This window comes from Chaetodon trifascialis, chromosome 15 (assembly GCF_039877785.1).
Source record: "Chaetodon trifascialis isolate fChaTrf1 chromosome 15, fChaTrf1.hap1, whole genome shotgun sequence".
Taxonomy (NCBI): Eukaryota; Metazoa; Chordata; class Actinopteri; order Chaetodontiformes; family Chaetodontidae; genus Chaetodon; species Chaetodon trifascialis.
The window spans coordinates 18,849,619-18,917,949 of NC_092070.1; the positions used below are offsets into that span (position 1 = coordinate 18,849,619).

Here is a 68,331-nt window from a genome sequence, read left to right on the forward strand (position 1 = left end):
CCCATCTGAGGAAAACTGCATACTTGGTGCCCCTTGTCAACACCTCAGAATCCTTCTGCTTCCTAACATACATCCGTGTCCTGGAGAATATTCCCAAATGGATCTGGGCTTTCACTGAAACCATGATGGAATGCACCGAAATGGTCTTTTCATTAGATGGAGCTGCAGCATGTATCACCTGATACATGGGGTAGGAGTAGGAGGGCTCCATTTTCTCTAATGAAAATCTTCTCTTTTACAGTGCAAAGCAAAGTGCTTTTGATGTGACCAATCATTACAGTCTTTTTTTTTTTTTTAAACAGATTTAAGTGACTTCTGAGAAAAACACTGCCAGTCTTACAGGTGAGAATTTTTAAAATACGTTCACAATGTACAGATATGCAGTCTCACAGAAATTGCTGTGAAAAAGCCTTGGACCTGGTTTCTCTAAATGGTCTCACATTTGGAAATGCCTGTGAAGTCTGGGTGTGAATTAATGATTAAGACATGGCTGCAGAATCCCATGAGCCAAGTCTGGAAGGAATCTCAGCAACAGTGATGTGAAAATAATGACATGCCACACATGTGAATCTCATCTATCATCTATCTATGTAGCTGTAAATTCATGGATGGAGACAACGGGCCCCTGGGAGCAGATGTGCAGAGGACTCTCACCTCCAGACGTTCAGGTGAAAACAAACAAACAACTTTCCTCAAAAGTCTCTGATCAGGATCAGAAGCAAAAAAAACATGATCAGGATAGTTTTACCTCTCCTGTTGAGTAATCCATCCATGCCTTAATTTGTAGTGTTTTTATGGACTGTCTCATTGGCCTGTACTGTATTTTGTATCTAGGTTTTGGTTCCTGTTACTGTGTCCACCTTTATTTTACATGTTACGTTATTGACTAACATCAGCTATCGTCGGATGACAGTTTAGCCTCTGGGGGCAACAGCCAGTGTGTCATGGCTTCCAGTGTAGCCAGCAGATATCCGGATGACAGATAACGGATATCCAGATAAGACTTCCTCTTCTGTGCAACAGTCATTGTTTACAGCCTGATTAGCAACCTGACACGAAGATAACATTTTGGCTAATTTCTATAAATAGGTATCTGCATATGAATGTGGATAAATTAAAATAAAACTAATAAAAAAACTTAATTTTTATGGGATGGTAGCTGATGGGTTTTGGCCAGTATTTCCCATCTTTTTAGCTTTCCACAAAGAGTGTTTACGACATATAACCAAAGCATGCTCAAACGTAATTGGTCAATACAAACGGACAACAGAATGCTTCGCATACCACAATCTACAGATTCATATGCAGATATCTGTTTATAGGCGATGAAGTTAGATGTGTACACAGAGAGTTCAGGCTTAATTTAATTAACATACTTCAGTCAGCCGTATAAACATCAGCAGATCCAAAGCTCAGGCTCATATGACACTGCTGTGATATGCAGTAAATGTGGATGCTCATTGATTTTAAGAAAATCGGTTTCTTCGCTGCCTCAGTAAGAGTAGGACTGCATAATTCAGCTGAAAGATATTCAGAGCACAGGACTCATGGTTGGTTGCCCAGTGATATCAGGTGATGCCGTGATCATCACCATGTCATGAGGCAACATTGCATGGTTTGTCTAAAAATGGACCAAAAAAAGAAGAAAAACAAAATACATCTGCAGCAGCCCCCTAACCTGTTTACACCGTGGATTTAGCAACATTTTTTGTATTTATAATTAGTGATTTAAAATCTGAATAGGAGTGAAGAGTGGAGGGAAGGAGGATTAGCAGATTTCAAAGCTCTGTTGACCCGTGCAAGTGAGCTGAATGTGATGCATAGTGCAGAACCTCACATTTCTGTACAGTAAGTGCTCACCTATGATAAAAAAATAAAATAAAATAAATCTTGAAGTTAGTAATAAGGCCGTGCAGGTCAGTATCAGATGAAGGGCCTTATTGTTTTGTACTGTCTAGGCTCACTACTGAAAAATGCACTGTATCTCCAGGCTTTAATTCAAGATTCAAAGGTTTTATTTGTCACATGCTTGTACAGTATGTGCCGTGAAATGCAGTATGCCATACTCTCAAGGCTGCGCTAAAGGTAGTGTTTAATGAATACTAATTATAAGACTGAGGAGAAAGGTTAAGAGGAGATAAACATCATAAATACCGATTTAAATATGAATGCTGGGAATGTCCCACCGCGAATTAAGCTCATATGTTGTTGTTGTTGTTGTTGTTGTTGTTGTTTTTACACTGATTTTTACATGAATTTTCCTCATAAAGGTTTGTCAGTCTTTAAAAGTAATCCCCAACAAATTACATTGAACTTCCCCCATTCCTCCCACTGCAGATCCCCAAAAATATTATGAAATTGTTATCATAAAATATCGTTAAATTCATTACTATTTAAGTGTAGTGAGTAGACATTCAATTCAAAGGGCCCCACGGAGAATTTTACATTTGTGGAGGGAATCACTGTGGAAGGAGGGGGTTAAACCCCGGTTTCAGTCCCCGGACCCCAGCAGCTGAGGATATCGCTTAGTCACCGCCGGTCGCCGGGTGAAGCAGCGCCTCCCTGTGTACGCAGCGATTGGTTGGAGATCTTGACGGGCTCGCCTTCTCCACAGACAGTCTCCAGTCCAGGGCGGGGCTGACTCTCCGCCAAACTGAATTAGGCTACAACCGGCAGAAGAAAACTTACCCCGGGTCGATCCATGGAGCAGTGTGGGAATGCTGTATCCGTAGGTGGGAACCAGAGAACCGGACGGGCAGCCGCATTTCGGCCACATCACACCGGACTGCCTCTGCTGCTGGTGTGATCAAGGGTGACTTAATACCACCGCGCAGGGCTTGGCTTGAAAACATCTGCGGGGTGGAAAAAGAAGCGCGTTTATTCCTGCGCCGCTATCAGGATGATGTGACAAACCACTCATCTGCTGCCTGGGAAAAAAAATCTGTGAAGCCGGATTTTTTTTTCACTGCTGAGGATCATCTGAGCTGCTTGTAAGAAGGGTAAGTTGTGTCATTATTTCACGACTGTCTCCCGTGGTCGCCCATACGGAAGGCAGCAGCCGGAGGAAGCGCTCACGCGTCGTCATCGAGGAGGATACGCGAGCTCATACAGTCGATTGAATTACTGGTCAATCGGTCGACACGGGAGCCCTTCACAGAATGTGCTGAGCATCATTTAGGTTTCAGCGTGCTGAGCCTTTTACGTTGCTTTTTAGCGGAGTTTTTTTTTAAATAGTGAAAGTAGGCTATTTAAAGTGCCCATGTAGGTTCATTGGATGTACCTTTAGGCCAATCACCTTTTGAAAAAGTGTAAAATACCCAACAGACGTTCAAGAGACGTTCAAGTGGAATTAATGAGGTGTGAAATGAGCCTTATTTCTAAAAATGAGATGAGCCTGAGAAGCTAAATTTCTTTTCTTCCTTGCTTTCTTTTTCACTTAAACTTATCCAAATTCAGGAGAGATTACTTTCATTAGAACCACACTGTATGAGCCAAAGACTTGATGGAACATCATCTGGCTGGCTGATAGAAGATGGCTTTGTCTAATTGTAATTTTGGACAAAGGAATGAACCAGAATGACAATGTTGAATAATCACGCAACACATCATGCATTAGGTCACAGCATGACCTTACTCATCTTTGTCATCCTCCTCCTCCTTCCACCTTCTGGTCATCGTCAGCATCATTATCTTCCTCAAAGGCAGTCAGGAATATTTATGCATGTTTCTGTGAATCAACAACAGCGTCACGCATTTACTGTGCCATAATGTAGATGGCTAATCCCAAATGTTACATAATTCACAATGAAAATGTGGATGAAAAGAGCAGCAAACCACACGTGCTTCTCGTATCATCTCCCTGCGCTCGACCCCTTTGAATCTGAAAGTGTTATTTCTTCCTTAGATCTTTGTTATTTTGTCCTTAGATCTTTGTTTTCTTCTGAATTGTGGCTTTCGTGAGGCACTAACACACGGTGACTCAAAGTGACTCATGGCAGACAGTCACAAAAGGGCACAAATTCCACAAAGCCATAGGCATGGAGGGGCCACCTGAATGTCTAGATTTGACTCATCAGAGGTCGAAAGCTCCAGGACGGCAGCTCACATATTAACAAACTGCAAACTTGTTGACATCGGAAAGGTTACGCGCCACAATGTCCTACAATACCTGGCCAGACTGAAATGAAACCGTAGACGTACTGTATTAGAAACTGCTGAGTTATTTTGGCAGACAGGACATAGGAGCACATGGCCCGGTTTGTGTGCCCAGTGTTCCTGAAACCTTATCACATAGAGGGAGGGGGGATCATGGCTCGAGGTGATGTAATCACACCAATAAAGCCAGGCCCTGATGTGTGATAGTGGTAGTCATGCTCATCCTCTGGACCCCAGAGAGAATATTCCCAATGTGTGTGTGTTTGGATGTTTATGTGGGTGCATGTGGGTATGTGATACTTGGGAGCTGGGAGCAGCTCTGCTGGGGCAGGTGGACCATCCAGGCTGCCCTGTGTTGACTGGCTGGTATGTGAGTTTTTCAGGGGGCTGCTGAGGGGGCCACACTGTAGTCATGCCTGCATGACTCATGGCGCGGTATCTGTCTTTCTATCAGTCTGGCCAAGTGCACAGTCCTGTACACCGGCTTCATGATGTTGCCTTAAAAAGAGCCACAGAGCAGGATTTTACGCTCAGTGGTCATGAAATACCTTATTCATCGCCATTCCTCAACAGACATTTCTGTCCACACACCTCAAAGCATGCATCACAATGCACTAGCACCATCGCGTGTTTTTCATATGTGGCCTAATCCCTTCAAGATGATGCATCTTGAAGCAGGACACAGTTTTTCAGCCTAGAATGGGTCCTCTTTGTAGATTTGATGCTCTGCTGATGAGATGACGCAGTCGTCAGGAAGACTACAAAGCAGCGATAGAGTTCCAGGAAGAAACTCTGAAACCTGCCTGTTCCCAAACATGGGTGTACTCTCCGTGATTGTTGGTCATTTTCTTCAGTCTTTGGATAGAGCTCTCTCTGAGTTCAGATGAAATGAGCGTAGCGTCACTGGGCTGAACAGTCCCATGTGTGCATAACACATGCTTCTCTAAATAACCTCAGGCTGGTTCACTGACAAACACATCTGTATCACGAGAAGAGAATTTGTTGGCTTGGGAATCCTGTTTACCAGGCGACCTGAAGTTTGCATTTAACACTGACCTGGCAGAAATTTGCTCTCACAATATTTTAAAGGAGTAATACTAAAAGTAAAGTGGTATAACATACTCTATTAAGTCTATCAAGATGTCTGTTTTTATCTGTTGTACTTAATCAACGTGTACTTTACTTAAAGGAGTCTGATATATCAATTTCTACCCTTTTGATAATCTGATAGTTCTGCGTGCTTTCATCTCACATGATCATGTCCCGTTAAACCCTGACAGCATGCCTATTTTCCCATAAAGTTCCCTTAGACAGCTTTAAAGGAAAATTCACACTATATAACAACATCAGTTAATATTCCATATGGAGTATCTGCTGTGTCAAATATTACAGCGCAGGGCACCATGGCTGCACCATTAAGCCACAGGGAAGCATTGTAGAAGTTTTGTGGATTATTTTATACTCCCATCACAGAAATTCAGCTCAAGATGTCCAGTAGGTTTGGAAACTTGAAATTAGAATCCATTTCTGTGGGTTTAAACAGTGTTTGTCCACTCGTCCTGAGATTACAATGACTGGCCCACTCCCTGCGAGTGCATAGTGTTGAAGAGTTTAAAATTATTCCGTGATTGTTAAAGCTTAATTGAGTTACATATCGTAGAGCCGAATTGCATATTTCTGTGAGGCTGTCATGTATCTGTCATCACAGCAGACATCAGCTTTGTGGGAAAACTGCTACATTGAAAAAAGCTTCATGGTTTGATTTGTGAATGTGGGGCATGGCAGCAGTATCTGGAGAGGTCAAACATGTTAACCGACTTGTTCTGCTGCTTTAGAGACAATACGCATGCGTTCCTGCTAAATATATTGGTTGCAACTGTTCCCTCTGCTGAGCTCAGGCAGACATTAGCTTAAAAAGCTTGTCAGGTATGGTTTTACCGGGGATTGATGGGAGAGCCCACAGGCAGTGTTTGATCTAGTCCTCGCTGGTACTCGCTCAGCTAGTACCCCTTTGACTTTGATGTGGTTATGGTTTTGACTAAGTTGTCAGGGGCAGGAAGAGTGATTTTTCTTGTGTGTTAAATAATGTGGCATTTGTGGGAAAAGCGGAAACCGAGTTTTGTCTCGAGTGTCTGCCGTGCATTGCAACAAGGATTGTAAGCAGATACATTCTGCCTTTTTATCGGAGGAGAAACTAAAACAATGAAACATGTATTTGTTGTGGTGCATTGATTTTAATTACACAGGACGTGTGCTGTTTGTTGCATGTCCAAATCATCATCCTATGGCTGCTCGTTTGTCTGCGTGGAAATACAGCGTACTGAGTATTGCGCGATCTCAGAGTGCTTCCCCTGTTGACGGCTCGGCTCTGTGACTCACAGCCAGTGCATTCAATTGTTCCCATCCCATGACATCTTGGCGGTGGCATGATGCAGCGGCAGCCATGACGGTGAAGTCAGTTGTGATGTAATGCTGTAATGCAGCAGCAGGGCTATTTCAGGTCTACCTCTGAGCCTCCAAGGCCTCCGTCTGCCAGCATGCTGCCCTGCCCTTCTCTCAGTCAGCACCTCATCTGTCATGAGCCAGACAGCCATACATGAACCGGCATTCACAGAATTTACTAGAAACCTTTGATGCACAGGTTTGGAGAAAAGACAGAGGCGTGACTAAATTGAAAATACAGGTTACTACGAATCGTTTTCATAGTTATTTGGTTTAGGCCAACATTAGGCTGCAGCAGAGAAGAAAACATCTAATTTGGGGTCGGTAGTTACAGGGTGTTTTTTGGTCCCGTAGCTTGTGTTCCCATTGACATGGTGTCTGGCCGGTTAACCTCAGGACAAAGCTCATTTTCAGGACGGTGGGAATGCTGCGTGTTTTTTCTCAGAAGGCAGACGAGTAGCAATGGCTCCTTGAACTTTGATCTTCTTCTTTGAGTGTGAAGAGCTCTCAGAGGGCGTGTCCGCAGATAAACCAATAAATATCTTTCTTTACCTGGTGCCTCGAGACAGAAATATATATGTCAGGTATGTTGCAATTGCGAAATATTAAATCCTTTGACAAAGGGTTTATTTTAAAACCTACGCAATCAGTGCAGTCTTCCTGTTAGAATTACACTTAGCTTAGTGCAGATGACTATTTATTACCGTTTATGTTTTATTCGGAAAGCTACCAAAAAGGAAGTACAAGTTATTCTAGCAGAGGATATGCATCAGTTTAAGGGATTTTCCACAATCTGACACCCCAAAGTTTAATATTATCGTCTTATTTCTGGTCTTGAATAGATGATTTCATCCACAAAGCTATTAGTTACATCCTTTAAAACTTAGCTAAAGTTTCGCTTATTACACAAGAGTTAGACAGGCCAGAACTTCATATTCAAAATCCAGCCTCACTCACTTTTTTGTGTGTTACTAATCCAGATTGGAGGCTGTCATGCAATGCATGCAGCACCAGCCTCTGCTGCTGTAATGACAGCACTGTGTTGTGTCTGTTTACTTTTTCTCAGATCATTGTCAGGCCAGAGGACCAACTCAAGGAACACCCTGACTGATACAGTATCCCAGCACTGTTACAGTGGCCATGAGAGTGCAGTTTTAAATAGGATAGCCTTCCCCCAGCCCCCTGCACTCCTCCCCCTGCCCCCCTATCTTTGGCACAGTCAGTCGTCATGCCCAGAGGCTGTGAATCCTCATTGTGTACCAGACTGCTAAATTCAAGTTGACTGTTCCCTGAATGGAACTGCGCACACACAGTTATATCTGGACAGTTTCAACAGTCGCACCAACATCACATACCATGCGCCAAACTCACTCCAGCAGCTTTCCCAGAAATGAGGGTGTGTTTTGGACTCCTCTGTGAGTTGTCTTTTACGGGCTTTTTTTGGAAGAGGTGGATCTTAGTGAGTTTCAATGTTCCTTTCTTTTGACTGAACATGAAAGCCTTGAAATGCCAGTTCTGAAAGGTCACCAAAGCGTGCCCATGGTGCATCTTAAGTCGGATTTTATTAAGTTGTACCTTTTTATGCAAATGGATTTTGATTCATTTAATGTTTGTCAGGCAGACAGATTGATGTGGCTTCAAGCCAGGTGCCGTTGGCATATTTGAATATTTGGCATATTTCCTTTTCTACTGCCGCTGCTTCTCTTCACACCCATGCCAACTTTCCCTTCCTTTTGCCAGTTGACAGAGCTTGTAATGCCTCGTTCCAGGGAAAATGATGTAAAGCCTCTCATTTATGGAGCCCAGTTGATCACGCCCAGTTATAGTGAAGGCATCATGCTTGAAGCCTAATATGTGGTGAAGCATATTCGCTCAGAACTAGGCAAAAACAAACATGAGCAGTAATGCAAATCAGAAGTAATTTATTCCTGGAGGCTGTCAGGGTTTGTACACCCACTCCTTGACTTCTCGTCTCTTTGAATTAGACATTCTGTCTCCTCACCAATATTACATTTCCTGATTTTTTTGTCACTCGATGTTGTCAAACCATGAGCAGAGTAAGGAAGTGTTCCTTCATGTGCACTTCTGTGACCTGGTGGGGAAAACTGACTTTATTTCCATGGACAAAGAGTCTGTGTGTTTTCTTCAGTGAAGTCAGGACTTAGGAGGCCTCCCCCTCACTGGGCCTGTGACTGTCCCAGAGGACCTGACCCAGCCTTCCCAGTTTTCCTGTGCCTTTGTCGGGAGTTTTCCACAGATCTCTTGGCCCAGCTGTGTGGTTTCATTCTCCCCTCTTCCTTCCCATCATCCTTGCATTTATATCTCCCTGATCCCAGCAGAGAGACCCTTGCTCCCCCTCTGGGTGTTTCCCTGAATGCCCCCTCACTTCCGTAGAGTAGCGTGTATCATCATCTAGATCATTAGCTGGTAAATGTTTATATCTTCGGTGAAATGCAGCCGTGGGTGGATGTTAGAGAAGCGAAAATCTTGAAAATGAGGTGTTATTCGCTTTGATCACTGATCCACTCTGTAGCTGACTTTTACTCCAGTATAAAACTCTTTTGTTGCTTGTTTCTGGGGAACATCTTAAAGAAGTGAAAGCACACTGAAGAGAAATCCAGTTATTTCCATCTTGAGTCTAAAATATTCAATTGTTTAGGATACAAACGATTTAAATGTTTTTTTTGCTCCTTATATTAGTGCATTTAATGCAATCCTTCTGAATTCAGTGCTATCCAGGCCACACATTAATCTTGTACACACAACAACACATGGATCTGTGAATGTTCCTAATTATCTGCAAGGATTTCCTGAAAACTGTCTTTGAATACCAGTCACAGAAATGGCACCGCCTTGATGAGTTATTCTCACGTGTTTTGACACAAAGACCCAAATCTCACCTCACATCCATCTGACTCATTGCTCAGCACTCTACGTCGTTCACACACCCTGTGCCAAAATGTATCGTGACCCACATTTGTGTGACCCACCACAGTGACTGAGGAACCGTCAGACTCACATATTTCTCACATATCACTGTTTGTAAAGTTGTTTTTTCCACAGTAGTTTGAGCAGAGGGTATGTTGTAGTTTATGTACGTGGGATTGATGAGTGTGCTCTTCCCACCACACGCAGTGCTGGGAACTGGAACACATACTGTAGCTGTGAATAAGCACTTATCTGTTGGTCAAACCGCTTTATCTTCTGTAAATCATGCCCAACCAGATAAACTTTGCACACGTAAGACTAATTTTACTGATGGCTCTCTGCCTCTCCTGCTTCTCTTTCTGCATGTTTGCCTGTGTAGCAGATGAAAGAGATTCAAATACGGGAGCTTTATTAAAATGACCTAGTTGTTGTGTGTGGAACAAAACAAAAACGGTTTTCCCTCCCTCCAATCCAGAAGGGAACCTGAAGACTTGAAAGCGGTCTGCAGCTGTTGCCTCTGCAAAAATAAAATAAAGTACTATCCTCCGACAGAATCAAGTTTGTGCTTTCATCCCGATCTGGCTCTTTGTGACAGTTTTGGTACTGATGGCCTCCTGAAAATCCCTGTCCTTCCCTTGACTTACGTCAGGCTGTGCACACCTACACACACTGCACACTCATAGGCAGACATGCACATGCTCACCCACCCACCCGCGCGCGCGCGTGCGTGCGTGTGTGTGTGCGCGTGTGTGTGTGTGTGTATTCACAGCCTGCAGTCATGTAAATCAGTCAATAATCTGTACTCTAGGCTGTTACAGGTCTGCAAATCTTTCAAGGAGACATTTTCTGAAATTGCGCATGAAAGTGGCATCTGTCAGAGGCATTTCAGTAATTTCAAGTGTGCGAAATGAAATGTTTGAAAGAGTGAAAGGGTGAAAACCCTAATTAGACCTTGCCGAAAGGCTGAGTCAACCTATGAAAAAATGATAGAGGCTATGAATCAAATTACTAATATGCTGAGGGTGAAAATGTAGAACTGAATAAATGAGGGAATGTTGAGTTTTCTAACATTAGATGGAATGACTGATATCCAGGCTTCATGACTAGTGAATGTAAGCTGTCTGTAGCATTTTCAGTTTCTTTTTGCTGTGGCAGTGTGGTGCGTGTGTGTTTATCACACATACGTTTTTGCATCATGTTCTTTATATAGGCGTTCCTTTAAGTGAGATTTATCGTTGAGGAAGGCTGCAACAGCGACTGTCGACAAGAAAGAGAAAGAAGAGGGGTTCTCCAGCTTTAAAAAAAAAAGCTGTGTAGTTTGATGTTGATTTTCTCCTAAAATGTTACATTTTAATCCTCAATTCCTGAAGAATTGAAGAGATGATATTCATTGTAATCATGAGTGTTACAGTGGATTGAGTGTGTTCTGGAAAAGCCCCTGACATTTAGTCTCTAAAGTCCATTCATGCTGTGGATCACTTTACCCTTCGAGAAGCTAAATTTTAAGTAGTTTTAATTCAATAAGAGTTCAATTTAACCAATTATTCCTTATTGTCTTCAGCACTTTAAACCCCAGTTGGTTGACTCTGGAAAGGCTCTGTGTCATAAAAGACTAGACAGCCTTTATTCTCTCCTCTGCTTGAATCCATGCTAATATGGATAATTCCCATTGTCCCAGTGCTGCAGGCCACACTTCATCTGCTCTCCTCAATAGACGTGTCAGCTTCGATGTCACACTACACTGGGATCTCACTCTCTTGCTGCCTTGCGCCAGGCCGGTGTGGGCGGCAGGCCTGACTCAAGCAAGGCCTGTTACCTTCTGCGTACGGTGACGTATGCTTCATCGTGGCCGGGGATGGGATGTGTATGTTTACATGTGCAGTGTGGATGTGTTCCTGTGCATGTGAGCAAGTGTATGTTGTTTCCGTGCTTGTGTGCACCGGACACGGAGAATGTGCCCGGTCTGCAGTGTGTTTCCTGCCTTCACTTGCACGTCTCCCCCTCCTCAGCTCTGCACTTCCTTCCCTCCAGCACTCCTTGGTAAAATAAGCAGTAACCTGACCCCCCCTCCATGCTGGTGGTCTCCTGCAGAGGATGTGAGATGACAGAGCTGATGGCTCTCCTTTGTGAAGTATTTTTAATCCTGTTGATTGATTACTTCACAAAGACATAACTGAACAGTTGTGATGTTAACGTGACGCTATGTGCCGTGTTTTCTCCGTTTTGATGACTTGATAAGCTTACCTTGGATATAGCTTTTTTCCATTAACCACATATAACGTCTCTGTTCAACCGTAATGGAGTTGCCTCGTCTTGTTTCTCACCCTGAGTAATTATCTCAGCTGGGAATTTGCTTAGTGCGCCATTTCCATTGATGGAGAAATGAAAACTTCAGCCTGCTCTTGCTTTTCTTGACCATGATCAGGCTGCACAATGACCGTTGTTCAGCCCAGTGCACACCAGGCGACACAATGCTGCCTTTTGTAGGCTTGATTCAGGCTGATATCATGCTGGAAACTATTTAGATGGGGATCACATGTTGTTAGGGCACGCTTTTTCTGAGATTCTCCTCTTACTCACTTATCGAGAGAATGTCAAACCTCCTGTAGACAATGAGGGGCTTGTTTGCAGTCTCAGGAGACATTTGGGAGGATTGGGAGCTGCACGAAAGATGGCTTATTTCCCTTTGTTGTCTAAAGTGTCTCTTAATAAGCTATAAATCTAGGATGTGGTGTCAAACCAGGGCAGGTCAAGAGGTGAGAACTACACTACAACCTTGTAATATGTCTGTTCATCTTACTGACATTCTGATTATGTCTGGTGAGTAGAGCGAAGGACTGTGTCATTGGAAATGTAATGTGGAATAAAAGTATTTCCATGCTTTGGAAAAAACATTCACATTTATGTGTATAAATCTAATTATGTTGATTTCATTATCATCATTCACTACTTATGCAGCCAGAATCTTCATCTAATTGCCTCTCATCCCTCTCAGAATAAACTGTAGTATCATACATTCGACATGCCGGTTCATTGCAAAGCCAGATGTGCAGCTGCAGCCATATTTTAATTTGGCCACTGAAGCTGTTAGTTCTAAACATCTACAGCAGCTCTCTGTTAGCCTCTGAGAAGAGGTCAGGTCCTCTGGAGTATCATAGTCTTGTTGAACCTCATCAACTGTAGATGTTTGTCATGCATGCTCATGCTCTCCTTGCCTGAAAGTGGAGTTGTACAGTGCATGCTGCGAGCTGCTGGACTTTCCCACTCTGTGGTAGGCACTGAGCTTCCTTGTAGGGTACAGCTGGAGATACAGTAAGTTGAAGATAAGCTTCTACGGCAAACAAAGAGGTTTCAGGTCTGGCAGCTGGATTCCCAGCCCAAAACTTGCTGCTTATCAACTGGTTTGTCCCAAAGTGGTGAAGGCCAGTTCACTGTGAGCTGATTCAACAGGGCGTTACCTGATCTAACTGAAGCGGTCATGGAGTATACACGCAGCTCTTGTTGTTGTATAGAGCCATATGTAGTGGTCTTGGCCTGTGAGGTATATATACATCCCACGCTGAGGGAGTCAGTTTCTTCCTCAGGATTAGAAACACAAATACAGCTCAGGACAGAGACATGCCACAGATTTGCTAAGTTAGCCTTACTTTTCCACTGAAGTGAAGACAGGTCTTTACTATCTGTTGTGAGCTAAAACAAGCCCGCTAACAATCCTGAGAAAAAAGGGGGCCTCTGCCATGTGCACAGCAGCTCCAGTAGGATGGATGTAGTAAATAATTCACCTGTGCAGAGTACTAAATAATTCAAGGGCTGAATTAGCTGATAATGTTTCAACTGTATTGCAGAAAGGAAGAAAACTTTGTGCTAAGCTGATTGATATTCAGTTGGCTGATATTCTATTTGTAAACACACTGAGATTAAAGTAATTGCATCTCTTCGTTTCGGTGTTCTGCTAACGCGTCTCACCTCCCTTCATATTGATTTCCTGTGCAGGATATTGCTGCACATAGAAAGGCTGGGTCCTGTGCTGATAAAATAACCAAGTGCAATTTTCTAGGACCCGCATTCGCCTGGCAATATGCAGTGTAAGGCTTTGTCGAGGAAGGTGCGCGGTGCAGCCAGGCAGTACGATGGTGAAAACTGATATCTGCAGCTGAGATAAACAGACGCATCTAGTTCCATCAAACTAGTTTGATGTGTACTGCTTTTGAGAGGTGTTGTCACGTTTGCTTTTGACAGAAAACAGCCCACTGCGCAGAGATCTGGAGCGGGAGGTTTTTTATGGTTGTCTACAGTTTCATCCAGACGTACTTTTGCAATTGAGCTCTATAAATACACCACATGCACGTAGCCCGCTGTTAGGAGGCCATTTATACTTTCATGAGCTATTCATATCTCTGGCACTCGATCCTGTCATTTAGTAAACACTGTTATGACAGTGAGGGACTCTGGCAATGGACCTGATACAAATCTGTCACTCCAGACTGAAACCACTGAGACTAAAAGGTTAAGTCTCCATTGTAAAATCCCACCGAGTGCTGACAGCGTGAGCTAAAGATCTGTGGAAAATATGGGGAAAAGGCATGAGCAGCTCCACCCTTCTTGGCTGGGTCTGTCAGCCATGCCCAGCCTCAACCACCCACCTTGCCAGTTACAGCAGCCCCACCCGCCCACCATGCCAGCCCCTCAGCTAGCTGTGACACTTGATCTCAGGGTCAGCTGCGACGGATATTTCTGCTGTGTGTTTTTAATGTCGTAAGGGCTGGTTTGATGTGACAGCTTGTCACATGTCACTAGGGTCAATTCAGATGACTGCAGCTTTACTGGTGCTCAGTTACACTTCATTCTCTGGCCCGGGGCTGTTCTGGAGTATTTTCTTCCCGGTAAGATGGGCAGAAAGGGAGATGGAGAGAGGCTTTAAAGTCTGACTGTGGAAAACAGCTCATTTTTATTTTTGTTGTGGAGGAAATTGTGTTTGGAAGTCTCATGTGTTTAAGTCACACTGTTCATAGTCGCCACAGCCAGCAGAAATAAGGAGGCAAATCACAGAAATGCTCTAATGCTTACTCCCATGATACTGTTAGTAACTCTGTATCCAAATCAACATCCGCAGCTGGGTAAGTGACCTGGCTTTAATGTCTGCTCTGCAGTAGAACACATTTATTTTAGAGCCTGTTTCTGTGCTCTTTTTCTGTCATCAGTGGCTTTGTAGTTTAGTCTGTTTCTTGCTTCGTCCCAGTCGGACGCATGATGCGCTATATAAAGATCAAAAGCATCGGTCTGCAATTAATGCACAGATGGGCCTCAGATGCTTGTCGGAACGACACAAGACACATGCCTGCAGTGTTATTAAGTGCAAATGATTTCTGTTTCGTCTATCCGGGGGAATTGCTATATTTCTTGCTTCTTCATATTGTTTCCCACGTCTCTACACCCAGTAACTAAGAGACACTGCGGCGGTCATGAGTTTCTGCTCATCATTACGAAATACTGTTTAAGGGAACTACAATTGCTGTATGTTGATGTTGATTTCACAATGGCAACATTGAGTGTGTCTGATCTAGATGGCATTTAATTTGAGGAAATGCCCGATATGCTTTGAGAAGAGCCTTTACCAAGAATGGTTTGTGTTATGTTAGTGGGAGAATAACTTTGGGAGAGTGATTGCTTGAATAGCCTAGTTTCCCTCCATTGTTTCCAGTCAAGCGTTGCCTCCAGCATGGAGTGAAACATAAGAAACAATGGATAGTAGGAGCATTTATAGTGACTGACTAACCTTTGCATCATGGGGAAAACCAAACATAACCTGTTTGCGCCATTGAGTTTTCAGTAAGACAGCAATCTGTTCATCAGTCTGGAACCTGCTCAGATCACACTGGATTACAGCAACATCACTCAATATTGAAAAGTGTTAATACATGGAAAAAAATTTAGCTAACATGACAATAATTTGAGCCTAAGTGGTCAAAATTTGACCTGTAGTAGAGAAAGAAGCGTAAGCAACATGCAGGAAGACAAAGAAGGTGAAAGAGGAATGAAGACCTGAGGCCAGGAAGCGCTGCAGCTCTCAAAAATGAGGTATCCGGACTTCTCTCTACCCAGATTAATGAGGTCATCCATCAAAGAGTCTGACCGTGCATTTTGGGCAGCAATTTGTCCTGTCCACCCTGACTCTAAAATCTGTACCAGGAGCAGGCAAGGCCCTACCTGGCCAGCCATGTGAGCGTCTGTCAGCCTCAATGACACAGCTCTATCAGCCACCCTCAGTGTGGCTACCGCGAGCCTTCCTCCTGTAGGGTGGCACATAGCAGCAGCAGAGTACACACAGTACCCGGAAACCAGCCAGCTCCTGTCCATAATGGTTAGACTTCATGTGGTTTCCTTCTCTACCCTTTCAGCTTGGTTCAGTTTCAGAGAGAGATCTTGAGGAATGTGGATATGGCATGCACTGAGATTAGAAATGGCCCTGCATACTGTAGAGAAGATTTCAGGAATGTACAAATATTTCACAGATTATCTAAGAAATGTTTAATTCAGAAATATTTTTTTTAATAAAACATGTGATATGGTAGAGTCATGTGCACTTTGTAGATAGTATGTGTCACTCATTTCTCTTCATGCACAGTAATGAATAGGGGCATTTTAAACAAGGCATCTGCAGAAAACAAATCCAGTATAAAAGAGGCCATGGTCAGATTACTATTTTATTCATGATGAATGTGAAACAGGAGGGAAACGCTCTCTTGCACGCTTCTCCACATATTTGAGGCAAAAGAGTGGTTGAATAAAACTGGTTATGTTGTGCACGGTAGCACGGTCCCCACCCTCGCAGAGTTTTTTTTTTTCTACTTTGCTTGAGTGTGTTCAAGGTGGCACTTAGAGCTCCAGCCACTGAGCCAGTCTTCTGTTTAGTTTAAGCCTCACCTGTGACAGCTGGGCCTCTTTTGTCATAAGCCATTGCCTTTCTCTGCATGACTGGAGACCATTACCAAGTGATTATATTAAATGATGGCATGGAAAACTTCACTGGGCTTCAGTTTGTATGCAGAACGTATTACAATAGATTCCAGCTCCTCAGACAGAGAAAGAGAGTGCTGGTTATGCCTGTCATCCCTAGTCATTATGGCCTGTTGGACATCTCTGCACCTGGAGAGACATCAGCTTGTCCTCTGTGTTGTATCCGCCTGTCTGTCTTCCCCTGCCTAATGGAGAAAAGATGGGGACTGGAGAGGCAGTGTTGGCCCTCAGAATTAAAAAAAACAATCCAGGCATGCTTGTCGTGGGTCTTGTGATTGAGTAGGATGTGTTAGATTCTCGCAAGGACCAAACGGCAGCGGGAAGCCAATCTTGCAAGGCGCAGTGTAATGTTATGGGTGTGGGTGTTTTCCCTCTTTAGATGTGAATCTGGAAGTCAAAACAAATCTTTTTGCGAAACTAGATTAAATCACGGTGGCTTAAAGAATGTGAGCCTCAAATCAGCTCTGGGAGTGTAAACACTGGGGGGGAAACTATTATGCGCTTCGAATTGTTGCCATACGACATCTCAACCAGAAAAAAAGCACGGTCACCTTGAGTGAGATAAGATGTTTGGTGCATTAGCTGAGCAGTTGGTCAGGTTGATTGCGTTCAATTGTAGTCTTGCCTCACTAAACCATTGCTTTACAGCTGATTTTCTTTAACCATTGAACTTGACCATGAATAGATAAGATGCTCTGTCAAGGGAGGGCTAATCCTCCAGCCTGGGTAATTGCCAACACAGAATTCAATCAGCTCTCCTCCCCTCAAGGATATCTCTCCTTCTGAAGGTCTTCCTGCCTGTGACGGCTCCTCTTTCTGACAGGGACCAGCCTTGAGTTGTACACTCTGTCCAGTGATTTCTACTCATTACTCAGTGGAGAACTCACTGGCATTTTCAGAGCTCCCTCACAGTGACAAATGAGTTGGTGGCTGTCGTAGCCACGCTTGCGTCTGAGCAGTGACTATGCCAACTGTTCCACCTAAACTCCTCATGAGACACGAGTCGCAGGCCCATGCCAGTTCAGCTGCCATGTTGACTTTGGAGGAGGACGAGAGAGAAAGAGGGAGACAGACAGACGTCCAAGGCACTCGGCTTGGCTGTGTGTCCAACATTGGAGGTTTACCTTGGGCTGTGACCAAATGCACTGATTAGCAGGCTAATGGAAAACCATAACAATAGCTGCATGGTTGCGTTAATGCATCACATTTTGCTGGCATCTTCTGCAAGACTGCTTTTACATGTCTATGAATTAAAGTGAATTCGGCATGATCAGAAGACAGTTTTTGCTGCTGTGTGAGATACAGGTGTTTAATGCCTCTGGTCTCACTGTCTTTTATTTAAAGCTGTCAGATTTTTTAGCTACGCTCTCACTTCATTTACATAATTGGGATTTTTTAAGCCTGTGTGCGTTTAATCTGTCGAACAAGTAGGAAACAGACATAAAGAAACGATGAAGCTGTAATTGCCTGTAAATGGCTGTAACTCACAAAGAGACCACATGCAAATAAGGATGGGAAGCGTCAGGTATAGTAGGCAGGAAAAAGCCTAAAGCAGGGGTAGAAGCGTAGCGGAGGAACTGGTTATTTCATTTGCTTCCACCCATCCTTCCATTCTCTGGAGGCAGAGCAGCATCAACAGCAAAACAGAGCTAAAGCAGGAGGAGCCAAAGCTTAAGCAATCAAACAGTGTTTAGCATGGAGGAAAATTAGGTTCCCTCGCTGTCTGCTTTCAGTTCAGTCTCAGTCTGTTCCAATCTGCAACCCTGAAGCTGATGGCCCCTCCCTTCACTGATCTGCTCTATATCAGGAGCCCCGCTGTTTGAACTAATGGCGAAAGTAATTAAATGTCGGGTGTTTTAGCCCGGGGCAAGAGAGAGGGCTGTTGTGCACAAGCAGAGATACTGGTGTCAGATTTGCATTTCCCCAATGCTAGTAGCCAGTCCATGAGAGAAATTAAGCTTGTGATGATTCTTCTCAGTGCATTTGCAGTCTTTCTTTAGTAATTTAAACAAAGCAAAGCAAAACAAAGCATGTTGTCTTGTCCTCATTCTGTTCACTAGTCCTCATCCAGCCATCTCTCTGTTTCCCACACTCAAGAGTCTCTGAGTGCCAGCCAGCTTTGGTCCTCTGTGCCTTGCTAATCTGGTATTGCAGTCCAGACAATGTCACTGGAGGTCAAACAACATTCAGTATAAAAGCCTAATACATGCACAAAGCCAAAACCTTCCAGAGTAACAGTGAGTGAAAGATGAAACCCCTCTATAACAACTTACAATGCAAATTACTGTTATATAAAGATCCCATCTAGTTTCTGCCTCTTGTAGCCCTCACAGGAACTTAATTATGGTAGAAATGTCAGCATATGATATAGTAAATATACCAGTGTCCTGCTGTGAACTGGTGAATTGAGAAATATCTGACAGTGGGGGCTAGACTGTGTTTAAATATTAACACATTGGTGATGACCCCTGCTGCCCTCAGTCTGACGTTTTCCTCCCTTCTCTGCTGAGATCCTCTGACAGCACTTCCCATCATCACTTGGGCTAAAACAGAAGCCTGTGGTGTGTTAAAATGGGAATGCGAAGCAGATGTGGTCACTAGAAGCAGTGGACTTACTTCAAGGAGCTGGAACTGTAACAGGAGAAGTTGAGGACGTGACCTGTTGTGACTGCTTAAAGCCCAAAGCCCCTGATGTGACAACGAGACTAAGAGTGTGGCGATGGCATCTCGAGAGGCATTTTAACTAAATGAGACTCTGAAACGGAAATAACTAAATGAAGGGAGAGGCATTTTTCAAATTCATTTGGTTTTGTAACAGCTCCATAGCTGAGGAGACACCCTCTTTCGCAAGTTTACACATTTGTCCTCTGCAGAAAGGTGGTCATTATTTTGCACATTCCTCTTGTCTGCAGAGTGAAATATTGCTTTAATCAATAATGAATGCAAAGTATAATATGCAGATACAATTTATCGTGGGTAGGTTGAAGTATAAATGATGGCTGCGTGCTGTTAAGGGGTAAAGGAGTTCAGTTTTCCATGGGAATAATGGGGATTAAGAAAATGACAGGAAATGAACCACCAGGCCCAGAGAAGTGAGGTTAGTTGGTGGGACAATAAAATGAGAGGCTGGTGATAAAAAGGCTGCAGCTACAGGCAACAGTCTGATGGTGAGGTTTATTGTGCACCTCCTTGGGCCCACAGGCCTTGTCATGGGAATGCATACATAGTCATTAGCCTCTGATAGATGTCTGCTGGAAGTAGAGCAACTTTTAACCACAAATAGGGATTAAGTTTGATTTTAACTGTAGAATTAAGGGATTCCTTTTAAGACTGCAAACTTCCTCACTCTCCAGCACAAATATTTATTGCTTTTTTCTTTTTCTTTTTTAATGGCCCTGTTAACTGTTTTGGGGAAGGGGTAAACAACCGTAGACTGCTCTCCCTGGTTTCCCCTTTGCTATCTCATGAGCAGCACGCGTGAACACGTGAACGCCCGTGCTTGAGTCAAATAAGGGGCCTTAGCACCCTCTTGTGAAACAATATTGCAGCACAAAGTCAGTGGGACCCTGGTTGAGATGTTTATAGCTGAAATTTTGATTGTGTGTTTTAATGGGAGTTCACTCAGATTGCATGGGATTCATTGAGACTCGTTATGATAACATCATCCTCTCCTTCTCTGTCTGTGTAGCTGGCAGGCCTGGGGTGGGACAGAGAACATGGCTGAACCACGGCGGGAGAGCACCAGCAGCCTGCAGAGGAAGAAACCTCCCTGGCTCAGACTGGACATTCCCACGGCTCAGATGTCACTGGACGAGCCTCCCACTTTTGTTCAGGTGTACTTTCTGTCGAAATCCCCTTCTTTTTTTTTGTCACCTTTTTCTCTTTGTCATGTGTTTACGCTTTTTCTATGCATCCTTTCCCGTATAGCCGGTGAAGAGGCAGGGGTTCCTGCGCAGTATCAGCATGCCAGTGGAGACCTCTCACCTCCAGTCCCCACCCCGCGACCTTTTTGACACCCGGCGGCCTGTGTTACAACGCCAGTCATCCATTACTCAGACCATAAAGAGGTAAAGGCAGTAAGCAATGCACTGGATTTATAAATTGACATCTTGAGGTATATAGGTTGTAGCATGCTTCAAGATTGTAATATGGAGAACTTCACACCTCTTTTGCAGAGATGCATGCAAATATTGTTTTGATTTTTTTTTCATCTGATATGCTGTCTGCAGTTGACAGACTGTGGAATAAAATGCTCAGCAGCACATGTTTGTGTGAGATTTATGAGTTAAATGGAGGATGTTGGCAGCCTGTGTCTCCCTGCTTTCCTTACTTTTTTCCAAATTGCATGGCTGTTTCTGATTAAAGTCTTGATGTCATCTGCCTGGTAGTAACTTTCCTAATGTTGTAAATCTCAATAAAAACCAAGGCTTAACCTAACAGTCTGCTTTGCTCTCTCTGCATGATGGCTACAGCACTGTCCAGCTGCACTTTCCCTTCTCACTGCCTGTTATTGTCTCTTCTCTTTGCTTCTCCTTCCTTCTGTTCCTTCTCGCCACCTTCCGGCCCTGCTCTGCCTGGTCACAGCAGCAGAAGGGTGCACTTTGAGCGGATTAACACGGTGCCCATTAAGGGGCAGCGGGCTGCTCGCCGCAGCACCAGGAAACACCACTCACTCTCCAGAACCCTGCTCAGGTATGGCAGGAAGCCCCTCACATGACTGCAAGTGTTAGACACAGAAGTCAAACGTATACTTACTTATTTACTGTGTAGAAATAAGTGAGTATACAATATGTATCTTAATCTTACAGTCTTAATTCTCACAGGATTTTTCTAATGTTGCTTTAAACTGTAGATTTTTATCCACTTTGACAGAGAGTGTTACATATGAGTCACTAGATTCACAAGAAATGTTGGTTCTCATTCAGTCGCCAGCTGTAGCAGCTGTGTGTCATTGCCACAAAGCCTTCTCTTTAAATGAGTCAGAACAGGACCTGAAACCAAAAGTATTTTTGTGTTACAAATTCCTCTTCTTTTAGAGTTACAGTAATGACCTAGCCGCACAGCGGGAGGGGCCACACATTACCAGCCTTCATCACAAGAAGTTGTTGCTATTGAGTGGTACTTGTTAGCAAGCCAGCGTTTTGAGGCTGGCATGCCAGGTTAGGAATATGTTCAACCATAATCATAAAAACCTAGATTAGCAAGGACATGCCCACTGCTGCAAAGAAAGGCACACATATGCTCAAATATTACCTCTGCAACCCTGTTACTGACACATAGCTTGAGAGCTGAGGCAAACAGCAAAACGCATTCACTGAAAGAAAGAGAAATGGAGAAATAGATTTCAGCCAAACTTCACTGAACATTCACTCTGCAGCTGGTAATTAGTGTAGAAACAGCCAGCTTGCCTGAACTTTCCTTTGAAGAATGTTTCCACTTCCACTTCCTGCCCTTGGGGTGCAGTAACATTGTTTGCTCTGGTACTTATTAGGCTTCAACTTCAACAACATGTATATTCATCAAGGTTTGATGGAATGTGGAGAGTGGAGGAGGACACAATTAAGACTTCAGAAAAATCCCTCATTCTCTGTGTGAATTGGATTTGCTTTCTGCTTTGTCAGTTCAGATTAGGAAAATCTGAATAAATTGGATTTTATTTGCAGCATTAGAACTCCAGTAATCCCTCTCTTGCTCTGTCTTTCCTTGAACATTGACTCTCCACCATGCATTTGGCATGTGTGTGAGTGTGTGTACCTGGCTACCTGTCTTTCCCAGTGTGTCTGGACACAAACATGCCCAGGCTTGTTCTCTCTACTGTGCCTATTACGCACACATCTAGCACACTTTTTTTTAAATCCTAGGAAGTCGGTCTTATCAGTCTCGCGCATGTTTTTGCCGTTGCACTCCTCCATAAACATGCCTCTCAAGAGGGTCATCAGGGAGAGCCTCTAGATAGCATTTAATCTCTCTGTGAGAATGAAGCAGGTGTTCTGTCACCCAGAGCTGAAAGGTCGGTGTTTGTGGTGTTAGGGGAACAGCAGACTGGTTTGGGGTCAGTAAAGATGGCGATGCTACCCAGAAATGGCAGAGGAAAAGCCTGCGCCACTGCAGCCTGCGCTACGGAAAGCTGAAACCACAGGTGATCCGAGAGATGGATCTGCCCAGCCAGGACAACATCTCCTTAACCAGCACTGAGACCCCACCTCCTCTCTATGTCCCCTCCTCACAGCACGGCATGCAAAAGGTAAAGGGATACATGGGTTTCTTATCTAAATGCTGTTCGTATTTGAATCCATAGCCTATGTATTTTATGAAAACATGCAGTGTAGATGGTGAACAATCATGTACTATAACTTAAAGGTTGATGTTCTTGAATATATCAACTGGCACATCAACCTGGCACACAGGTGCATTTTGACCAGATATTCTCAGCCTGTCTCTTGAGTTAAATCATTCTTTAACAACATGTGTTGACTGTCTGAGGTAAAATCTCCTGATAATTCACATCATGAATTACAGCTCTTTCTAACTACCAAATGTTGAACCCATTGGCCTCCAGATTGTGGACCCACTGGCACGAGGTCGAGCCTTTCGTATGGTGGAGGAGGTGGATGGCTACAGTGTGCCTCAGACCCCCATCACCCCCGGAGCCGCCTCGCTTTGCTCCTTCACCAGCTCCCGCTCAGGTCTCAACCGACTGCCTCGCCGACGGAAGAGGGAGTCTGTGGCAAAGATGAGTTTCAGGGCTGCAGCAGCGCTCGTCAAAGTGAGTGAGAGGGATGAGATCCACTGAACAGATTAAATACTAGTACTATACGCTAAATAAACTAAAACACTACTGCTGGTACTAGTGTACCAAACACTTGTGTACATGCTAATTTTTGTACTTGTATTAGATTTTATTGGCACTGTATTACTGTGTAACAATCTCTGATTGAAAGATTACCACAATGCATGAATGCATATGTTGTGTATGTGTGTGTGTGTGTGTGTGTCTCAGGGACGCTCATTACGGGAGAGCACTCTGAGACGGGCCCAAAGACGCAGCTTCACCCCTGCCAGCTTCATGGAGGAGGACATGGTGGACTTCCCTGATGAACTGGACACATCTTTCTTTGCCAGAGTAAGGCAGGAAAACAACAATGCTGTTATGCAGTCGTCATTGTTACAACCATGTTTGTTTATAATTTAATAAGAATTCTCATTTTAAATACTCACAGGATTAGGATTTGTTTTGAACTTCTACTCTGCTCTTCCTAGGATATTCTGATGCAGGAAGAATTATCCACGTTTGCAGACGAGGTGTTTGAGTCTCCGTCTGAGGCGGCCATGAAAGAGGCCGAGCCAAGCAGCAAGAAGGATGAGACGGAGCTGACAGGCAGTGCCCTAGATAAGACGGAGCTGGAGAGAAGTCACCTCATGCTGTAAGTGTTAGTGTTCATTCATGCTGTGCTGATACCAGCATTTTTAAAATAACGACTAATCCATTTTACTGGAAAACAGTTTTCACCATGAGATTTGAACATTAGCAAACCAACCAGCAGGAGTAAACAAAGCAAAAAGGTTGAAAATTAGGTTTTCACCGCTCTATCAATAACCAATCTGATTAAAACATGATGTATTGATCTGGTTGGTGATATAGCCAGGGGTACTCCTGAACCCCTGAAACTGTTAAAAATCTATTTAAAAAATCCCAGATAAAGGATGACATGATGAAGAAAGGCAACCTGACACGTCTCTTTTCACCTCTGTCCTCTCTTCCGTCTCCTCTATTAACTCCTCCAGACCTCTTGAGCGAGGGTGGCGTAAAGCCAAAGAAGGAACTCCAGGACCACCAAAGGTGCCCTTGCGGCAGGAGGTGGTGAGTGTTACCGGACAGCGGCGTGGGCAGCGCATCGTTGTACCTGTCAAGAAGCTATTTGCCCGAGAGAAGAGGCCTTATGGACTGGGCATGGTAGGGAAGCTAACAAACCGCACCTACCGCAAGCGCATTGACAGCTACGTCAAGAGGCAGATCGAGGACATGGATGACCATAGGTACTGCACAACCTCACATATCTGACTAATGAGCTCCCTCAGCGGATGACACTGATGGATGATGAACGCTGCTCTCTGTTCCATCTAGGCCTTTTTTTACATACTGGATCACCTTTGTCCATTTGCTCATCACTATTCTGGCCGTATGCATCTACGGTATTGCACCAGTGGGCTTCTCCCAGCATGAAACGGTTGATTCTGTGAGTAACAGCAGCTCATTTGTGATGCTCATTGTTGTTAGCACACCCTCACAATATTCTCATCGCAATACGGCTCATTTCATATTGATTGTACTCTTTGTGATTTGGATGTTCTGTGATTTTAAGGTTTTAAGAAACAAAGGTGTGTATGAAAATGTCAAGTTTGTACAGCAGGAGAACTTTTGGATCGGGCCGGGTTCGGTAAGCACTCTTGTCTTGATAGCGTCTCACAGATGAAAGAATACAAGCAATAGTTATGTGTAAATTAATACTAAATCTCAGACTGTTTTCTCCTCATTTTCTATTGGTAGGAATCTCTGATCCACTTGGGGGCCAAATACTCTCCATGCATGCGGCAGGACAAGCAGGTGCATGATCTTATCAGGGAAAAGAGAGCTATCGAACGCAACTCTGCCTGCTGCGTGCGGAACGATCGCTCCGGCTGTGTCCAAACCTCAGAGGAAGAATGCTCGGTCTGTCAACAAACCCAATTTTTATCTCCCTCAACCTTTATAGTTCAGCTCCAGATAGAAACTGTGGGTAATTCTAACCCCCTCTGTTTGTGGTTTTATTTCTAGAGTACTCTTGCTGTGTGGGTAAAGTGGCCAAGGCATTCCAGCACTCCCCAGTTAAATGGTAAAGACAGACAGTATGGCTCTGTGTGCCATCAGGATCCCAGGTAAGATATAATAATAAAGCTCTTGTATTTCAAAGTGTACAGTATAAATTGACTGACACTGGTTGGTAAATATAATGTGTGCATACTGTTTGTCTCAATACAGGATATGTCTAGAGCCTGCCTCAGTATCACCTCATGAATGGCCCGATGACATCACCAAGTGGCCGGTGAGTACCATGAAACTGTCTGATATCTAGACATAAAGTGGGGAATGGGAGGGTGGAGGTTATGAGTCAGGTTGTCCGAAAAGTTGTACCACAGGTGGTCTGACCTTGATGAAATGCTTGGAGGAATTAACTATCTTTATTCCATTGTTAAAAAAAGAAAAAACAGATTTGTTTATCAGAAAGCAGTTAATGTTAGAAACAATTGCATAACCACTGGTGGTGGCAGGGTCAGCCCTTCCTGGAAAACATGCAAATGTACTGCACACACAAAAATGGAGATGGTTAACATTGCGCCAGGAGCATATTTTGTCTTCTCTCTTAGTCTAATCAAGTGGTAGGATTGCTCAACAACAAAGACAGGCTAGTCTTATTTCCCAATGATACGATACAGCTGTGTTATCTTAGTAAAACTCACACACAGCTTAAACATGACAGTTTGCGCTATTTGGTTTTGAACGGAACTCTGGGATAGATTATGAAATGGCACAAATCCACCAAAACAGGTAATCTGAAACCTAAAAAAACTGCTCTGGCTCTCAGATTTGCACCAGGTACAACACAGGGAACCACACCAACCTGCCTCACATAGACTGTACCATCACAGGCCGACCCTGCTGCATTGGAACCAAAGGGAGGTGAGAAAAGCTTATGAATGACCTTATGGCAAACATTTATCCTGGACTAGTAAAACACACGGCGCATGACTAGTTTAGTCATTTAATAACTGCTGCTTGTTTTTGTCCAGGTGTGAAATCACATCCCGGGAATATTGTGACTTCATGAAGGGCTACTTTCATGAGGAGGCTACTCTCTGCTCTCAAGTAAGCACTTCCTGAATACCAAAACAGATCGAGTGAGAGCTCACCAAATGCTTCTGAAGAAGAAATACGCAGAATCTGTCTGTTTGCATGTAATCTGTGATCTTTGATTGTCAGATTAATAGTATGCGTCATATTTTTCCTTCCCTCTGTCCATCTCCAGGTGCACTGCATGGATGACGTATGTGGACTGTTGCCTTTCCTCAACCCTGAGATCCCAGATCAGTTTTACAGGCTCTGGCTCTCACTTTTCCTGCATGCTGGGTGAGTCAGTAGCTGACAGGATCATGGAAAGTAGTTTTCCTTATAGATTTACCTGGCAAAAGACAGGCAAAACAGACATAGGAGAGAGGCGGTGTATTTCCTGGAATGTTGACATTATATTCAGGGAGGTTTTTTAAAATTATACATGTATATATAAAGCTCTTGCTACCCGATAGTATAAATAAAAACAGATCTTGCTAACCAGAAGCATAATTTAGCGGATAAGGTCAGCTCATGAATTTCAAACGAGTTGAATGTCAGCTTTCTCTCAGCCTTACAGTGTCAGTTATCAGTGTTTTCAAGCACTGTGCTTGTACCCAGCGGTGAGGAACAGGATGATTAAAAGATCAGAATCAGAGTCAGGTTTATTGGCTAAATATGTTTGACACCTACAAGGAAATTGGCTTCAGTTATCAGCAGCTCTCGGTGTACTTATAGTCACATCACAACAAAACAAATGCAGACAGATAAAGAGACATGAGGCAAATATGTAAAAGACAGATATTAAAAAGGAAGATAAACAGCAGAACGGAAGCACACATACAATGATTACAGGTGAGGTGGTTGTTAACTGTATGTAGAAATGCAAGAGTGCATGACAGTGCAAAACATGTTGGAATAAATGCTATACGGGTAGTCCAGTAAAACCACAGGATGGCTATGTGTACTTCACTGGCTGTCCGTTTTAACTGGAAAAAGTAAAGAACTTCGATATTCCTGTGATATAAGAAGTCAGTCTGTCAGCACAAAGAGCTGACCTCACTGTTAAGAGGAGCAGTGCTTCATCTTCAGGCTGTCGGTTATCTGTCTCCAGGGTAATTAAACAAAGTGCCCTCGCTACACGAACTCATTAAGCTTCAATGAGATAGAGACCGATTTTGTTGATGGGCAAAGCCTTCAGGCTGTTGAGCCTCCGTTTGCCTCTTCTGCACAGGGGAGTTATCTTGTCAGCATGTGCAGCTTTTCACCCATGTACACGAGCGTGACATTGCACTCACATGAGCACTTTGTCCATGTCCGTCCTCCCAGGATCCTTCACTGCCTGGTGTCGGTGGCTTTCCAGATGACCATCCTGAGGGATCTGGAGAAGCTGGCGGGCTGGCTGCGCATCTCAATCATTTACATCCTCAGTGGCATCACTGGCAACTTAGCTTCAGCCATCTTCTTGCCCTACAGAGCGGAGGTGATCACCAGTCGCAGAAATATCTCACTGCATTTATGAGTCATGCTATGTGTCAGAGATCTCTCTCTGGGAGATTGTGATGTTCACTAAGAACACCACATAATGCAAACAGCTTTAGAATCGTGTTAGAAATGTTTGTGAACATACCTTTGTAGGCTTACGTCCCTCTCTGTGCTGTCTTTGTCTCAGGTGGGGCCAGCTGGCTCTCAGTTCGGGATCCTGGCCTGCCTGTTCGTGGAGTTGTTTCAGAGCTGGCAGATCCTTGCCCAGCCCTGGAGAGCCTTCACCAAGCTGCTGTGTGTGGTGCTCTTCCTCTTTGCCTTTGGGCTGTTGCCCTGGATCGACAATTTTGCCCACATTTGTGGCTTCATCTCTGGCTTCTTCCTGTCCTTCGCCTTCTTACCCTACATCAGCTTTGGCCGCATGGACCTGTACCGCAAACGCTGTCAGATCATCGTTTTCCTGCTGGTGTTTGTCGGGCTCTTTTCAGGCCTCGTGGTGCTCTTCTACGTCTACCCAATCAAGTGTGAATGGTGCGAGTTGCTCACCTGCATCCCTTTCACGGACAAATTCTGCGAGAAGTACGACCTCAACGCTCACCTCCACTGAAGCGTGCACAGTGCGAGTGCAACAGGAAGGCATCAGGTCAGAAGAGGCGGGCTGACAGATGTTATCAGCCAGTCTGTGTCTCCACTCTGCCCCTGTGTGACTGGGGGACCGCCCCCTCCTCTGTGAACAATGTACTTGTGTTTTTTACTCTGTCTGTATGAACACCAATGCCACTCATCTTAAGGACTTCCTTTAATCACCTCCCTGTTCACCGGCAGTCATTGTTACTCCGCTGTCCAGTGAAACAAAGGTTTGGCACTTCTGAACCTCATCAAAGCTCCCAGCTGCCCTTTACTTGCGAGGCAGGAATTAGACAAGCCGGTGCTGGTACAGAGAAGGATTTTTTTTTTTACATTCACACTCCAGACAAAGGTTTTATTATTATTCAGGCAACCTCATACAGAAGCAGGGACAAAAAAATCAAATATTGATACCTTTGGTGCCTTGTTGATAAATGTACCAACTACTGCCATATTTTTGTTACATTATGCTGAGCACTCGAATGTTTTCTTTTATTTGTTTATTGCTTCTCAAGAAGTGATGATTGTTTTGAACACGGTAGTGTTTTAGCTACCTGTCTACTCACATGTAACTGAAAACAACAGTAAAAAAAAAATCTACAAATGAAAATGGTCTGACTTTGTCTCAATTAACAGAAAATGCCTGTTGGAGAGTGTTTCGTGGTTTATTCGAACGATGCAACAAAGACACAGCAAATATCTGCTACACATTTTCAAACATGTCCTCAAGTAACTCTTTTACGGTAATGATACTCTGACTTCATCACATCTCTTGATTTATGTGGTTTACCAAAATACAACAGTATTTACAGCTCCAGACGCAATGCTCAATTAATTATCTCAGTTACATTACAGTGAATTGTGAATGATTTAACAAACAGTAATCAATAAATGAAAACCACACTAAACTCACAAAGCCAAGATTCTACTGTTAGCAGAGGGAATATAATTTGTCTGATAAGTCAGACTATGAACTGCAAAGCTGCTGGTTTTGCATGATTCCCTCTTTGTCTCCTCTGTCCTCACACAGTCCTCACTCCTCAGTCGGATACTGTGAGGTGTAGACAGCTGGAGGTCTAGTAAGAACTTTGGACCAATACTGAACAAAGTCCACTGGTGCGTAGAGGCTGTGCGCCTCTATCTGTCCATCTGTCAGCTGTGTCTTGTTAATCTTTTGTGTCCTGAGTCCATGTTAGAGGTGAGTAAGTGGAAGGAAGGAGGGGTGGGGGCTTATGGACTAGCAGCCACTGTTCCGCCGTGTGTACGCCTGCCCGCCGACCATGTACTCCATCTCTTGGAAATGCATGTTGGAGACGGAGATGGCTGATGGCCCTTTCTCCTTGAAGCCGGCCTTGAGGTAGAAGGGCACCAGGAAGTCTTCGCAAATCAGCAGAGCTCGGCGGAGGCCTGGCACACAGCGCAGGTACTGCAGGTAGCGCCACAGCAGGATGGAGCCTTTGCCTTGCTGGCGACAGTGACGGTGAACTGACAGCACGTGGATGTGCACAGTGGGGGTGTTTGGGACATGCTGAGTCATCGCCTCCTGGAGAGGAGAGATCACATAGGAGTGTTACTGATGTCATCCATCCATCCTCTCACACCTAAGGACAATTTTAGAGTCACCAATTAACCTAATGAGCATGTTTTTGGTCTGTGGGAGGAAGCCGGAGAGAACCCACGCATGCACGGGAAGAACATGCAAACTTCACACAGAAAGGCCCGACCCGGGAATCGAACCAGCAACCTTCTTGCTGTGAGGCACGCGCACTACCTGCTGCCCCACCGTGCCGCCCCACACATGAACCATCAGCCAGAATTCACAAGCATCAGTTTGCAATTTGAATTTTGCATGGGAAAGCGTTGGTTATATTGTCTTCGCACAGTTTCTACATGTTTTCGTACCTGTGAAAGCCTCTCTTTGCCCCAGCCAGAGCCAATGATGAAAGCTACCAGCTGTCCCTCCTCAAACCAACCCAGCGACAGCTCAGGGCACTGACCCAGGAAGTTAAGCACTTCATCCAGGGTAAGTGGACACTCTCCAGACACAGAGACAAATGCTGGTGGGGAGGGGAGTAAGAGAAAAGTTCATACAGTGGGTCATGTCCTGGGAGTGATGATGATGATGAATATAAGAAAAGATGCAGCATGAAAGAAACATGTTCTCTGTCAAGTTAAATTAGATGATACTGAACATCCAAATGCACTATTTTAGATACATTTATACACTTTCAATATACTCATAGAGTGTCAGTCAAGTTTAGATACACAGTGTTTAAACGCATCTCACGTTATTATGTGTCATTTTAAAGATACACGCTGTCTGTGGGCAGCAGAAACTTGACTTACCTTCTCTCTCAATCTCGAACACACTGATGGCGTCCTGCGGCGTGAGGTTCCTGAACTCGCTGGCAGGGAGTGTGTGTCGTCTCTGTCGCAGGGGGCTGACCACGCTGACCGGCGTCTTCAGAAAGAAGGGCTTGAGGAACGGTGAGCCACTGACCTGCATGATGCCTCAATAACACAAGGTGGGAAGCTCTGATTCTTTGTCAGGACTCTTCTTCTCCTTCTTTCTTCTCTTGTAATATAAACTTTACACTGATGCTATGAATGATGCAGTCAAAGTAAGTCAAACCCTGCCAGCAAAACTCTCTGTCCTCCCTGTTTGTCCTACAGCTCTGACTGTAATGTAACTCACTTCAGTGGGCAAGATGCTGACCTTCGTGTCTTTGTGCTCTCCCTCCTCTACCTCTTCTTTCTCTCTGATCTCATACTGTAAAGTGGTCGTCTCAAAGTAGGACAGCTGTCTGTGCACGTGTCTCCAAAGTCTCTAAATCCCCTGTGCTCAGATGACGGACATTTTGTTCTTGGGGTATTTCTTTTGTGACTTCTTTATTTCTTACACATCTCTTTTCAGTCGCAGATAAAATCTGCAGCTGCAGCTTTTCATTGTGCATGTTATAATTATTCATTTATTTCCTACAACATAATTGGGAAAATCTTCTGTGATGAGCCTTATGTGATGATGAGATTTTATGCCAGATGAAATGAGAATAATTCAGGCAGATTAATTATACCAATATTCACCTTCAGGGGAAAAAGCCGTTGCTGACATGTGATGACAGATTCGGATTAGTGTTTACGTCAAATATATAGGAGCACATGCACTTACTGTGCATTCAGGTATGTGCCTCTCAAGGTGGGGATGGGCGAGATGTGCCGTGACTGGATGTGCTGATAGGCTGATGTGGGCTAATTTAACCTCAGCGAGTGTGGAGGGTAGATTTGTGTGGATTGCTGTTGGGATGATTTCATGCCTCAAAGAGGTTTAAGGCAGACTAATTAAATGAGAGAGCCCTTGCTTCGACTGCCTTGAGGTAAACCTGTTTACGTAGACATGTTTGACTGTCAACACAGACAAATCCTTTAAGTTGACTAAAAATAAATGTTTTTGAGAAAAGATAATCCTAAAACTCCATATTAGACATCTCATCAAAAGGAAACATTTTTCATTTTTTCTTGTGCCAATGTCTCATAGTTAAAGACAGTATTCTTGGTTGATTTAACTTTTCCAAAAGCTTTTTTATCTCGAGCATCTGCAAACTATGAAAGTAAACAACTTGTTTTTGAAGTTTTAACTTATTATTTCTCTGCAGACACACAGGCTTCGCAACAGTCGCCTGGCTTGAGGCTTAGCCCAAATATTGTTTAATGTAGCCTCGAGAGATCAAACCCAAATAGAATTGTTTTAAGGATTATGGTTTCTTCCTCCTGGTGTTCACTACAGTGATGAATGGGAAATCTCCCACGTCATCTGGACAGCTGGCCCGTCACAAATACGAGAACATCTCTGCTCGTGAGATCATAAGATGTTAGAGGGAACACACGCATGGTTGTCCGGAGATGAAATGACCTTTTCTGACCTGCGTACTCCCGTCAGCCCGTGTGGCCTGTGAGGGGAGGGGAGGTCTGAAATAATTCCTCATGGCCTCTTAATAGCCAGCTGAATCATAAGGTTGAGTTTTGAGAAACCCAGACATATGTTTCAACAAGCTAATAAATTTATAAAAAGGGTTAAGGAAAGGACACAGCAACTGACTGTCGCAGTGCATACATATTCACCCGCTGAACGTCATGAGATTAGGGTCTACGACACTGTCAGCTACAGACAGTAAAAACATAATACGCTGAGAAAACGGGTGTGGAAGTGTATTATGTTTTTACAGGCAAGCTTGAGGCCACATTGTAACAGAATCTTCATTAAACTTTACGCTGGAATGCACCTGTTGGCCCAGCTGAGCAGAGAGCAGCAGTTAATAAACGCTGCAGAGGAATGCCATTATGCTGAAACCTGAAACACCTCACACACTTTCAAAATAAAACATGTATGTACTTGTTTCAAGACCTAATGCTATAGAGTAGATTACATACAATGACAACATCTTCCTATTTTATTTAATACTTACAGGTGTAATCTATATAAATTTAGATTTAGTTGTTATGGACTGTTGTGTGAAAGATCTTCTAACATTGCAGCATTTGGTGATAACAGGTTAAAATTTACATTATTAGAATATTACATATTCTTTTGGTAGTGGTAATGATTTAAAAATCAGAAAATGATTCAGAACAAACATATTGTAAAAAATTCTTAAACTGGAGTCACAAGAGATTTTATTATATAACTAGTGCTTCAGGGCAGGAAGAAGTATAACCAATGAAAGATTAATATTAAAGTCAGCTAACAAAAACAAAACAAAACAAAACAACAGTAATTCAACTACTAAATCACAAATCCACAATCATGAAACAGCTGTGATCAAACTAGAGACAGGAGCATGCCGGATAAAAGATGTCTAACAGTGTTTTCTTGGACCGATCTGACAAATCAGTGGATGTACTAGTTAAGCAGTAACTCTGTGGTAGCTGTCCTAAAGCTTATTGGTATTTCACAGGAACTCTGATTACTACTTTTTGTCCCTAGGGACTAAGATTGTAAATGAGCTTAGTGTGTGTGTGTGTGTGTGTGTGTGTGTGTGTGTGTGTGTGTGTGTGTGTGTGTGTGTGTGTGTGTGTGTGTGTGTGTGTGTGTGTGTGTGTGTGTGTGTTCATCCACTTGGCTGTGAGTCGGCTCTAATTAATTTGTTGATGCAGGTTGTTCTCTTTTATCCTTCAGCCTGTTTAGCAGCAGCACTGCTCTCGTTTCATGCGCGCTTTATTTTCAGGACACGTTGACTTCAGCATGAAACCAGGACCAAATCCTGCTCGTGTTAATCGCAAACTCACGGGTCCATCAGGCCCTTCAGGTGGAAGATTAACTTGGTTTTACAGCAGTCCGCGGTCCATGTGCTACTATACGCAAAATATTAAGGAACCAAAATCCACACGACTGTTTTGTTTCCTGCTTTGCCAGCAGGGGGCGCAGCTGATCCAGATAGACGTTTTTCAGGTTTACGCCAGGCTCGTGCGTGTCTAACAAGTATAACAGCTTTTCATTTGAAATTAGTTTTAATTTATCTCTCAGTATCAACCTCACAAAACAATTTTTTCCTGTTAGGATACTGTATGTATTTACACTCATATGCTGGATTACAGAGCATGGATTTATTCCATGTAAATGTATGGCATTTACATAGAAAAGTACACATAAAATAATCCTTTATTGATCATTTATGATCATCATCATATCATTTTTGTTTGGCCTAAACTGTTCTGGACATGCTGGGATTTATCTTTAATTCTTGTGTTTTCCAGGATTTCTTGTGTTCTCGCCATGCTTGCATGCATCACATCCTTCCTCCCTTCTCTTTGGCTAATTTACAAACATTTGGCATGTTACACCTCCCTCTTCCCATGAAGCTGTCTATTAACATTATAGAAATGTCTGAGCAATGACCCTCTGTCATTATACTTTAAGCCAAATGAAGTAGTATCACCAAACATCATGATCTAACGTGCAGAGAAATGATCAGAAAACAACGGGCAGTTGAAGTACTGAATCTTTGTTCTTTATTGTTATACACATGCTGCTTATACACACGAGGAAAGACAGGTACTGATTTTACAGAGAGCCACAAACCACCTACTGTGGAGTTATCCTGGATACCAGGTCAATAGTGGTCAGAACAGGAACAGGAAGGCACAGTGTCAAGTTGAAATGGCACAGAAAAGGAGGGGTAGGGGAAAGACAAAATAACCATATTACTTAAAAGCAGTGTGAGGTTTCAGCCTCAGAAATTCACATGCAAATGCTAGCCCAATTATTTAACTGCAATATCTGCATTTATTGCATTGGATGTGCTCCTTCCAATCAAACGTACATTAAGAGAATCCACCTTGAACCTAAACACTAAGATTAAATGCATAATTGATACATGGCCATAACACAGTCAATGAACAGTTCAATCGAATATTGCAATAACAATAATGAGATACATTTTTCCAGTAGCATGAAGTTTGCGATAGAAAAAAAAGGCTCTGTACATCAGCATCGAAAATCCTGTCTACAGGCTGAAAACTTGTATACTGTAGCATTTATAAGAACACTAATGTCCAATGCAACAAGCAGGCAGCCATATCAATTCAAGGCACATAGATCTATATGCATGGCGCTACACATACAGGACCAAGGTAAGTAAAGGCGTTGCAGCCACACAAACACCTGACCCCCCCCCCTTTTTTTTTTTTGCAGCTACATCACATAAGCAGACACTTGTAATGCCACAAAAAGACTGTACAGAGATGTGCCACATCTACGACAAGCACACTTACTGTGCCGTGCTGAGTCAGCATACGTGTAGCTGGAGCATCTATGCTTGTTGCAGGCTTTAGCTATCTTTGAGTTCAGCTGTTAGGGTGTGAATCTGTAGCTCTTATCGATTATCCAAGTCTTAAATAATGTGCATGTTAACTGAGTCTAGCTCCATTACTTCAATATCAGTTTTTTTTTCTTCTATGTAATATGCAAGTATACATATTGGTATACAAGTGTACAGTTTTGGAAGTAACTACACAGGATTCTAGTACAGTTGATACACAGATATCACACAGTTTGAAATAATAAAAAAAGTGACAGGTAGATGTTTAAGACTGCATACAATTGAAGCTAATCTCATCATAAACTCTCGTAATAAGGAATGGATTATAAACGATTTTGTCGGAGTGCAAAATCACTTCAAATGGACACACAGACACAGAAGTAATGTGTTTGCAAATCAATTTCCGTTCATAACCCAAATCAACCTGACTGGAAAACAAGTCCTCAAGTCATTCATGTATTTTCACTGATGGACACAATATCTTAACACAAACTGTATTTATAAATTCTTCTCAATTTAGTTTCAAGCAATCGAGTTAATTTAAAGTTAAGTGTGCTTAAAAGCTCCACCATGACAGGTAGTGAAATATCTCTGGAATCCACGACTCTGGCCAAGACACACGACTGAACACCATGTGACAGTTAATGAAATGTTTTCAAAGTTGGGGAAACGATATCTTTAAAAAGAAAAAAACAAAACATCAGTCATAGAGTAAGGTACCAAAAAGCATCTTTGCAGGAGTCAGATTTCTTTTCTAACGTCAGAGACACTGATGGCATGAACACAGTCCTCCCTCGTCATGGTGGACTTCCTTTCAGGGCCGTCGTCGGCTCCGACTGCAGAAGCAAAGACTGGGCTGGAGGGTTAAAGGAACAGAGGGATTGGGTGATCTTTGTAAAGCTGAAATCTGTTCTGATGGATCGGAGGGGAAATGGCTGGGTCAGAGTCAGGGGTTGAGGTGCTCGTCCTCCATATGAAGGCTGCTCGTGGGACACAGGAGAGGCTGGCTGGAGCAGTTTGTGCTCTGACTTTTCAGGCTTTCTGTTGACTCCGACGAGCCTGGAGAGGAGGACGCGACAGATCAGCAACATGGCTCAAAGTGAGGTTAAGTTGAACTTTAATTAAATTAGTTGACTCATTTAACAAGAACAAGTGAAACAAAGTGATTAAAACTCTAGCATGCTCATTCAAGCTACATGCCAACAGCCGGCGAGCAAAAAGCAGCAGGAAGTCATGAACTATCTCATGAACCGTGAAATATCAGAAGAAATACAAAATGCATTCACTCCAGTAATATAATCGAGCTTTGATTGAACGCCTGTCGTCCTCTGGCTCAGACAGAGCAGCAGTGTTGGTTGTAGTGTTGGCTGCCCATGTGACCAGAGAGCGCATGCTTGCGTTATACTGAATTACTTTAATGATCTGTGCATGTGATGGAAGAGCGTGATGCTCAACACAGCGCATGATTAATATTTTATTGGCATATTTTTAACCAAAACATCCCACAAGACCTAGTATTGCTTTTATTACGTATTCAAATATCATTTTCATATCAAAATTGTGCAAATATTCTAAAATTACCAAGCTTTTCTAGCAGTTTTCTGGAAGTTTAAAGACCCTTTGCAACCGTAGCCTCATCTGCATTAAACACTGGCTTATCAGAGGACATTCACTTGATAATACTTGCTGGATCGGTTCTCTTTCTAGCTGCGATTGGTGGCAATGGATCCATTTCTGGAGAACGTGATCCAGTGAGAGCAGTAGAGCTCATACACAGAGAAGCAGAGCAGACAGGAAAGCCTACATACCACAGTTATTCCTCCATGCCAATAGAGCAGGCATCGGGACCTAGAGCTGCCCAAAGTGAGGTGGTACGAAGGGACAGGTCGGCAGGGAACAGAAGAGGAGTGTTAGGAAATAGAGAAGCACAAAAGCACCCAGGTTAGATGCAAAGCACAGGGAATCACAGCCTTGAGTCTTAGATTCAAGAAGAGAAACGTTAGAGAACCAGAACAGATTTGCTCTAAGCTGTCTATGTGGCTTTGTACATCAAGAGAGTGTATACACAGTAGCACAGCACATTTATCCCTCCTCTTTCCTTTTCTGTCATTTCCTTCCTGTTTGCAGGGGATTAAAGATTTTTCTTCCGTCTTTGTTCTTGGCGGAGAATGTCTCACCTGGCAGCGATAAGTCACCTGGCGGGTCGCTCTCTGTTTTGGTCAAGCTGCTGTGTTCGCTGCTGCAGTCCTGTAGGATGTCTCCTCCGGAATGCATCCTGTCCTCTGGATCACCCACCAGAGCAAATGTCAATGAACGGAACACTCAAAGACAACAAATCTTAACCAGCGTGTCACATCATCGACTGTTCGGCTGAGAATTGAGAAAACTCACCATCGTCTGGAGACAGGGATTCGGCCACGTCCTCAGTTGCTGTGGCCTGGAAGAAGAAGAAGAAGAAGAAGAAGAAGAAGAAGAAGAAGAAGAAGAAGAAGAAGAGAGATCTCGTTCAAGCTTTTGGCTGCAGCAGAGGCAAAGTCGAAATCAGGAGGTGAAGCGGCGGCTTACGTCTGTGGGGGCGGGGCTGCTGGACAGCATGGTGTGTGGCTGCGCATCAGACATCTCAGACAGTTTCTCCTCATCTTCCTCCTGGATGGGAGAGGATGGAGACCTGAGGGTGCTGGAGGGGGGGCAAGACAAAAGAAGAGTTTAAGGTGTAAATCTGTTCACTGACCTCATGTGAAGTCATGATTGTGGTTTCTCTTTGTTACCTGTCAGGTGACTTGCTGACTTTGCCTTTCTGCAGACTCCCATCGCTTAAATGCTCCGGGGAGCTCAGCTGTCTGCTGTCACCTCCCAGACCCCCCGAGAAGTTGATTTCGTCGTAAAGGGGGGCAGATGGGATGGCAGGGGACACCGACCGCAGACCATTCAGAGCCTCCAACAGTGAGATGGGCTCAAAGCCGGGAGGAACCGAGTCTGTGCTCTGCAAACAGACGCAGACGAGGGCCGGTGGTGACAAAGACAAACACACGGCTGCATATTCACAGAGAGCTTTGTAAAAAAAGAGATGGGTTATGGTCATTTCAAGTGTCATTAGTCTGTACTGACACGTAGTACACACATTTACCCCTGGATGAAAAAAGAAGTGTAAAAAACATGAAAATCTACATGTTTGAACAGCGTTTCTAGTGCAACAAGTACATATTCGGTGGCATCATGTACATCTCTTTCCTGCCACTGCTTAACAAAGCAATCCAGTCTGGAAACTACAAGACTTACACAACTTGCTGCTCAGTAAACATTAGTATAAAGGTCTAAATCACATTTTTCCCATCAGTTTGAAACGTGTTACAGGAGGATTGGATCGGTGAATTTCAACTCTTCCAACTCTGAACCCTGTTGTAATGTTTTTACTGCAGAACTACATGTGGGGAGCTAAAAATATGTCACACTAGTTCATGCCCAGGCTCCCCTTGATGTTGCTGCACATCTGAGCCAATTTTAGCAGATCTTAACTGATTATCCACAGATGTGCGTCAGACTTACTGAGTGCTCGTCATGGTCCATAGTCTGAGCCAGAACAGGGCTGAAAGACACGGGGGAGAGAGCGCCGGGCTTTTTCCTCACAGCTCTGATCTGCAGCAAGGCTCTGAAGGCTGGCCAGAGGAACACAGTGCCAAAGCAAATGCAATAATAATTAACTATGTTACACACCTTAAAGCTTAACTCTACTGAAATGATGTAGCACTTCTTACGGAGCCTGCAGATCGGACAGTTGTTGGCCTGGTAGCGCAGAGTGTCTGCGCAGGAGTTGCAGAGACACAGATGTCTGCAGGGCAGGATGAGTGTGTCTCGCAGGTCGGACAGACACACGACACACTCGTTGCTGTTGTCACTGTTCTCATCATCTGATGGCTGCAAAGAGAAAACAAGTTCAGTCAAAAGGCACATAAACAAAACACTCATGAGCTTTGACAGCACTGTGATGTTTCGCTGGAACCTTGGTTTCTTGGTTGTTCTTGTTCTCAATCCCATAGATCTCCTGTAAGAGGTAGCTCACACGGTCCACCTGGAGAGACGCAGGAACAGGAATGTGACATTCATGCTTTAGAAACACGTCCACAGTGAGGTCCAAGGGAGGTGGAGAGGAAACCAAGCATCCATCTTAGCATGTACTCGATAAAATCACGTCCAAGGACAGATTAAAAGCACAAACATCAGACATGTGAAATCACTTTGAGCTCCCTGTAATCTAAGTTTACACTCCACGTCTACTTATTGCCAGAGTCCCAAGGGGCTCGGCACAGATTTTTCAAAAGCTGCGGATGAGTGTGAGGGTCGCCGGCGCTTTGGGTAAAACATCCTGCACTGCATTAGCATGCTGTAGCTCAAAGAGTCAGCGCTTCACAGTTCATCGACTTCAATTCAGAGTGATAAAAAACAGCAAATTGACTGAAGCACAGTCAGGATAACCACTACACCTTTCACTTCTAACTTTATTAATTTGGTAAATTATTCATTGAAAAGGAAATAAAAACTTACAATTTGCTTCTGCTTCAGAGGCTTGACAGAGAAACTGCCATCAACATGCTGAAGATAAAGAAAGAAACAAACATGTTTTAGCTCATAAATGCTCGTTTTGTACAGACTGAAATGAATAACTTTTATTTCTATACATACATACTCTTTCAAAAGCTGCCAAAAGCACGTGAGCATGTCCAAGGCAATCTGGAAAAGAAAACAGAGCATTCTGGTTAATGTTGAGCCGAATGTGTATTTAAGATTACAGTCCAGCTGCGAACATTAACAGCCTGACGGTGCAGTCGCTCAGAGATTCCAGGAATTATCCTTTCACAGACATGATGCAGCTCAAGTAACCTACCATCCCCTTCATCCACCACAGCCTGGATCACCATGGGAAACACTCCTCGGTCGAGGTCAAAGTTCAGCTTTAGGAGAAAAGATGAAAATATTTTAGAATTGAATTTGTGTCCATTTTGGTAATAAGTCAAAAGCTGTGTTGATGCGCTGATGGAGACGTCTGCTGTGCTGTGGACGTGTCCACCAGCCAGCTGCTGCAAATACTCACATCTTCCTCTTTCCACTCGCTGAAATCTATTTTGAAAGACGGCATGGAGAACTGCTGGCTCACCCCTCGCTTGTAATGCACGGTTTCAGAGACGAGCGATGGATTCTTCGGGCTGTACCTGAACGCAGCGTGTCAGAGAGGGAAAATGGTCAGCGTGCAGGAAGATGAAGGAATACTGGAGCTCTGAGTTCCTGAAATGCTGGTTTTTCTAACTGGGAAACATCAGAGGTTCATCTAGACGTTTATCAGTAAGGAAAGAGGAATGACAGCCGCCATCTTTAAGGACTCAGTACTGAAAAGCACAACACAAACAGAGGCAATATCTGATCTTTTGAAAGCCAGTAGGATTCATCATCTTTTGGTCTCATCGTCACATGGTAACTTCAGGATGAACTATTTTACTTTGATCTTCTTCTACATCTTATCTACAGTATCCATGGCGACTGGCGGTTGCTAAGGACCCACCGTATCTATTCTAGTCTTTGTGCTCCGAGGCTTCAATCTCAGCATCCATAAAACAGAGTTAAGATGTCTGCGGCGCAGTGTCTTCCACTGAAACCAAGCTGCCGTGTCACTGACGTTAATGTGTTTACGTGGATGAAATCTGATCAAGCCATCCTCTCATAGACAGGCAGATATTTGTTTAGTGCAGACAGGATTCGTAAGTGGATTTAGATATGACATTTAAACTTAATGAATAAAAGACTTGATTAGATTCAGATTCTGTTTGCTGAACATTGCATCCGCTGTGCTCCTAACAGCTGCAGCTTCATCTCAATCAGCCCCATAAAAAAGGAGTTTGAAGAGCTTACACCGCCATCCCGTTGGAAAACTCCTCAAACGCTTGGCAGTAGAGGGTGATAGCCACCCGGGCATCAGCGTCAAAGGTGAACTCCACACCGTACTGAACCTTTGGTTTCCCACCGTCCTCCACCGGTGTGTCAGAGTCATCTTTATACCTACAATCAGGAGATTTGACAAGCTTTACGTTTGCTCCTTACAATTAAACAGTACCTTTACTGTGATTGTAGCGTAATACTGCCTCGCCATCTTTACCTGACCAAACGCAAAGAGTCCTTCCTAATGTTGACCAGACTCCTCAGGGTTTTCACAGGCTCGTGGGGTGCAGGCGTCACATATGGAAACTAGCGAAAGAACAACAATAATATAAACAATGTTTGCTTTGAAATGACGAACAGGAGATGTAGAACTGCATCAAAGTGGCTTTAAAGTGGTGGAAAATATACAGCACTTGAATTACCAGCCGCTCTCACCTGCACTGGCCTATTTCCAAGAAAATTCAGGTCCATGTTTTCTCCAAAGAGGTACCCCTCTGGATGCGGCGTGTCGAATTTCTCTCCTCCCATGAAGAAGTGGCTCGCAAAATAATTCCCTGAGGAGAGAAAAAGGAGATGAATAATAAAAAGCTGTGAGTCTGCGTCAGTGTAAACAATGTCTCAGTTTATATGCAGCCACTTCAAATGATGCGTCTGTACAAATGAGACGGTTTCGCTGGAGTGGATTTTGACTCGTTTGAGCGACACCGTTTTTAGGAGAATATGAAGGGCTCGTGTTTAATAATGCAGACATTTCAGAGGTACAGCAGCCCCCAAATAACTTCAGATTGGAAGTGCTAACATTATATTATTAGTTTTTTTTTGTCAGTCTATAATTCAGCTGAGGAAAAAAGGAAATCAAGGCTGTTCAGGAAATGGGATCAATACATTAAAGTGAAGAACATCACTGAAACTCACAACCACATGCCAACGCTTTACATCACCGTGCCAAAAAATGACCTCTATCTGTATGTGTCATTTAAACTTATACTTCTAATCATGGTCTTTTTTAAAAAGTTAAGTATTTTTCCCACCCATAAACAGGAAAATAAGATTCGTAGTAACTTAATTATCACCGTGTCAGTCATCAAGAGATGATTACTGAGATGCAGGAGATTATCTGAGCAGCTGAAAGTCCAGCTGACAATAAAACGGTTTTATGGACATATTATGTTTTGACTGATTTAACATGTCTTCAGGACAAAGTCAAAGTCTAATCCATCTCAAACACCTTAAACTGAACACCAAGAGGAAAATGTGCCTTCAAAGTTTTTGTTTCGGAGGCTGAAAAATACTTGATGATACGCGTGTCAGCATCATGTGTCCCTCGCTTTAACGCCGATAAAACACTTAGTCCAACTCTGTACAGACACTTTTTCAATTATAATCACGATGCTGCTCTGTGATAATATTAAACCAACACGCATGAATCTGACAGTACTGAGCAGCATCGCTAGCATGAAGTCCAACGCATAATACTGTAAATATCACAAGATCTTCTCAGTAACGTGTAACCTATGGGCAACAAACGAGCGCATTTCAATAATAATTCTAAATCTTTCCAATCGTTATTTCACTAGCTAACATGTATCACGTCAGATAATGATAATCAACAGGAAATAAACAATAATTAGAGCCTAAGTAGCTAGTCTGCGCTCGGTGCCTCCGTGTTTGCTCTTGCTCTATAACACCGCTGTTTATGGAGAAATCCGAATTCAGCGATGACACACTTACCAGATTTTGGTGGAAATCGATAGGCCGAGTTGGCCTGGATATCGATATCCTCAACACCAGCGATTCTGCGACTCAGGATGGACCCCATCTTTCTCTTCTGGTCCGCCGATGTTAGCTACAGTTAGCTAGCAGCTCAGCAGCTAACAGCGCGTCCGCGGCTCCGGTTAGCTCTGTCTTCGGCGTAGCTAACGCCAAAACAAAGATAGCATCGACCAGAAGAACACGCGTTCGTTAATTTAACATTTTGACACGTCCAATTTGTCCGTTGCTACGCTGTGATTTACCAATGCCAACGGGAAACGAACTGAGTCGGGGCTGTTGTTTTCCTGGAGCTGTGCTAACGTAGCTGGGAGTCAACCTGATTGGCTGTCTCAGAGCGCTTCCAGAAATTCAGGGCGTTCGCTCTGCGTAATGGGACCGCCCGGCGGGGAGGAGGTCAGGAGGGGAAGGGGTCAGCACAAGGACGTCGGTGGTTTTTTCCAACAATTTTTAGGCACAAAGTCGACAGAATCTGCGACACTATCCTACCAACACCGCAACAATTAAGAAATATTGGAGCAAAATCGAAACAACTGTTTCAACATGCGAGGACAATAAAATAAGAAAGTAAAATACGCAATAAATGAAAAATAAATGACAATGAATTAATATAGGCTTTTTTAGACGGATTAATAGAAACACGACTCTCTTTTGAATTAAGTGCAGCGAGTCAGCCGTGATACGAGCTGACTGATCGTTGACGGAGTGTAGAAACGTAGTGTTTACTGCCCTTTAGTGGTTACAATGAAGACCCGCAGTATTCAATTTAAGTCCATTAAGTAACATTATTATCAAAGTCTACGACTCATTATTACTATTACTAAAACAAATAACAACAGAAATATCAAGTGATAATTGTATTGATTTACCTGTTGTTATTTAGAGAAATCTAGACTTCACCAGTGGTTGCCCTGAATGCTCTCAGAATCACGAGTCTTTACTGCCACCTTGTGGCTACACCGAGGAACTATATAAAATAAAATAAAATAAAATAAAATAAAATAAAATAAAATAAAATAAAATAAAATAAAATAAAATAAAACAACATTAAAGGCTTCCGGTTACTACCGAATCAATAATAATGACATTAAAAATGACCGTTATTAATATCATATCAATAGGTGAAATTCATTGTTGGTGTGAATTTTGTAAAACAACAGTGTCAGTTTTGATGAGAATTGTTTTAATGTCAGAATTGAATGTACTGTAGTTGCTCACTGTGGCCACTGGAGGGCAGTGAATTCTCATGGACAGTGTGGAGAGATACTGGAGACAGGTCTAACGACAGGTGGGTTCATATTATGATTGTGTTGTACTGCTCGTGTTTGGGTAGTGAAGCCCCTTTAATTGTGTTTTCGTAAGCTCCCTGCTCTAGCTAGTTATTCTGACACAACATTGGCGCTCCTGCTCAATTACATCCTGCTAGCTTGCATACTTCACCTTCGCCACAACACAGACACAATATCATACTTACACTTTTGGATACCTTAACTCTTGCCATTGTTTTGATAACGCCACATGGCTAATACATATACGGACATAATTTCTGTGCTAATTGTGAGAGACACATAAAAAAGGAGAAATATATTACTGAAAGATATTTAGATGACCACAAGCGAACGATGGAATTGATAATTTCATGGTCATTTCTGTCTTTTCGTTTAAGTTTTATTATATTAATTTGAAGATATTTACCGGAAGTAGTAGTATTGGTTCGTGACTGAATTGACGCCACATGGACCAAAAAATATATTGCAGTTCCTCATAGTGACCGCTAGACGGCAACAAACAACCCAATTCAAAATAAACTTTGTCAATAGTCCTCTCCAGCACATTGTTAAACACAGGAACAAAAAGTCTTTACTAAACAGTTCTTTTAAAACGATAATGGTACTAATGGTACAAATGCGAATGTTGTTAATATAATTATCGCACTAATGATGTGTTGTATGCATTACTCTATATTTGTTGATCTTTTAGAAATCACTGCTGGCTTTTAAATGGTGTTGCAGTTCATCATTGTGACCACTGGAGAGCAGCAAAGTCCCCACACCAAATTGTTAAAACAGATTTATGGATGCAATTTACTATTCTTATTTATGATTATTGTAATTGTTAATGAAACAACTCTTTTAAAGTGCATTCATTAAAAAATATATCATGTACAATCCATAATTAATGTCTAATATTTACCTGAAGTGTTAGTATCGTTGCGTATCTGCTGATGCGAGTTTGAGATGGCTGTTGACCACTGCAACAGGTTTAACAGTGACGGTGTCGAAATAAACATATCTTTTTCTATATCTTTCTAAATCTATTTGCATTACATGTGTTAGAACTCTTATTACAGAATTTAGCAAAGAGATGCAATTAACACTAGCATCAACATCGTTAATAACTGTGAAAATGAACTATGTCTATTTACTACAGATGTTGAAGCTAGCGTAGAGACAGACACGACCATTACTGACGCTTCCGGTAAATACTTTCAAAATATGTACAATTCTAAGTTGTATGTGTTTGATTTTTCTGTTTGTGTTGTTCTTTATTACTATTTGTTTACTTTGTAATGTAATCTGATGTGATGTGATGTGATGTATGATATACATTTGTCACCGTTTTGATACGTTCGATGCCTCTGTAAACATTCATAATGACGGCGGGTGTAAATCTGTCTCAGCGGATGTTGACTCCTATGAGGAGGGTCGGAGCAGCTAACGTCAAACAACTTCAGGTGCACAGCGGGCAGACTGCGCTCGTCGGCAAACCAGGTAATTTGTCTTTTAGCACACTGACTGCTGCATCATTACAGTCGCGATTAGAAACAATGTCTCACAATGCAATGGATGATTAGTCCCCTCATTGGCAAATTTCGGGCATTATCTACAGTCTGTTGTTTCTGTGGCTGCCTAGAATGGCGACGCTAGCTAGCTAACGACAGCTAGCAAACATACTTTGCTTTGCTTTAACGTTAGCTGAACAAACACATCCTTGTCTTCCGAGTTGTGTCACCAGCTGAGTACAAACACTCGTTCTCGGTCGTCCCTCAACCTTTTTTTAAGAGCCAGGTCAGATAAATTCTCTGCGACCTGCCAATTAGCCAATCTCAGTTACGTTAACGCCTTTCCGCGTTATCCCCGTTAGCCACCTGATAAATTAACGTTAATAACATACGTTAACAAAAATGTGAAATACTTGTACTAGATACGTGCCCCAGTTGAAGTTAACATCAGTGCTGGCTTCCGCTAGCATCTATTACATAACTAAGTTATTCATGGTTAGTTGTGCAAGTAGCTGTGAGCAGGATTATCCCGGAAAGGATTTAAAAACACATCAGCTAGCTAGCTAGTGGTTAGCTGAGTAGCGCTAGCATTTATTTGGTGACGGTTGGTTATGTTCTAGCAAGTGCCTTCATGTTGACGTGACATTTCACTTTTGTCTTTCCGTTTCACCTCTTGGTGTCACTTAGCTGAGTTTTATTTAGGACGGCTCTGTTGAGACTGAGTAGATTTTGGGCCACATCACAGCATCTAAAGTGACATTATAGTTGTAGTTACACTTGATCAGATAGACATTATTTAAGTAACTTGGACATTTTTCATCATATTACAGGTTGTGGCACATTTGGCAGGTTCCTCAGGTGGAATCTTTCTTTACTCATTAGCAGGTAATTTTTATTTATTTATTCTGACACTTGCAAATAGTATTATGTCAGGGGCCATTTCACCATGACTTGTGCTAAACTCACACTATACAAAGTCTGAGTAATAACACAGAGAGGCAGCAACACCCTGCTGATGCAGTCGCAGAGAGTTTAAAGACAAAGTTTCATAATTGTCATATTTCTTCCAGGGCTGTTGTGTTAGATTGTATGCAGGCCTCCTGTTATTGAACCCCTGCTACACAATACACACATACTTGGGAGGTTCATACCCAAATTCAGCAGCCCACATCCTTTGTGTGACTTCGCCTCTGTTGTGTCCTGTGGAAAACACTTGCTTTCACAAACACATTTTTGAGCCACGGGGCATGCAGCTACAAACAAATTCCAGTGTTTGTTTCTGGGAGACATTTGTTGAGCGCTGCACTCAGCCACCACATGCATTATTCAACCAGAGAGACGTGGTGCTTCCTGCTGAAACTTAAGCCCTCAGAAAGGAGCGGGGAGCTCTCGCTTGTGTTGTTTTACCTCTTTCTTGTTTTCTTTTCATTCGGTTCTCTGAAGTGGGAACAGTTTTATCTCGGTGATCCCTTTGGTAACGCTTCCTTACAGTGCTGATGATCACCATGTAGTCACTCACTTGCAGCATCCTGTCTTAAAACTCCACTGCATTTTACTCAGTTGTTAACTCACAGTACATATGCAGCCTGACATCAGCAGAGTGCTTCATTAACCTCTCTGACTGTCATTGGAACATTTTATGTCTTGGGAGAAGTGTATGTCAGAGAGTAATGAGCCCTGGGACTTAAACTGTGCATGTTTTTTGTCCCCCTCACAGAATAAAAGTCCACAGGGGAGTTGTGAGGGGAGCTCCGTGACCAACCCCCTTTCCCTATACAGACATCCGGCCAGTATGTCCAGTGACCCTCCTCCTCCGTACCCCGGAGGTCCCAGTGCCCCTCTCATCGAGGAGAAGAATGGACAACCTGGTAATAAAACCAGAGGATGGTGGTGAATGTGTAGTGACTCAATTCCTAGTTTTGATGGGAGATCAAACCAATAGGATGCAGCGCTGAGGCAGCTTGAGCTTCACTCAGCTGTGTGATCACAGTTGGGTGAATCATCCAGTGTTGCAAGTTAAAGTTTGTATTTTGTTTTCACCTCCTCTCTCAGCGAGTGTGAGTTTGCATCATGACTATCAAAATTGGCATCATCAGACTCCCCAATGTGTACACCAAATGTTAATCATTGTCACCATGGAGACTTAGAAATATTGCATTATGAATTCTTTCAATTTGTTGCCTCATTTTCTTCTTTTTTCTGTGTGAAACAGTAAGAACTGCTCCAGTACAGGGACAGCCCTTACCTCCAGACTACGGTCCTCCACCCTATGAGGCCCCACAGCCAGGCTTCCTTCCCCCACATGTCCCTGGAGAAGGGCCCATGCCCATGCCCATGCCAATGCCTCCACCACCACCAGGTGCTGCAGACAGTCTGCCTATAAGACACACAGAGTCACAACAAGGAGACAGATACATTGACACTGACTGAGGATGTTGAGGCTAATTTGTTAGCAAGCATTGCCACATTTTCAGACTCAGCTCAGGTTCAGGACACTAATTCTCTAATTCATTGTTAATATCACTTTTGGGAGCTTTAAGGTACACTAGACATTGATTTGTTTATTCCCGTTAGGTGTAATTTCATCACTGTGAACCCCTCACCTTAACAAATCAAATGTCTGTTTCTGAAACCTACTTTATAACTCCATTATAAGACCACTGTATTAGTAAGTTAGACTGTACTGAAACCCATCAACAGTACAGTATATGAAGTGTCATTTCTTCTGTGCAGGTGGCCCCTACCCACCTCCGCCCGGTCACTTTCCTCACCCGATGCCGGGACAGATGGGTCCCGGTCCCAGTCACTTTGTCCACATGGGAGGTCACACAGCGACCGTCCTGGCTCCTCCAGGAGCAGCCACCACTGTGACCGTCCTGCAGGGGGAAATGTTCCAGACCTCGCCGGTGCAGACCGTGTGTCCGCACTGTCAGCAGGCAATCATCACCCGCATCTCCCATGATGTCGGACTCATGAACACACTCTTCTGCCTCTTCTGCTTCTTTGTAGGGTGAGTCCATAAGGAGTTTGCGCCATAAATGTGTCACACACACGTTAGACTAAAGAACCTAAAAGTGACAGCAGTTATGAAATACACAGAGCTCCTTTAACTGAGTCAGAGAATAGAGGTTTTAAAGGGTGGACTTCTGCATGTACAAGTCTTTAAAGATAAAACAATTATTGATTTATGTCATGTAGGTTTATTACCAGCCAGCTACTTTAATGAAACAATACAGAATTGGCACGTGTTCATATTTTGAAATCTAAATTACTTAAAACAAATGTGTACAAACTAGTGCTGTCAAAAATATTGCGTTATTAGTGAGAATGTTAGTGTGAAATATAACACTACACGTTGTCATTTTCGATTAAATATTTTAATCTCTTAACAGCACTAGTACAAACATTATCTGTCAGAAAAGGAACCTCAAAGTCATGATCAATTCACACTCTGTTGTCCTATGCAAAGCAAGTGCACCTGTTTATGACGTGACATGCAAATGAAAAGTCCCCGTGGAAGACAAAAAATGTCCCGAACATGCAGACAGCTGGAGTTGGAAGAGTTTCACCACTGTTGGTTTATCTTGTCTATCTTGTGTTACGCACTTGCATATTTTGCATACAGAGCTGTGACCTCTGTTCCAGTAAGATGTTGCCTGTTTTTTTCCTTTCCTGCACTTCTGTTCAGACAAAAGTATTTCTTCTCCTGTCGAAACACCTGCTTCCTCTTTTCTCAGCGTGTACGCCACGTGCAGGCGGTTGACGTGATATTTTGCTCGTTTTGTCTCGTTTCCAGGTGTGATCTCGGCTGCTGCTTGATTCCCTGCCTGATTGACGACCTCAAGGATGTGACACACACCTGCCCTTACTGTAAGGGCTACATTTACACATACAAGCGTATATGCTAACCACCGACAGCAGTATGCTACAGAGACATGTACATGCACACACATAAACTCACTGCTCCTCCTGCTGGTAGTGACAGGCTCCCCCCCATTTTTGCAAAGTGTTGTGTAGCCCTCTTAAATTGTAAGTGCAGTTTTCTCATTAATTCACAGAATATTTACTGTATATATCTTTCAGCAGAATTCGTTCATGTATAAAGATGCATTTGAAATGTACAAATCTCACTGAACTAGAGCTGTTAGGGCATGGAAACATCCACGGAGCTGGTGGATGTGGATCCTGTGTGGAAGGCTGGAGAAAAGGCTTGTGATTTTACACATTCATGGAAAAAGACAGACAGCCTCAGTACGAGAGAGCTGAGAAGAAAGGTCACTTTGTTTATTTGAGATTATATGTGAATCTTGCTGAGAAGCAGGTGTATTGAAGTCAAACATGCTGGGTTAGCTTTGTTTTTTTCTCTCTTATTTATTTCAAATATTTTATCCACTGTTTTAAGAAGTTAACGCAGAACTGCTAACATTTTGTTCATGTCTGATGATTTTGTTCAAGCAGACGTAGTTGTTCCTTTTATCGTCATCCCTGTTTGAATGTGAGCAAGCTAACGAACCGTTTTCAGCTTTTAGTATTAATCTTCTGGACTTCAGTCAGAAGGCACGATATGTTCGGTGATTTGCGGTGGAGCGGTTCCGCATTGATGCCCTCTGTGTGCAGCGTACTTCATTTTGATGACGGAGCCAAGATTTGCACTTTAAGTTGGACTTAACATTTCCCCTTATGATGCATTCAGAACTATCAACCTCAGCTGTCGTTAGGCTTTTAGAGATTTTGGCTTTGAGGAGAAAAAATGTGACTTACAGTGTCATGAGTGAAAGCAGTATATAATTTTGGCTTTAACTTTGGGTTTGTCGTTCGCTTACTGAATCCCACCATACATGCACTCATTCAGAATATAGTAGACTCAGAGTAGAGCAGGCAGACAGCGTTTTTACTGTGACTGATGGAGACACACTGCATGACATCTCAGTTGTCTCGTGTCCTTTCTCTGGCCCTCGTCAGTGTGATGCACTGCTCCACACACGATCGTCTCCTCACTGATACCGTTTGCTGATTGTTAGTTTTTCGGTGCCACAGTAAAAAGTAGCTAGTTTAAAGTAGAAAAAGTATTTTTGCAAACAAAAGCCAGCGGCGGGGCCATGATCACATACAGTAACACTGTTTAACCTCTAACCTTCCTAATACGGCATCGACCCTTAAAGAGTACCTGCATTGCTCAGATGCATGTTAGATAACAAAGACGTCTTTTGGCTAATACTGAATAGTGGCCTCTCTGCTAGGAATAAGCTTCAAATAAATGATTGTATTAGACATCTCGCAAAATGACATCGTGGTTCCGTTGAGATGACCGCTAACAACGTCCCACCACAGCATGCCCAAACTGCCGTTCACTCACCGAGTGCAGAGTTGGTCTGCATGAGCCACACGTCAAAATGAATAATTCTCACTGGCTAGATCCTTGACTCTATGTGCATCTGATTTTTGTTTTCCTTGAGGCTAGCTAAGCTGTGCAAGAAAGTCAATCTGAGTTGAAGGGTTGCATTGAACTTTTAATACAAAGTACTGTATGCCATTGTTGTGGATAATGCTGGTCTGCATTACTCTCTAAATGTCTGTGATATGTATAACTATGTAAGTCAAAATTTGTTTGACTGTTGTATACAGGTACTATTTTATCAATAAAAATCAGAACAGGACTTTTTTTTAACTCATTTTATGTTGTTTGAGAAATGAACTATGCCTGTAATGTACAGGAAAATGTAAATATCATCTGCAAAGACAAAAAGGAAATCAAAGATTCTGCACACAGGACAGAAACTGTCCAAACTGGAAATCCATCAGAAGGATTTCCATACCTACCAGAGCCCGTTGGCAATAAATATAGGCTCAAATGAGAGGCGAGGCTTGAAGGAAGCCGTCTGTGCCACATGAGCATTAAATACATGAAAGTTTTCAAAGTTCAGAGGTTTCAGTCTCTCCATCGGTGTCCACACTGGGCATTGCAGCATTTGTAGAAAGTGGTCATGGGTTCGTCAGCTGATCTGGTCTGAATCTGCATGAAATACGCCCGAGGGTGCTCACACTTGGGACAGGTTTCTGTGAACAGATGCAGGTAGCAAGCATCAGTCTGATGATCAAGAACTGCCGGAGTCCTCAGATTTGGTTTACATGGTGTAACAGAGAAGACATCATGTGTGCGACAGTACAGCTGTAAAAGCTGACAATTAAGATTCAATTAATCTGAGAATCAAGTCCAAAGACAACAAATTCAAGTCTGTGTGTGCAGCTTTTACTTATTCTGGGAAAGATTTGCTTTAAAATCAGAACAGCTGTGCCAAGTTAAACAGGCGCTCGAGGAATCCGATCAGATGTTACGAGGATCAACAGCACAACAGTGACGGAGTACAAACGAAGAATGGACACTGCATGAGACGGATGTGCTACAAAATAAAGTGCATGCACAATAATGCACTCAACTTTTGGAGTTTGAGAAGTATTTGATCAGAATTAAAGTTCAAGTTATGAACACTTAACATTGCAACAAATATTATCTATAATCTACTTTTTTTAATTCAAAAGATCAATAAATGAGCCATGATGGATGGTTAAATTCAGAAAATACAGAATTAGTGTGGAATGTGAGTTTGACTGATGGCTTCTAAGAAAGATCTGAATGCGTTTTTCCCCCTGATGATGATGATGATGATGATGACGATGACATGGCAACACAGGTGAGTCTGCACTATGATGATGATGTACTGCAATGGTCCACTCTGTGCAGCTAAAGAGTGATGATCTGATGAACTGGTTTGTTCTTGTCACTACTTTGTTCCTATTTTTCATTTAAATCTTCCATGTGTGGGCTACTTTGACTGAGCACCATTGCAATAACAATAATAAAAATGAGTGCAGACATTATATAAGCTTAACAACGGAGGGTTTTCGGTTTCATGTCAGACCAGAGGCCTCTGATCCAATGCAAAACTCAAGCCTACAAGCATACTCATACATGAGCTGCTTAATGTCACTTACCAGCTGTTGAGTCCACGTTTTCCCAAGCTGCAGCACCACCCAGCACGTCATCCACCTCCTTCAGCTTTGGGTACTTCCTGTTATTTACCTGTAGACAAGGGAAATGAGCCAGTCTCACAGAAACTAAAGCCACCTGTGAAACTAACAGCACCTACAGCGCAGACAGTAACACTGATTTAAAATGGAAAGCGTAATGTGTAATTCATCCTGACACAACATAACTCACCTTTCTTGTGATGTTGTGCACGTACGGACAGGTGTTACAGGCGAATCTCATGCACTTCTGTCCTTCCTCGACAATTAAAACATTTCCGCAGGTCGGACAAAAGAGAAGCATGTTAGCCGGGGGTTGTATGTAGCTAACAGCTACAAACTAAAACACCAAAGTCAGTATTATTACAGGCTATTTCACACAGCTGAAGTTTGGCTGCTGTGAACAGTTTGCGCGTGCGGACCGGCGGAAGACGAGCTGATGAAACCGGGTGCCACACTTTTTATCGCTCGGTGAAAAACAAATATAGTAATTTAACGTAGAGGATGTGGTTTTATATTGATTCAACACCAGAAACTATAACTGGTGAATAATGTTGAATAACCTCAATATTTAGCAGTTGAATAAATTAATGAAGTATTGTCTGAATTTACGTCCAGTAAGCGGAACCATTGAAATGAGCCAAAGTTGCCTTCCGGCACATATGTTTTACTGAACACATTTGTTTACTTCGTTACTTTTAACGGCAGACTCGTTTGTAGTTAAACTGTTTGTCAGCTGTATTTGTTAAAGGCCCACACTGAATTTTGTTGTGTTTTTGATGTTTTTTTAAAGATGTAATGAGCAGCGTAATATTTCCCACCGAACAAACAGACTCATTGAATGAGTTTTGTGATCGATGATGGAGGAGCAGAGCCAGGACACTGCGGGAGGAGGAGAAGCAGTAGGAGTAAAGGATGAAGAGGTGGAAAACGAAAAGCTGACAGACATGGCAGCTCCAGGCGCAGAGGAAGAAGATGAGGAGGCTCTTCCTCACTCAGAGATCCTGGATATTTTTGAGGAGGGACTTGCTCGACTTGTGCAGGACCCTTTACTCTGTGATCTGCCAATTCAGGTTGGTGTGATCTGCCCTGAATGCACTTTACTGTATGTTCCTTTGAGGAGAAAGCAAAAATACAGCGTAATGATATTTTGTATGAGAGTAAATATTGTGTTCAGGAGGTCAGCACTCACTGAACATGTGTTTTGGAGGAATCTGTACTCATAGGTGGAGGATAGAAGAAGTCCAGTAAACTTTCCTGAATCTGATCTCTCTGTAGGTGACTCTGGAGGAGGTGAATTCTCAGATTGCTTTGGAGTACGGCCAGGCGATGACTGTGAGGGTTTTAAAGGCAGATGGCGAAATAATGCGTAAGTGTTGACATTGTTTTGTTTTATAATCATTCTTTTTTTTTTTTTTACTATTCATGGAAAAAAATTTCCTTCCTCAGCCATAGTGGTGGTGCAAAATGCCACCGTCCTTGACCTGAAGAAGGCCATTTGCAGATTCATGCAGCTGAAACAACAGCGTGAAGGCGGAGTCAAATATATCAGCTGGTAAACAAGACCACAAACACAAAAACATAAAAGGGATTTAAAAAACAAAAACAAAAAAAAAGCCAAGCATAAAATGAACACTGTTTGCTTCCTTTCTTTTGCAGGAGATATGTTTGGAGAACTTATCATTTAGTATTTCAAGGCGAAAAGCTTGACGATGACAAGATGAGGCTTAAAGAGTGAGTGTGTAAAACAGTCACCTTCGCTTGCAATGCTGTTATCATCGCCACTGTCTAACTCTGTCTTTCCTCTCTGCCCTTCTTTATGTGTTTAGCTACGGGATCAGGAACAGAGATGAAGTGACGTTCATGAAGAGACTCAGGAAAAAGTGAAACGTCATAGTCGACACATTCTGCTGCAGAAAATAAAAATTCCTTCAGTGTGTGCTGCTGCCGTTTGCCTTGCGGACTTGAAATGACCTTCACAAAGTATTATTTGAAGTGTTTTGGAGCAGGCTTGACGTGATATCTCTGTACACAATATGAACCCCAAATACTTATCCAGTAACTCACTTTACAAACCCACCTGCTTCCTATGGAGTCTACTTCACATAAGATATGTGGAGTACTAGATGTTAAGCCCTACTTTTAATGCCACTTTTGTATGATTGTTTGCAAATATTAAAATATTTCACAGTATTTTTGTCTTGTGTTTTGCTTTAACTAGCACCTCAGCAGAGCATTGTGGGACATTTTCCAGAGAGGGCATTTATAAACCTGATGATTTGAATATCTCTTGGTAACAGTGAACACTGTATGCCTTTGTTAATCTAGTCTGAATGTTGCCTGTGTAGGACACACTGGGAGCAGCTGAGGAAATTGGGTAAGACAGACATGTTCTCTTTAATATATCATTCGCTTTAATACAGTTTAAATGGGACTTTATGGAGTTAGTACTTGAGATGTTTGACTCATTGCAGTTACAGGTAGGAGCATTGGACTTGAGATTTGTGTTACCCAAGGGGTGCTTTGAAAATTCCAGCATTTTATTTACAAGTCAAAACTATTATTATTATTATTATTATTATTATTATTATTATTATTATTATTATTATTATTATTATGGCACTTTTGCCTCCTCAAACCTGAATTTGTTTTCGAGATTTTCTTCAGCTGTCTCTATTATTTTTGGGAGGAAGAGCAGTGTTCGACTCACTGCATAATGCATAGTCTGCATCTTGTTATATCACCAACCAACTTAAAATACCATTCAGGAGTTTTGAAAGTGTCAGTTTAATCTTTAACAAAAAAAGCAAGGTAAACGTATAATGGATGGTGAGTGAGCACGTTTTTGTTTCAGCCAACCTCTGATGGAATTTACAGGTTAGTCTGAAGGAAATATGTCTTTAATGCTGACAATTCTGAGATGATTTTGAGATTTTGAGACTCCAGCTATTAATGGTTAACATGGCAGGCATCATGACAATAAGTCTTTTTAGTAAATACTTTTGGTTTGCCACCTTTTTTGAATTCCAAAACTTTTCTCTGGTTCACACCTCAGATGGGAGAGCAATATGTAAATGAAACCTGTAAATAGGTTTATCTGCTCAGACCTGTGAATTTCAGAATTTGCAAATCAACACAGTCCACAGTTTGATGTATTTGCAAACTCCAGTCACACAACTCCACTGAACAGTGTTTTGTTGAAATGATGCTGAAGAAGCTGACTGAGTCTGGCAATGACGATGACAGAGGAAATATACTGTAGTACATTACCGCCACATCTTATGATCCTACCTAGATCTTTGGCCACATGTCTGTTTTACCTTGAGAAGGTAAGAATATATCTATGGTGGTAATATTTAGTATTCACATCACAAAACTTGAATCCAATTTGCTTTTGCAAACACCTGCACTGCATGCACTCTGCTTCAGTTTAAAGTATGGCACTCCAAATACAAATAAAATAGTAAAATCCAACAATTCCCCAGTCTATTCAGCATCCACCATGACCTCTTCAGACGACGAGCTGGAGAAGATATCTGCAGAGCTGAAACATTTTTCACTCAGGAGACAACATCTTCTGGAAAGGAAAAAATTCCAGTGCCTATTTCAAGAGCTGAAAAACCGTGTTGAATTTGGACAAGCAGGTGAAGTATGAGAGAGAGCATGAAAGAAATAACCAAAGCTCACATGTATATATGTAACGTGATGTGTGTGCTGTATACACACATATATATATACACATCTGTATGATTTGGTTTGTCTTTGTACCAGAGGAGGCAGACTCAAATCAGTGTGAGATTGACAGCATTGACGACAAACTAAAACAATTGACAGAGAAGAAGGCTGAACTCCAGAAACGCCATGATGACATCCTTACTGCCAAAGACACGAACATAGAAGGTGAGTCCAAATTTCCAGTCCAGCAAATCATTACTCCATCATACTTTGGTTTTGTAACTACCTTTTTTCTTCTTTGTTAGAGGATAGTTTCTCTTCCTGTCAGAAACCACTGCCTGATGCTCCTTTTCCCGCCTCCAATATTATCTGTGTTGAAGCTCCTCCTTCTGTCCCTGGTGAGTCAGTGATGCACAAACGCTCATTCGAACTGCTCAGTGTGAGGTTTTGGTCTCCACAAAACAAATCCTGCACCCTAGAAAGCGATGAGAAAAGCAAGTACGAGTCAAATTTGAATCTTTTCATGGCAGTTTCAGTTCAGTATATGTCAAAAAGGATTAGGAAATGATCACATTCTGTTTTTTTGGAGCTGGTGTTGTACAAAACATGTGAAGAGCTTGTAAAATAAGTTGTGTTTTACATTAAATAGCTGAAATGATGAATCCATTTCACAGCTCCAGCTTTTTTTTTTTTTCCTTCTTACAAATGTGAGGATTTCTGCCTTTCCCTTTAAGTACATTATTAATTTTACTTTATCTTCAATAATTTTGAGGTTTGGTTGGTGTTGCTCAAGGCTCTGGCTAATTGTGACAGCATTTCTCACTATTTTCAGACTTTTAACAAACCAAACAATCAGTCCATTCATTAAAAATAATCAGAAGAGGAATCCATAATGAAAAAAAAAATCATTAATTGCAGTTTTATACAGAATAGTTAAAAATGAGCTCCACCTCAACCAACTACAGCAATAAAATCCTGCTTTTACATTAATGCATGAATATAATAAACTAATGATATACAGTTCTTTTCAGTACATTTCCCTGATTGTACTTGCATGCTTCTGCTTTTGTAAGATTTTCAATGCTTTTCTTAACAGCCCCCTCAGTGATTCTGGACTTGGAAAACCTTCCACCCTGTCCATGCAGGACACAGTGTCCAGAGTGTCGACAGTTCATCGTGACGGAGACGTTTACCTCTGTCAGCAGCCTGACCTGGCTGGTGTGTTTCATGACAGCTTTGATTGGGTACGAAACCATTCGCTCCATCCTGGAGACGTATTTGCATGAGAGTATAATCGGAGCTTGTTGGGCCTGTTTCGATTTGTGCAGCCAGTGTTACAGTTACTGGCATTTGCTTCCAGGTTTGTTGACATTCTGTTTTTTTTCTACGTTCCTTCTTTTGCAGCTGCGCAGCTGGTTGTTGCTTAATACCCTTCTGCATGGATACGTTCAAGTCTACCACACACAAATGTCCTAAGTGCCGAACGTCAATCCTTACTGTTAAAAAGCTCTGAGAGAAAAGTAGCTGTTGAGGACTTCAAGCTCAAACCACTCAAATCGCTCTCCGTTGTGCAGGATGTGCCGCATATCAGTGGTAGAAGGAAAATGCTTGTCAACTCCAACATTGAGTTCAGTTTTAGTTGAGTGCGTAAGAAGGAACATCTGGAGTTGATTAATATAGTCTGCCTGTATAAAAATGTATGTAATATTAGATTTTTAGGATGTATCTGTATATTCAAATTGAGCTTCCACTGAATTTGAAAAAAATCCGATAAATGCTCTCTATGTATGCAAAATGCCTACATTCATAGAAAAGGTAACATAGCGTCCAAAATCAAGTCAAGTCAATTTCAGATAAAAAGTACAGCCCAATATCACAAATCTGCCTCAAAGGGCTTTACAATCTGCACAAAATACAAGAACATCTATCCTTAAACCCTCCATTCAGATGAGGAAAAACTCCTTCAACCAGGAAGAAATGGAAGAGCAACAGAGGAGAGATCCCTCTTGCAGGATGGAGAGAATGGATGATCTAGATTATAAAATTAAATAGATTGTAAAAAGGTATGAAGAATATGGATCCAAGACGACTTCAAGCAACTTCTCGGTGCCACCAAACAGACCTGAGCCACATGACCTCTTCTCCACCATGGAGACCTGGAAAGAGGTCGAGGCAAAGCTCAAACACATCATTCAGACAGATAGGAGAAAGGAAACAAACACATGGAGGGAGAGAGAGAAGAGGACAACATGTACAGAAGGGAGGGAGAGGGGGAGACAAGAGGAGAGGTTGAATCTCCTGGAAGATGAAGATGAAGATCCAAAACATCTGGAATGAGGAGAAGTCCCACGGCTGATGGTCCACAGAGGAGCCTGAGTGAAAAGAGAGAACAAGGAGAAACTAGAGAGAGACATGGGCACAGCTTGGACCTGTGCTCGTGGAGCGACAAACAAACAGAGGGTTAGAGAGATGCAGCGGTTTTCAGAAAGTTTACAGTACTCTCAATGGCAGAACAAACATCAAAGAATCAGCAGCTTACTGAAAGTTAGGGCAAAAAGATGAGTTTTGAGATTGGAATTACAGGCCTCAAGACAGAAAGACTGTTTAATATCAGCAGGGAAGTTTTTTCCAGAGGAATGGGGCACAACAGGAAAAGACCCTGCAGCCTGCTGACTTCTCTTTAACTGTGGGGACAGACATGAACCCTGTATTCTGAGAGCAGAGAGGCCAGGATGGAATATAAGGTTCACAGGGATCAGGCAGGTATGAAGAGCTTGATATTTACAGTTTCATAAGTCATCAGAAGCGACGTAAAGTATGATCTGACGTGGATAATGAGCCAATGAAAGGAAGCTACATTTGCTGTAATATCATAAAACATGCACGTAGTCTCTGTGACGTTGGTTCCTGAATAGCAATTGTGAAGCTCAGTGACAGTGGCTCTGGCCGACGCCATCTTGGCAGTGCTTGACCAAAGTCCCAACGAATCCAAAAATGGGCAAGAGGTGGAGTGTGGGTGGAGCTGAGGTGGCCGAATGAAGGCTGGTTGCTGAAACCTAGCTGTAAGCTGTCACTCAGAGTGTCCATCCCCAAAATAATACTGAATTTTAAACCTTAATATAAACATGTGAGTTATATAAAAATCTCTCCTCCATACTGAACTGAACATGTTTATTTGTGCTGTAAAGTTAGATTTTAATATGGGGGGTCTATGGGGACTGACTGGAGGTAGCCTCAAGCTGTCCTCATCACAAAATGTTACAATAACCAACTGTCAATGAAACGAAGGTGTTAATAAAGGGCTTGGCATCAACCATGGACAGAAAAGACTGACTTTAGGTCTGTTGCATCTGTGGAAAAAGACGGCCTCTGTGATTTCTTTAATGTTAAACAGTTCACACAGTCGTCAAGAGTTACTGTTGCTTTAGTAAATGCCCTGCAGATTGAATAGGTTCAAAAAGATTACTGTTAATAACAGTCGCTGAGTCACAACTCTTTACTTGGAAAGAATGGAAGGACTGAGACTGGATGATAATTAGTCAGGGACCCTGGATCAAGGTGTGATTTCTGAAGTAGAGGTTAACCACAGCCAGCAGTCTTAAAGCTACTGGGAACGTTGCCAGTCATTTGTGGTAGAATAACAATATTCAGCACTGTAGGTCCCAGAATGGCCAGAGACTACAGTAGTCTATTAACCATGCATTACAATGTGTCTTGGTGTTGGGGTATACTGGTATAGTAAAGTAAAAGTATTCCTCATTCTGTCCCTTTGAAAATGTGACTTTTAGATGATGAGGAAAAAAAGAAGAAACTACTACTCTCACAAGTCCTTCCCACAATTCTTTCACATTCAGGTGAGTTTGTCAGCAATGCTCCTGATAACCTGCAGAGGCAGACAGTGAATCCCTCGGACCACCTTTTCCTGCTCAAGCTGATTAGATTCAGATGCGGCCAGCAGATGTCACTACAATACAACTGTAAAGCATGAAGGTGATTACACTGTGAAGTGAACGAATAACACACATGAGCAGTGGTTCATACTGAAGGATACTGTTATTTTTCTGATTGTCTGTTGTTACATTGCAATGCTGCACACAGAGATTGTAGTGAGATATGTCCTGGCAGGCTTACACTTTCATGAACAAATTACCTCAACAAAAACCAAGCTAAGCTCAATTCAGTAATTTTTAACCCTTTAAGAGTCAATCTGCCAGTCTTTAAGGCAATTAATGATGCTGCAACAACAATTTACCATCATCCATTTGGAGTCTTGACAGAGCACAGCAGATGACTCTCGTGACTATGTTGCCCATGACTGGAAGCAGGATTCTCCTTTTCTCGTTTTACAACATGTGCAGTGTCTGTTACACAGTGTACAGATGCAGTGGAGATGCAGGAGTGAAGATCTGCCTGATCTGCACACTGAGTATTTTTTAATAAATACTTGGTCGGTCAGGCTGGTTTGGTCAGTGCTGCTGGGCCACTTGCTGTGGCCCACGTTGACACAATGGTAACTCGGTGGCCTCATATCAGGCCACTCAGTTAAACATCTGATTTATGCTTCACAATGTACATACATTTAGCAGGTGTGTTTACAAACTGTTTTGACAGTGAAAATCATTCCAAGACAGAGTGCAATGAAATAGCAACAGCCCACAGCTACATGCAGTGTTTGCCCATAAGTTCTTTAACCAGGATTAGGACATTTTCCTGCTCCTTCCGCCTTTAGCACGGCCAATGCAATCCTGTGCATCCATTAAGTCAAGAGGACAAGAGACAATAACGATGAGACTGACAACAAAGAAGTGGCATAATTTAAGATTAAAATTTAAAAGCTACTTCCACTGTCAGCTCAATCTGCCAGTACCAGTCCTACTTTATGCCAGTCTCCCTATACAATCAGAGGGTTTAAAGACCTCAAAGGAAGCAATGCAGCAATGTCTAAACTTGACGCTGCACGATTAGATTATTATTGAGCTGATTTATGTGGCCAGAAAGCAAAACAGAGCCGCCCCAACCGCTGAGAGCTCTTATTTTTCCACACAGGAAACAAAAGCCATCCTCCCTCGTGTTAAAAATTAAGGCTGAAAACATCTGAAACAGTCTGATGGTGGAAGAATTCACCTTGACAGCACTCAGTCCCAGTTCAAGTGCAGTTCATGTGAGTCCAGGAAGTCAGAAGAGAAAACGCCCACTGGTGTTGACATGTCCAAAGGGTTGACCCCCTCTGCTGGCACAGACAGGGTAAGGTCCAGCCAATCCATATTGTCCATGTTGGTGCTGTGCAGGTTCAGAGCAGAGGGTGGTGTGTTTTCAATAAAGTCCACCTCCATGGTAACCATAGGTGAGTGCAGCTCCTCCATCAGCTTAAGTGTTTGTGGCTCAGAGTGAGCGCCCAGCGTGCCATCCAGGAGGGTTTCCAGCTGGGTGTCAGGGGTCAGGGTTGCCAAACTGTTCGAGGATGTGAGTGGTGCAGCGGGCAGCAGCGCCACTTGGACCACTGGTGGAGGGCGGGATATAACCGTGTTGATGGGAAGAGTGGTTACGCTGGCTGTCACAGGGAGAGGCTTATCCTGGTTGGGAGGATCCTGTCTGACGAAGGGGGAGATCTCTGAAAAACAAGTACAGAACGTAACGTACAGTGTGAGAACCCAATCATCATTAGTATTTTACATCTTACTTCACCGATGTCCCCTATAAAAAGTATTTCTCACCACCACTCTCGATTAACACATCAAACAGATCATCCATCTGCTGGCTAGCTGCAGTGGGACCCTGCAGAGAAACAAAAAGACCAGTAAACATTTGAGCAGCTTTAGAAACAACTTAAAAGATATACTGGAAGCAATGTATTCATCTGTCACCTGAACAGCTGTTAGCATGCTGCGTGTCTGTTTAACTGCATCCTCATAGCGGGGTGGGTCTTTACACTTTGACACATGATTTGTGAATTTTGGCTGATGCAAGAAAGTTGGCCGGCTGGTACGTGGAGACTGTTTAACAGGAAAAGACAACAGTCCCTTATGTCCAATGAAAAACAGGATACATCTGATACAAGCCATCATTCAAATGCAGTGGAAAATGTATAAATCAGTAAACCAAAGTATAAGAGACTAAAAGATTATCCTCTACCTCATTAGCCGGTCCTTTAGGACCAGCTTCACCAGAGGAGGCTCCCACAGGACATCCACTCGCTGGGAATGTGTTGAGTAAGCTTTGTGCCGTCGTATCCATCCTCCAAGTCTACAAAGAAATATAAGCAGGTCAGCATGGAGGCATACATCCGTGAATACGTACTGCATGCATGGAAAAGTAATACAATGTATCATCCACGATCTTGTGCGAGCATTAAACACTTCTCTTGTAATAGCCAAGTTCTTTTGAGGGATAAAGAAGCTTTTTAGTAATGTTATTCAAGTTGATTTTCATTGGGCCTTCCTCAGTTGGAGAATCACTGCCTTTCAGCTCACTAGTGACAGCACTGTTTGCAGCACTAGGCAGCATAGCTCATGACTGTTCTCCTCAGCTAGCACTGAGTTGTGGTTTCTGTTGCTAATTCTGGCTGGTTGTCTGGCTCAGAGCAGAGGGACGACAGAGGGCAGTCAGGACACCACTGTCAGCCTTCACTCAGCACCTGCTCCAGTAACCCAAGTTTCCACAAGCCTTTTGATGTGAATAGGGAAGGATTTCACCACTCAGCTGAGGCCTGTTATTACTGTGGCAACAAGAAAGATGCATTACCCGTGATAGAGTGTCAGCTATGTGCAAAAAAAACTTCTGAGGTGTCATCAGATAGTGCCATCGAAAACACTGCACCAGATGTATGATGTGCAACCTAATCTGATTTTACTGAATAGAAAACAAAATTTATGATTTCAGGTGCACACACAACACACACAGCGCGAGTTTGCACATTTTAAAGTCATCCAAAACTAGCAGAAAATCAATGCTGATAGTGATGACTAATAAACAGACAGACCAAGACAAAATGTGCAAAAATTGGTGTGTTTTCTTACCTTTGTCAGCGGCTGAGTGCTGCATTGCTGTTGTAATGCTGCTGAGGCCTCTGTTTTCTGTGGCACCTGTCCAGAGGTCTGGATGAGGCCTGGGGTTGTGCTGCTAACAGTAGTGTGTAATTTGATGCTGTTGGCAGGGAGCTGGATAGTGACTGCTGTGGCAGGAAGGGATGCGGGCAGGAGGATCTGGGCTCCAGGCTGCAGGGCTTCAGGCTGCTTCATAGTCTGATGGCTGATGATTAACTGATTTTGAGGAGTTAAGTGGCTCTGATCTGCCACCTCCTCTTGTTTGATCAACACTGGCCGACCGGGCGAGCTGCAGGACGCTGAAGGGGTCCTGTTTTCCTCTTTGACCTGGATGGGCGCAAGAGGGCTGAGCTGAGGTGGAGAATCTCCTTGCTGACTCCTCTTCTCCACCTCCAGCTGCATCTTCAGCTCCTCCACCAGCCTCTGCTCCTGCTCCAGCTTCCTCATCAGCTCCTTGATCTGACGCTCCTTCTCGTGGAGACGTTTGTCCTTCTCAGAGTCCTTCTCATAGGACCTCGTTTCTGGGGGGGACTCCTCCTGTGGAGCTCTCTGTGGGGAGTTCACACAGTGAGTAGGAGACAGAGCATCTGAGAGCATGGTGGGGCTGTCTGCCATACTACTGTCCTCTATGCCCAGACTGGACACCTTAGAGGCTATAGGGGACACTGGGGGAGTTAACTTTGTGTTTTCAGACTGTGAAGCAGCTGCGACGGCTGTTGTCTCATTGGCAGCAGCAGTCTGAACGTTAGAGTTCTCCTGATACAACTTGAGCCTCTCTATCAGGTCTGTCTTAGTCCCAGAAACAGGCAAAGATCTGAGCTTTAATTCCATTTTCAGCTCAGCAACCTGCAAAGATAACAGCTTATTATAAAATAACTCTCAAAATTTAGCATGCAAGAGGCGCACGTAGTCACACTGTGTGCAAGCAGCGACATGTCACCTTCATCTCATCCAGATTAGCTGGTAAATGATCCGGCTTGCGGTTTGTCTGAGTGTGCCGGGGCAGCACAGCGGTAGACGCAGTGTTTCCACTCAGAACAACAGTGGAACAGCTGGTTTGTACCTCAGTTGTTGGTCTGTTGTTGGGAAGAAAAAGGGAGTACACATTAGAAAGTGAATCCAAACCATTTTTCACAATCAACAGCTTCTGTGTAGGATGGAATGATGGAAATGTAAAGTATTTGAGACAAACAGCAGCTGCAGTTAAACAGTAATTACTCTGTAAAACCAGGTGTGAACTTTTGATCGAGTTCGTTAAAAATCAATATTTAATTAGTTTTATTTCTACATTTCAGTAGTAATGAACTCAGCACAAGCTAATTAGCCTTTACACACACAGCTAAACTTTGTCAGTAAGCCAAACCCTGCCTTTGGTTGTGTAAAAGGAGTGTTTGAGTTGCTAAATGGAGCTGTAGGCCTACTTGATTGTGGCAGGCTGGTAGTTGTACTGCTGCTGGCTTAAGATCTGGAGCTGCAGGAACTGCTGCTGCTGCTCCAGGAGGCGGGCATAAGCTGAGTCCATCGGCGCTTCATTGAGCTCCTGCTTCTGGTCCGGGGGGATGTACTGATGGTACTTTAACTTTTTCACCCGTGGTTTGGGCTCTTTGCTCCTTTTGCTGCGGCTTTTATCGGCGGGGAGCTTGGGCAGGCTTTGCTGCAGAACACAACACAAATGGGGGCATGTAAAACCAGAGAGGACCATCGAGGATATTTGATCCCTGTGACTGATCTCAGTCCAGTTTATCAGGCAATACGGTTAACATTGCCAGTACCAACACTGAAAGACTTGGAACTGATAGTGGATTTTTATAGCTTGAAGCGTTAAGGTGGAACATTGTTCTGACACCCGATGAGAACTGCAGGATGAGGAAACGGGTAGTGGAAATGCGACCCTTATTGTTTTACCACCTGCAGTTACAGGATACACATGAAAATGGTTTGGCATAAGAGCAGTGGGCTCTAGTTATGGAACCAGAAACTCAAGCTGAGTTGAGCAAGCACACACCCTCCAATTTGTCAAGCTCAGTCCCCGATCATATTCCGAGGGAGGGAGAATTTATCTTATGCTCAGAAGATAACTGGATTATGATAAATGCACTATTTATTGCTTCACTCCCGTCCTTTGATTTTTGGCTTACATTTTACACAGCCTGAATGAGGAAGGCTGGCCTGTCATTTGACCCTAATTGAAGACAAACTGTGGCTGGCAAAGATTTAAGCCCAAGGATTTGTGAAATGACTTTAAACCCTATTGCTCTTTGAACTGTGTTTGACTTGGCTGAATGCTGACATTCAGTTCAACCCAAAACTGATGTGACTTTCACTGTGACAAAACACAGACTCTGTGTCTTCTGACATCGCATCTCTCATCATATTTCCAAAGGAAACAAAGAAAAAAAAAGTCGATAAATCAGAAAGACAGAGAGCTTAGTAATAGGTCAATTTCATCTCAAGAATGTGAGTGAATAAACTACTCAAATTAACTCCTCCTTAAAAAACACCCCTATAGTAAGTTTAAGAATCAAAATAGCGTGAAGCTCACCTTCACAAGCACCGGCCCCGGTGTGATACTGGGGACAACAGTGGCGATTGGCTGAGGTTGCTGGTTGCTTTGTTGCTGACTAGTGGAGACCAAGCTGACTAAATCTGATGTGGACTGTGAGTTAGGTGGTGAGGAGTGCTAAGAAAAGCAGAGACAGAGAGAAACCACACGGTCCATTTAGTAAGAACAGTGAAGCCACTACGCCTGGTAATCATCATTCCACACAAGGAAAGAAAAGCAAATTCAACTGGGATAATATAACCAAAATCACGTTGATAAACAAGGAGTACAAAATGTTTCTACAAATGATAATTACATTATATATGATTAGCACACTGTATGCACACAGTAAATAAACTTAAGTCTCAAAATGCTATTTTTCTCTCAAGATATTGATATACCTGTATGGGAGAGTCTAAATTAGAGGAAGTAGAAGTGGCCTCAGTCCCTCCAGACTCCCTTGGAGAGGCGGAGGTGGAGCTGGGAGACTGTTGGCTGGCAGGTTGTTGTGGTGATAAGGCATCACTGCTGTCCTCATCAAAGCTGTAGATATCTGGCAGCTTAGAGTAGTTTGCCTTGTCGCCTGTGGGACCGACATGAGACATAGGCAAGTACAGCTTTTTATTTACTTAAGGGATAAATTAGTTATCTTTCTGGCTGTGTAAGTGATGAGCTGTAGGTGGCGAACATGCCATCAAAACGGGCTAAAACAAACATTTTGAATAGCTCAGGATGAGCAGTGTAGAGGATATAATAGTGTTGAGTGCTGCGTATGTACCGTGGACGACCTCTTCGACAGCAGAGTCAACAGGCAGGATGTTCTTCTCCACCAGCTCCATGGGCCCAGGCCGCTGGGCGATCTTCTCATTGAGATCATCAGCCAGTCTGGCCCTCTTCAGCTTCATCTGTGTGGCCTGCAGGGAGGCTTCAGCCTGTGTCTCTGATAAATACACAGAGGATCATTGGCTACGAATCCGGCCAGTATCAGTCAGCCTCTTAACTGCTTTGTCAGGGTGACTCACTGTATGCTCAGCCAGACCTCACAAACTTATGTCAACCTCCAAGACATATATCTGATTCTAACTTTGTAAAACAAATTTAAACAGGCAATAAGCGCGATTAGATGAATAAGCACCTTATTCATCTCTGTTATCTAGACATCCTTACTCAGTGAGAACACACAGGAGGATGATTACCTTGTAGGATGTGCATACGGACCAGCTCAGAGCGGTCCGGTCTGCTGCAGAGTTTGTGCTTTAAGAAGTTTCCAGTCTGTTGAAAAAAGTTGAATGTTTTTCCATATATTTTTGGGGCATAATCCAGATTTTGATGAATAAAATCATGAGCTGCAGTGTGATGACATTAGCTGATGTCTTACCCTGGCTCTCTCCAGGCTGCGAATCTGCTCATGAAAGGCTGCAGGTGTTTTCAGAGCTGCGAAAAAGGTGAATCGACAAAATCCATAACTTTCCTCAGTCAGTATGCTGCATTTCCACACACAAGGAAACTATTCCTTGGATGTGTATACTGTTATGTATCTAATGATGATGTCTCTGACATTTAGACAGACTTTAAAATTATGGACACAGCACAGAATCTGACTATTAATGCACTTAATAAAACGATATATTATTTTCATGTTTTCGATATTCTGCAAGAGTGTGACATTAGTGAGCAGGAGCTCATGGGAGTCAAACAGGAAGTGTCGGATTGTTCCAGTGTGTGGGGAGTTACTGTTTGATCTCGCAGAATGAACTCACCCTGCTTTACGTGAGGTCTGGCTCACTGACCAGTCACCTCTGCTATGACGAACGCTGTTTGGTTTAAGGACCCATCAGTCGAGGGGGGCGTTCTGAAGAGTGTGTCAGCGGAGCAAAGCAAAACATTCCTGCTCGTCACCTAAACCTCACTGCATACCTACCATAAGCCTGTAAGTGTGGGAGCAGCAGAGCGCTGTAGTGAGAATGGTCTGGGAGGATTGCATGCAGGCCACGCTTGGCCGGGGGATGACTGACCTCCACTGAAGGCTCAGTCGCTGACTCATGTGCCTGTGCGGAGCCAGAGGGGAGCTGAAGAAAGCCTGAGTGCAGGAGGCTTCTCAGGAGAGAGCAGGACAAAAAGCAAAAAGCTCTGTCTCTTCCTCTTTCCACCTTTCCGGCTATCAGCACAGATTCAGCTCATCTTTTATTAGGTGTAGCACGGGGACTGAGTCTGCTCCACTTTTGTCACAT

The 68,331-nt window shown here is 43.0% G+C and overlaps 7 protein-coding genes across 11 annotated transcripts in view; 3 read left to right on the forward strand and 4 right to left on the reverse strand.

Moving 5' to 3' along the window:
* The first annotated feature begins 2,556 nt into the window (after positions 1-2,556).
* rhbdf1a (rhomboid 5 homolog 1a (Drosophila)) lies at positions 2,557-29,105 on the forward strand. 2 transcript variants are annotated; one of them, XM_070981598.1, is made up of 19 exons: positions 2,557-2,999; positions 20,231-20,375; positions 20,470-20,609; positions 21,127-21,234; positions 22,573-22,786; positions 23,102-23,308; positions 23,543-23,665; positions 23,803-23,966; positions 24,328-24,579; positions 24,668-24,779; positions 24,906-24,980; positions 25,091-25,252; positions 25,358-25,458; positions 25,562-25,625; positions 26,166-26,260; positions 26,371-26,446; positions 26,607-26,707; positions 27,737-27,890; positions 28,080-29,105. In XM_070981598.1, exons 2-19 carry the CDS (start codon positions 20,259-20,261, stop codon positions 28,497-28,499), a joined length of 2,685 nt encoding a protein of 894 aa, XP_070837699.1. In that variant the 5' UTR covers positions 2,557-2,999; positions 20,231-20,258; the 3' UTR covers positions 28,500-29,105. The 2 variants fall into 2 exon arrangements, with proteins under 2 accessions (XP_070837699.1, XP_070837700.1); XM_070981599.1 differs by lacking the exon at positions 21,127-21,234 and having other exon boundaries at positions 2,865-2,999.
* Positions 29,106-29,756: 651 nt separating this feature from the next.
* aanat2 (arylalkylamine N-acetyltransferase 2) lies at positions 29,757-31,046 on the reverse strand. The gene is made up of 3 exons (XM_070980912.1): positions 30,866-31,046; positions 30,422-30,576; positions 29,757-30,062 (listed from the first exon to the last, which is right to left on the reverse strand). The coding sequence occupies exons 1-3, from the start codon at positions 31,023-31,025 to the stop codon at positions 29,757-29,759; spliced, it is 621 nt and encodes a 206-aa protein (XP_070837013.1). The 5' UTR covers positions 31,026-31,046.
* Positions 31,047-34,502: 3,456 nt separating this feature from the next.
* On the reverse strand, positions 34,503-43,377 carry mgrn1b (mahogunin, ring finger 1b). Of its 2 annotated transcripts, XM_070980839.1 has the most exons (17): positions 42,994-43,377; positions 41,698-41,816; positions 41,480-41,568; positions 41,236-41,382; positions 40,424-40,541; positions 40,217-40,283; positions 40,019-40,062; positions 39,877-39,924; positions 39,335-39,403; positions 39,090-39,249; positions 38,881-38,990; positions 38,103-38,317; positions 37,900-38,011; positions 37,726-37,771; positions 37,512-37,616; positions 37,143-37,188; positions 34,503-36,393 (listed from the first exon to the last, which is right to left on the reverse strand). In XM_070980839.1, exons 1-16 carry the CDS (start codon positions 43,079-43,081, stop codon positions 37,148-37,150), a joined length of 1,578 nt encoding a protein of 525 aa, XP_070836940.1. In that variant the 5' UTR covers positions 43,082-43,377; the 3' UTR covers positions 34,503-36,393; positions 37,143-37,147. The 2 variants fall into 2 exon arrangements, with proteins under 2 accessions (XP_070836940.1, XP_070836939.1); XM_070980838.1 differs by lacking the exon at positions 37,143-37,188.
* A 2,345-nt stretch (positions 43,378-45,722) lies between these two features.
* cdip1 (cell death-inducing p53 target 1) lies at positions 45,723-51,471 on the forward strand. Of its 2 annotated transcripts, XM_070980909.1 has the most exons (6): positions 45,728-45,803; positions 46,645-46,699; positions 47,532-47,682; positions 48,027-48,173; positions 48,548-48,824; positions 49,611-51,471. In XM_070980909.1, exons 3-6 carry the CDS (start codon positions 47,607-47,609, stop codon positions 49,720-49,722), a joined length of 612 nt encoding a protein of 203 aa, XP_070837010.1. In that variant the 5' UTR covers positions 45,728-45,803; positions 46,645-46,699; positions 47,532-47,606; the 3' UTR covers positions 49,723-51,471. The 2 variants fall into 2 exon arrangements, with proteins under 2 accessions (XP_070837011.1, XP_070837010.1); XM_070980910.1 differs by lacking the exon at positions 46,645-46,699 and having other exon boundaries at positions 45,723-45,803.
* Positions 51,472-51,478: 7 nt separating this feature from the next.
* polr3k (polymerase (RNA) III (DNA directed) polypeptide K) lies at positions 51,479-53,285 on the reverse strand. The gene is made up of 3 exons (XM_070980911.1): positions 53,034-53,285; positions 52,808-52,895; positions 51,479-51,871 (listed from the first exon to the last, which is right to left on the reverse strand). The coding sequence occupies exons 1-3, from the start codon at positions 53,142-53,144 to the stop codon at positions 51,744-51,746; spliced, it is 327 nt and encodes a 108-aa protein (XP_070837012.1). The 5' UTR covers positions 53,145-53,285; the 3' UTR covers positions 51,479-51,743.
* A 212-nt stretch (positions 53,286-53,497) lies between these two features.
* snrnp25 (small nuclear ribonucleoprotein 25) lies at positions 53,498-55,033 on the forward strand. The gene is made up of 5 exons (XM_070981639.1): positions 53,498-53,913; positions 54,119-54,209; positions 54,290-54,395; positions 54,500-54,574; positions 54,670-55,033. The coding sequence occupies exons 1-5, from the start codon at positions 53,698-53,700 to the stop codon at positions 54,725-54,727; spliced, it is 546 nt and encodes a 181-aa protein (XP_070837740.1). The 5' UTR covers positions 53,498-53,697; the 3' UTR covers positions 54,728-55,033.
* A 5,518-nt stretch (positions 55,034-60,551) lies between these two features.
* Positions 60,552-68,331, reverse strand: part of mrtfbb (myocardin related transcription factor Bb) — an 11,999-nt gene continuing 4,219 nt past the window's right edge. The window contains exons 3-14 of one of the 2 annotated variants that reach the window (XM_070982076.1): positions 67,479-67,534; positions 67,297-67,372; positions 66,879-67,040; positions 66,502-66,683; positions 66,101-66,238; positions 64,980-65,212; positions 64,499-64,634; positions 63,532-64,404; positions 62,648-62,758; positions 62,380-62,508; positions 62,230-62,290; positions 60,552-62,126 (exon numbers count right to left, since the gene is read on the reverse strand). In XM_070982076.1, coding sequence (XP_070838177.1) covers positions 61,651-62,126; positions 62,230-62,290; positions 62,380-62,508; positions 62,648-62,758; positions 63,532-64,404; positions 64,499-64,634; positions 64,980-65,212; positions 66,101-66,238; positions 66,502-66,683; positions 66,879-67,040; positions 67,297-67,372; positions 67,479-67,534 — 2,633 coding nt within the window. In that variant the 3' untranslated portion in view covers positions 60,552-61,650. The remainder of the gene's footprint in view (positions 62,127-62,229; positions 62,291-62,379; positions 62,509-62,647; positions 62,759-63,531; positions 64,405-64,498; positions 64,635-64,979; positions 65,213-66,100; positions 66,239-66,501; positions 66,684-66,878; positions 67,041-67,296; positions 67,373-67,478; positions 67,535-68,331) is intronic. The other variant, XM_070982075.1, reaches the window with a different exon arrangement.

What these genes read in the sequence shown, in the direction of transcription:
- rhbdf1a (XM_070981598.1), top strand. Translation starts at nt 20,259, where the DNA reads ATGGCTGAACCACGGCGGGAGAGCACCAGCAGCCTGCAGAGGAAGAAA. An exon ending in GAGGACATGGATGACCATAG is followed by an intron (nt 24,580 to 24,667) that starts GTACTGCACAAC and finishes TGTTCCATCTAG; the next exon opens with GCCTTTTTTTACATACTGGA. An exon ending in CCTCAGAGGAAGAATGCTCG is followed by an intron (nt 25,253 to 25,357) that starts GTCTGTCAACAA and finishes TTTTATTTCTAG; the next exon opens with AGTACTCTTGCTGTGTGGGT.
- snrnp25 (XM_070981639.1), top strand. Translation starts at nt 53,698, where the DNA reads ATGATGGAGGAGCAGAGCCAGGACACTGCGGGAGGAGGAGAAGCAGTA. An exon ending in TCTGTGATCTGCCAATTCAG is followed by an intron (nt 53,914 to 54,118) that starts GTTGGTGTGATC and finishes ATCTCTCTGTAG; the next exon opens with GTGACTCTGGAGGAGGTGAA. An exon ending in GGAGTCAAATATATCAGCTG is followed by an intron (nt 54,396 to 54,499) that starts GTAAACAAGACC and finishes TTTCTTTTGCAG; the next exon opens with GAGATATGTTTGGAGAACTT.
- cdip1 (XM_070980910.1), top strand. Translation starts at nt 47,607, where the DNA reads ATGTCCAGTGACCCTCCTCCTCCGTACCCCGGAGGTCCCAGTGCCCCT. An exon ending in AATGCCTCCACCACCACCAG is followed by an intron (nt 48,174 to 48,547) that starts GTGCTGCAGACA and finishes TCTTCTGTGCAG; the next exon opens with GTGGCCCCTACCCACCTCCG. An exon ending in CTCTTCTGCTTCTTTGTAGG is followed by an intron (nt 48,825 to 49,610) that starts GTGAGTCCATAA and finishes TCTCGTTTCCAG; the next exon opens with GTGTGATCTCGGCTGCTGCT.
- polr3k (XM_070980911.1), bottom strand. Translation starts at nt 53,144, where the DNA reads ATGCTTCTCTTTTGTCCGACCTGCGGAAATGTTTTAATTGTCGAGGAA. An exon ending in TGCACAACATCACAAGAAAG is followed by an intron (nt 52,896 to 53,033) that starts GTGAGTTATGTT and finishes CCTTGTCTACAG; the next exon opens with GTAAATAACAGGAAGTACCC. An exon ending in AAACGTGGACTCAACAGCTG is followed by an intron (nt 51,872 to 52,807) that starts GTAAGTGACATT and finishes ATCTGTTCACAG; the next exon opens with AAACCTGTCCCAAGTGTGAG.
- mgrn1b (XM_070980838.1), bottom strand. Translation starts at nt 43,081, where the DNA reads ATGGGGTCCATCCTGAGTCGCAGAATCGCTGGTGTTGAGGATATCGAT. An exon ending in TGGACCATGACGAGCACTCA is followed by an intron (nt 38,318 to 38,880) that starts GTAAGTCTGACG and finishes GTCTGTTTGCAG; the next exon opens with AGCACAGACTCGGTTCCTCC. An exon ending in GTCAGCAAGTCACCTGACAG is followed by an intron (nt 38,012 to 38,102) that starts GTAACAAAGAGA and finishes CCCCCCCTCCAG; the next exon opens with CACCCTCAGGTCTCCATCCT.
- aanat2 (XM_070980912.1), bottom strand. Translation starts at nt 31,025, where the DNA reads ATGCAGGTCAGTGGCTCACCGTTCCTCAAGCCCTTCTTTCTGAAGACG. An exon ending in GTTCGAGATTGAGAGAGAAG is followed by an intron (nt 30,577 to 30,865) that starts GTAAGTCAAGTT and finishes CCTCCCCACCAG; the next exon opens with CATTTGTCTCTGTGTCTGGA. An exon ending in GCAAAGAGAGGCTTTCACAG is followed by an intron (nt 30,063 to 30,421) that starts GTACGAAAACAT and finishes TCTCCTCTCCAG; the next exon opens with GAGGCGATGACTCAGCATGT.